Source organism: Lontra canadensis, unplaced genomic scaffold (genome assembly GCF_010015895.1).
Source record: "Lontra canadensis isolate GAN:19392208 unplaced genomic scaffold, GSC_riverotter_1.0 scaffold37, whole genome shotgun sequence".
Lineage (NCBI taxonomy): Eukaryota > Metazoa > Chordata > Mammalia > Carnivora > Mustelidae > Lontra > Lontra canadensis.
The window spans coordinates 5,357,859-5,423,005 of record NW_022631031.1 but is presented as its reverse complement, the minus strand read 5'-3'; the positions used below and the strand labels follow the sequence as shown (position 1 = coordinate 5,423,005).

Here is a 65,147-nt window from a genome sequence, read left to right as displayed (position 1 = left end):
TTTGGAATCTTGATTCACATTTATAGTTTAATTTTCTGTTTTTTCCTTTGTCATATCAACTGGTTGTTTAGGGGTTAAAATAGACAAAAATTGGAGGGGAAGGGAAAAAAAGAAAAGCAAGAATCAGTATGATTATTAAGTTTTGACTTGCACAGTTGGGTGGATGGTGGTGCCATTTAATAAGACAGAGAGAAAACTGTGGGAAGGAAACTGAGATGGAGAGGAAAGAATTGACTCCATTTCAGACACCTTAAATTGCAGCAGCTGGATGCAGTTCAGTGGATCTAACGCTATGCTGCCCAATACGGTAGCCACTCACCACATGTGACTATCAGTCACTTGTAATGGGCTAGCCTGAACTGAGATATTCTGTAAGAGTGAAATACACATCAGATTACAAGACTTAGTTAAGACAAAAAATGCGAAAGATGTAATTGTGTTAGTTAAGTTTCAACTAGGAGACAAAAATCATGCAACAATTTTTTTAAAGATTTATTTATTTGAGAGAGAGAGCGAGAGAGAGAGAGCATGAGATGGGGGAGGGTCAGAGGGAGAAGCAGACTCCCCAGTGAGCTGGGAGCCTGATGTGGACTCGATCCTGGGACTCCAGGATCATGACCTGAGCCAAAGGCAGTTGCTTAACCAGCTGAGCCACCCAGGTGCCCCACATACAATAATTTTTAATAGGAAAAGTTGACATGAGGAATTAACTATACCAAGGAATAAGATGTAAGAGAACTATAAAGAATATCCACAGGCTAAGGGGGAGTTTCCAAGGAAGGACAAACTTGGAAGTTGCCCTTCCCTCCAAAGTTGGGATTCAGATCACTGGAGAGGTGTGGTAGTAGCCCACTGGATGGATGGCAGAGAAGTTCATGGGATGCCCCAGGGCAGAGTTGGTCCATAGCTTCCAGGCAAGCAGGAGACACTCCTCTGGGGTTCAGTGGGCCAAGTCTGGCATGCAAGGGTGCAGAGGGACTCGGGATTGGGAACCATGTCTCTGCAGGGTGATACACAACCTAGAGGGCAGTGTCTGTGTCAGAAGCACAGGGTGCAGGCTGCCTGAGGTTTGTGGGTAGGTGTGCAGAGGATTGAGGCATCTGCTTGCCAACAGGGTGGCAGGAGAGCTGAGGTGTGTGGTGTTTGCTTCAGGAGTTCTGAGGAGAGGGTTTACTGGGTTGGGGCTGGGACTGTGAACTTGCTGAGGGACTGCGCAATCTTGGCATGAGGGTGGGCCACTGTGCCCCTGCATGTCCACTCACACCTCTCTCTGTCAGAAGGCCAGTGGGAACAAAAAGAAAACAAAAATGCAATACACAAGAACCAGGGAAACAGTCCCTTTCTGTGCTGTCCCTCTACTGAAAAAAGGTTAGCATCGTGCTTGGCTTGGCTTTTCTGAGTTTTCAGCTTGCCAGCTCATCCTGTAAATCTCAGGACTTGTCAGTCTCCATAACTGTGGAGCCAATCCCTTACACAAAATCTCTTTTACACACACACACACACACACACACACACACAATGTGTGATTCTGTTTTTCTGGAGAAACGTTACTAATACAGTTGGGTAAAAAAGAACCCAAGGAACGAACACCAGACAGTATGGGTAGGCAGTAAATGGGAGCTATGTGTATGTTCAGGGAGTGATTTTACTTCTAAAAAGAGGAAATTCTAGAATATATTAGTATGCTAATGGCAATGATCAAGAAGAAGCAGAGTTGGTCACATAGGTTATAAAGGGTATAATGGTATATGTTTCGGGGGAGTGGAAAGTTTTGCTAGGTAGGGCTAGTGCATCAAATCTTTGTGGTGAAATGGTGGTATCCAGCAGAGAACTTCTTGGAGCAGGGGATCTACCAAACCTTGCTTGATGGTGAGATGAGGATTTGGGTATTGCTCTTGAGAGAACACCCTGCCCTTCCCTAGAGGACAGAAGGGGGTAGGTAAACCTTGTAAGTGCTGATGACAGAATGCCTGTTAGCACCCCTCATTCTATCTGTCATTATATTTCAAAGAGTTGACAACAATAGAGTGAAACTGACTTCTTTCCAAATTAGCCATTCCAAACTAATAATAATTAATTAAATTCTTTGACAGTTGAATTATTTTGTCCTGAACTATCTAGACTTTTCAACACTGATCTGATGTCTATACAAATTTGTTTCCTTTTAAACAATCTTAGCTTTCTCCTTTTCTCTTTCCTGCTTTGTCTACTTTTATAATATGCTCAAATAAGATATGAAACACTACAAAATAAGGTGTGATAAATTCCTGTTAGAAGACTGTATGAGATTAAACAAAAGAACAAAAATGTTGAAGGTAGGGTTTTGGCAATGTATGTTCTTGTCTGACAATACAGGACAAAATATTTGGCTCCAGTTTCTGGAAGTTATTATCTGGAAAGTGATTCGAAAGGTGATTCACTGAAGCTACCTTTTCAATTCTGGTCTGAGTATTCCCATCTTGACATGAAACCTGGGTCACTTGGGCAAGTCCCTTTAGCCCCTTTAGGAGATTGCCTTACACAGTCCTAACCTTAGAATAACCTTAGGATAACCTTAGGAATGGGACATTAAAGAAATCAAAACCCCCACATACTATCAGCTCCATAAAACCAACACTCTCCAAAGATATCAAATGATAAGACATTCCTGTGGTTAATAAGTCCCAGCTGTGCAAATCACAGGACTTGAATGAAAGAAATGGGCACAGAGTGGAACACCTTGGACTTGGGACTCTGTAAATTGGGGCTATGTCCCCAAACGTGTCCCCTGCCTCTCTAGGTAACTGAGGAACTTTGTTCATCTCAGTTTACTGCTCGGAAAAGCCAGATGATAATAGCCGCTTGGGTTCACAATCAGTTTCTAAAAAGAATCCTTGAAAAAACATGCATCTCAGAGGAAGAGTCTGTATGTATTTATATGTGCCCTCATAGAACAATATTAATTCATACTTTGGTATTTTCTCAATATGTTACCATCCTTAATGAAATATTTTTATGGCTAGAGTTATCACTTACAAGTGCTGTTTGTAACATACAGTGATCACTGAAGAAGTGATCTGACTTAAGCATGCTTTGTTGCAAAGATACTTGAACTGGATCTAATTGAATCAAGAGTGAAGTGGAGATTATGGCCACATGTTTGATCAGGAATCTTGGGTTCCCTGGTCAGTGTTAATCTTCCTCTACGTGTTTACACTTCATGGTTATGAACCTGGAGACAAAGGTTCTTTGTTAAGGAGAAAACCCACACCTAGTTATAAAAGGTTATTTAGCAAGTTAGTGGGTCATTAATTGGAGGAAATAACAAGGTTTCCGTCACCACAGATTTTTTTTTTTTTAAATTTAAAGCCTACCAAAAAAAAAAAAATGTAAGAGTTGTAACATGAGGACATCCTTCAGCAAGATTCACCAATTATCAACTGAGGCACCTGAGAGTCAATCTCAGACAGGAAGGTATCTCGGCCCTATTGCTTTGACATTCATCTCCTAAAGTATTGCCCGTACCATCATCACACCTATGAAAATTAACATCAATTCAATAATATCAACTATATGTGGTCTGTGTTTACAATTCTTTAATTGTCCCCAATGCAGGGATCGCATCTTTCTTTCCAACCTAGGACCCAGTTGAGGGTAACACATTACGTTTGGTTGTGACATGTATTTTGTCTCTTAATCCCAGGCTGAATGAATATCCTAATCCCTAATAGCATTTCACCTAGGCAGAGGCTTTAACCCACTGAGCCACCCAGGTGCCCCGGTGCAGCCACTTTAGAAGACAGTTTAGCAATGTCTTACAAAACTAAACATACTCCTACCATACGATCCAGCTATCACAGTACTCAGTATTTATCCAAGTGAAAAGTTATAAAAATCTGCACATAAAAGCCACATAAAAATCTGCACATGGATGATTATAGCAGCTTTATTTTTAATTGCCAAAACTTGAAAGCAACCAAGATGTCCTTCAGTAGGTGAATGGATAATTAAACTCTAGTGCATCCAGACAACTGAGTATTATTTAGCACTAATAAGAAATGAGCTATCAAGCCATGAAAAGACATAGAAAAACTTCGATGTCATACTGGTAAATGAAAGAAGCCAATCTGAAGACTACGTACCGTATGATCCCAACTATATGATATACTGAAAATGGCAAAACTATGGAGACAGTACAATGATCAGTGGCTGCTGAGAGGGGGGCGGGTGGTGCTGAGTAGACAACACAGAAGAATTTTAGGGCAATAAAAATACTCTGTATGAGGAGCACCTGGGTGGCTCAGTCAGTTAAGCGTCCAATGCTGGATTTCAGCTCTGGTCACGATCTCAGGGATGTGAGATGGAGCCCTGCATCAGGATCTGTGCTGGGCATGACGCCTGCTTAAGATTCTCTTTCCCTCTCTCTCTCTCCTTCTTCTCCTTACCACATCCCCTCCTTTTCTAAAAATATACTCCATATGTTACATTGATTCATACATGTCATTATACATTTGTCCAAAGCCACAGGATATAAAACACCAAGAGTGAACCCTAAGGTACACTATGAACTGTGGGTGATAAGGCTTTAAGTTCATCATTTGAAATAAATATAGCCTCTGGAGGAACAAGTTGATAATGAAGGAGGCTAAGCATGTTGGAGATTTTATGGGCTCTCTCTGTACCTTCCTCTCAATGTTGTGAACCCAAAATTACTCTAATAAATAGCTTTTTTTAAAAAATTAGCAAAATAGGGGCACTTGGGTGGCTCAGTAGGTTAAAGCCTCTGCCTTCGGCTCAGGTCATGATCCCAGGGTCCTGGGATCGAACCCTGCATCAGGCTCTCTGCTCTGCAGGGAGCCTGCTTCCCTTCCTCTCTCTCTCTCTGCCTGCCTCTCTGCCTACTTGTGACCTCTGTCTGTCAAATAAATAAGTGAAATCTTTAAAAAAATAAATAAAGTGGCTGCACCATTCTGCATTCCCATGATGAATGAATGGAAGTTCCTATACTTCCACAGCCTTGCCAACATTTGGTGTTGCCAGTGTTCTGGATTTTCACCATTCTCATAGGTATGTAGTAGTATCTCATTATTGTCCTAATTTGTATTTTCCTGATGACATATGATGTGCAGCATCTTTCATGTGCTTATTTGCAATGTGTATATCTTCTTTGGTAAGATGTCTGTTAAGGTCTTTGGAACATTTTTTCATCAGTTTGTTGTCTTATTGTTGAGTTTTCAAGAATTTTTGTGTATTTTGGAGCACAGTACTTTAATATATGTTTGCCTATAAATATATACATATATGTATTTTGTCTTTTGTAGTGAAAGTGAAATATAGATAAAACTTTGAAAATTTGGCCACTATTATGCCACCATAAATGAACCCAATTGTTCCAGAGAATATGGAAGAGAAAGCTTGTGCTTTCCCTTAGGTATAAGAGGAGCATAAATTTTATTGTACTTATGGCTGTATAAAAATTTTTTCCCATTGCATTCTAACCTCATTAAGATTTACAGAAGCAGAAGGAAGTGCAGGCTGCACTATGGGGTATTTAGGTCAGGTCTAAAGAAGAATTATTCAAATTGATCTTTATTTAGTGGTCCCTAAACAGTACAGTGGTTACCAAAAGAGGTACCCTCCTGGGATTTGCAATTACCACATTAAGCAGCTGCTGTGTGGATGGCGAGAGAAAGTGAATGTTGATCATTGAAGAGCCACTCTTACATCTCTTATGGAAGGCTCATATGACCATGGAGAAGTTCTTTGCATTAGTCTGCCCATAAATAACACCGCACAGTTCAGTCTGAAATTTCAAATTGACCCCACTCAAACCCTTCTGCAGCTGGAACAGTAATTATAATCCTGGCAGGTCTCAGAGTTCTCTTTGTTTTTCACTCTGAGCCCAGAACACCCACTACTCTAGGACAGAAATTCAAGGCTCTGGAGTCAGTTCAGCTCTGCTTTCATCCCTGGGACAGCAAGCCTACCATGCATCCAAGACAAGACAGAGTGAACACCCTCCTCTCAGTGGGGACAAAAGGGCAGCAGAACTTCTGGACCAAGAATCAATAGTCAGGTTGGTACCCTCACTCCTCAAGCCACAGCCTGCAGAGTGAGAGACAGGAAGGGAACAGGATGAATGGACCGTAGAGCCAGGCTGGGGAAGGGAAGGGAAGGGAAGGGACAGCCGACCCTTTTTAGTAGGAGCTCTCCTGACCTATTAGCTGCGTGACCGGGGCAGGCTACTTAGCTTCTCTTAAGCCTCTGGGGCAATTATAATATCTTCCTCAAAGGAATGTTGAGGATCTAATGGCAAAATGTGGGTAGATGTCTTGGTTCAGACACTGGCCTATGGTAAGCCTTTAATGAATAACAACTAAATTATTTCTGTGGCTGTTGCCATCGTCATTATTGTGTTGTACTCGTAACCACCACCACCGCCAGCATCAACGACCTTGTCTCCATGAGCAGCCCCGCCTCCCAGCCTGACAGCTTCAGGCTCAGGTGATTTCATTCGTTCCCAGGATAGCCCTCTAAGCGACCCTTTCCCGGGGTGACTACTTCTCAGGGGCAGAAAACCCCCTCTGGAAACCTTTCTCTCTTTCTTTGCCTCCTCCCACCCTTCCCCTCTGCCTCTCTATCAAGCCCACTCTCGTTCCCTGGAGTTAAAACTCCTGCCCCTGCACCCAGCTCAGCGCCACCGCCCCGGGTCGCCCTCAGAGGTGCGGCCTCCTTTCTGCACGCTGCTGCCCCCTGGCGGACGAGGTCGTTAGCGCCCTGGCCCCGAGGTTTCAGCGCTCCGTTTCGGCCAGGCGGCGGCGGGCGGACCCTCCCTAGGCTGGCCACCGCCTCCGCCAGCTCGCGCGCTTGCCCCGCTCGCTCCCTCCTCTCGCTGCCCTGCCACATCTTCCTCTGCCTCCCACCCGAGGGACCATGTCGCGGCTCAGCTGGGGATACGGCGAGCACAACGGTGAGCGCCTTCTGCAGGTCGGAGGGAGGGCTTTGCTCGGGGGGCGGCTGTGGGGGACGGAACACGCACTGCTGATCCCGCACTTGCGAGGAACTTTTTGGTTCCTCTTTAAATTGGGCAGCTTTCCCCAAAGCTGAATGCAGGAAGTGGAGGGAAGGCTTAGTCTTGTGTAGACAGGAAAAGCGTCTTTTGGCGGGTGTTGATGGTGGGGGTGAGAGTTGGCGTGCGTTAGCCGCGTGAAGATTCCCCAGACCCCGAAATCTTCGTCACACGTCCATTCACTTTCCTTTGAAAAGCCGAGCACTTTCCCTAGTTAACTACTTATCAGTTAAAGGCACGGAGATTAGAAGTCTGATGACATACTTTAATGAATTGAGGACAAGTTCGCTTTCAGTTTTTTAATTATCACCTAGAGGAAACAAATCATGCAAAACATTTGAAGCTATACTTAAGAAATTTTAATAATTGAATTGCAACCCTGGAGATTGAAGTTGCCTTCTTGGCAACCAAAATACTGCAATTTTCTTAAAATTATTACTATAAAATATTGCCATGGCAATTTGGTACTGTTAGCTTTAGGAAGACTTAGGTTCTTTCTGAAAAAATGAAGTTATACTTCAGGCTACTTCTTCACCCTTTCTCTTTCTCCCACACTCTCTTTGCAGAGACAGGATTATTCAAATTTTAGCATGTTGGTGAACATGTATTTATTGATGGGAGTGACAGTTATAATAAAATGTATACTTTTTTTCTTCTATATACTAAATGATCAAAATAACCATTATTTGAGGGGCACCTGGGTGACTCACTGGGTTAAGCCTTCAGCTCAGGTCCTGATCTCAGGGTCCTGGGATTGAGCCCCCGCATTGGGTGGGGGGGGCCTTTGCTCAGCAGGGAGCCTGAAGCCCTCCCCCCTGCCTACTTGTGTTCTCTCCCTCTCTGTCAAACAAATAAATAAAATCCTAAAAAAAATTATTTGAAATAATTTTTCAATTATTTGAAATAACTGCAAAGTGACACCAAGAGAGCCTGATAGTGAATCACTGTCAAAATTAGATCTGTGAATAATAATAATAATAATACTTTCTTGGATTAACATGTATATTATTGAACAGTACCATACAGTCAAATTTTATAGAAAGTTTATTTTCACAAAGGAACAGAAAAGCTTCATTTGTCATTGTAGCCTTTTTGAGGTTATGATTGACTTGCCAGTTTAAAAATGGCAGCAGGTGAAATTTAGAACTTTAATAATAAAAGGTGTAATTTAGGTGAATTTCTTTTTGACTAAAACTATAATTATAATCTCATACTTTTGCTACTTTCCAATTTATGTTTGGGGGGAAAACACAAAACAAATTTGTTTTAATTTCCCTCTCTGCTGGAATGGTTTTAATTTTTGTTATTTAATAGTTACTGGGTATTGACAGTGCCCTCACGATAGTTAGGAAGAAAAAGAGTGTTTTCAGTCAGTGAGTACTGATCACTCTTTATATATTAGAAAATAGTGGCTCCAATGGAGCTCATCTTCAGAAATTTAAAAAAATTATCTCTGAAAAGCCGCTACCAAGGAGTGATTTTATATTTCTGCTAAGAGTTATAGGGTCATTTCCTGCTTTTAGATGCAATAGCTTTCTAAGGACCATACTTGTAAGTAGATCAACTGTGGCCAAATCCTACTGGAAATATGTTGAACCTGACCAGGCAAGTTTGGTTGCTTGTTTTCTGTTTACACTGACAGAAGCAGTGAATTAGCAGTTGAAAGGAAACTTAAACTGGGTATAGTAGCAATGATAAAACAGAACACCATGAGTTGAGGCATTGGGAAGGGGGTCCACCTTCGCCAAAAACTTACAGTTCTTGCACTAACCTGTGATAGTTTTATTGGTTCAGGTTAGGGAATGTGACACTTACTGAAAACTACATGTCTCTATAGATATTCAAAAGTTCTTGAATCAGTGGAAGAATCACTATATATCTCTACTTAAGAACTATGTTTAAATGGGTTTAAAGTTGGATGGAAAAATTTTTAAAAAGGTGGTTAAACTATGGTGGTTAATAGATGATATTGAATAATTTATGCAAAGTGGGATTATTTTTATTTTATTTTGGGTTGCCTCTGCTTTTAACATATTCTTGTTATAAAGGATTGGCAATAGGAGAGTAAAGGAATTAGGAAGAGAAAGAAAAAGGTCAACAACATTTTGTGCTATATGCATCACATATTCAAAATCTAATTCTCATCAGGTTAAGCCATACTTGGTGACAGTGAGATAGGAAAACTTTTTCACTTAAAGCAAGGACTAGATTGCACAGAGAAAGTACTAGAAAGGTAAACTGGAGTACTTAATAAATCAGGAAACATAATGCTTTTTCTGTAATAAGTTGTAGGCAAGGGCTTTTGATGTTCAAGTTGCTTTGAAGTCCAAAGTGTCAGTTCGTAAGAGAAGAGCTTTTAAGTTGTGTGTATAGTTACATAGTCATGCTCTGACTTTTTATACCTGAAACATATGCGAAGGAAAGAGCATAAGTTTTCTCCTTTGCAAAATTGAAGAGTAATATGGAGCATTAGGTTTGGAGATTGAAGCTGGTGATAATTGTGATGTATTTGCATTTCTTGAAATGTCATTCTAAATCTTATCTTTAAAAAATATTTGTTGTAGGGCGCCTGGGTGATTCAGTTGGTTGGGCTATTTCCTTTGGCTCAGGTCATGATCCCAGTGTCCTGGGATCAAGCCCCAGGTCTGGCTCCTGCTCAGTGAGAAGCCTGCTTCTCCCTCTTTGCCCCTCCCCTACTCATATTTTCTCTCTCTCCAATAAAAAATAAAACCTTAAAAAAAATGTTGTTGTTGTCAGTAACAAATGTTTAATTGTCATGCTATGTCATTTTAATAAGTACTTGAACGTTAGAGAAATCTAGTGCAACAGGGAGAAGCTTGGTCAGTAGCCCTGTGCTCTGCCACCCTGGTGGTTATTGCGTGAATTGCAGGCATAGTAGACAAGAAGAGCTTCTAACCTATAAAGTGACTACTCATGTCTGAAATGAGTTAGAGGTTACTTGAAGCTGCAATCTTGCTCTTGATTTGTGGAGGCAGAACTTGAATCAAGGCTCCCAGAGAAATGACGAGTGTAGGCAAGGGAATTGCCCGCTTATTGGTTCATGTCAGTTTACCAAGTATGTCTGGCTTGGGAACTAGATGCAATTTTGACTTTTTGAGCAGAGGATCAGGATGACAGTTGTCCCTTGTGTAGGAATTCAAATGTAACACTGGTGAAATAACCTCAGAAGGCCCTTCTGAAATGTAGAAAGAAAGAAAGAAATTGTTACCTGACTCCCCTGAAGATAATCAACAATCTTGCATTTCCTTATGTGGTGCAGCTATTTTATTTGGATTATGCTCTATGAAAAATTTCTATATTTCCTTAGTGTTCCTGTTGCACATCAGAGGCAACTGAGTGAGGCTTGGGTAACACCTGAGGACAACAGTGAGCGATAGAAGAAAGAAATAGGAATAGAACTGAACCCTTTTTTTGCTACATAGCTTTCTCAGTTCCATTAATTCTTTCATCCCATGAACTTGTTGACCGCTGGAGCTATCACAGATCATTCTTGGAGCTGAAACGGAATCTCATTGTTTTCAGTGATGAATTGTGCTGTTGTTTGTAGTTTGGTAGAAAGGTACCTTTGGAAAGTACTTTTTTTCCCCTAAAGATTTACTTATTTTAGAGAGAGAGAGAGTGAGAGAGAGAGCACACGTGCATGCAGAGGGTGGGGGAGAGTCAGAGGGAGAGGATCTCAAGCAGACTCCCTGCTTAGTGGGGAGCCCAATAGACATGGGGCTCAATCTCATGACCCATGAGATCATGAGCCAGACCAAAAGTTGGATGCTTAACTGAATGAGCCACCCAGGCATCCCTAGAAAGTACTTTTTAAAACTTACATGCTTTTTGTCCATAAGGGTTAATTGAATGCTGCAAATGAATTAAGGCAAACCAGAAGGTTTTCATACCCATAATAAAAGCAACTAGTCTTATTAAAAAAAAATTAGATATAAAGGCCCTGAAGATGATGATCTAATGTGTTTTTCCTTCAACTGGAGCACAGTGCACTTGTTTGGTAAAGAAAGTAACTTAATTAGTTCTTTTCTTTTGGCCCTATATATTTAAGGTCCTATTCATTGGAATAAATTTTTCCCTATTGCTGATGGGGATCAGCAATCTCCGATTGAGATTAAAACCAAAGAAGTGAAATATGACTCTTCCCTGCGACCTCTTAGTATCAAGTATGATGCAAACTCAGCCAAAATCATCAGTAATAGTGGCCATTCCTTCAGCGTTGACTTTGATGACACAGAGGACAAATCAGGTTGGTTTTTTTTTTTTTTTGGTGGGAGATGAGGGTCTTCGATGATTATGATTTCTTATCTTTCATATTTAAAATACCTATGGATTGTGTGTTTCTTATCAGTACTTTACTAGAGCTTGTAATAAAAGTTTTATTAGACTGTTTCATAGGATAATGTCTTTCACACTGTGAATAAGTCATAGACCAAACAAATAAAACTTTAGTTTACTTGTTAATTTGGTAGCTAGATGAAGTAGAAAGAGAGAATTTCCCTAAAATGAACATTTAATCCTTCTTCAAGCATTATCAACTCCCAAGGAATGGATGATATCCAGTTTAAAGTTTGGATGAGAGAGAAGATTAGAGAGAATCAAATTTTGTAATACTTCTTAAGGCTTCTGACAAATTATTTTTTAGTCTAATATTAGGATAATGCTGTATTTGGTCTATTAATGAAAAATATAGTTAAATTATAAAAATCCTAAATTGGAAGAAGATTTATTCATTAAGTCAGATTTAGGTTAGTAATAATATTCTGTATTTATGTGATACTATATCATTAGCAAAAATTATAAGCCCACAAAATTTCTCATATATGTCAAATTCATAGAAGATGTATTTTCATCAGTGCATTGAGGAAAAATGCACAAAGAAAGATTAAGACGTGGTATTTTTAACTTGCGGTGGGGAGAGGGGAACTCGCTTTTTACATACTATATTCAATTGTCTTCAAGCCCTCAGTTTTATGAAACTGTATTAGTAGATATGGTTGATGGGTACATTGTAAATAGTCTAAGCTTCCTGAGTATAAAGTTTACACCATCCATAATCATAGTTTGATACTGTATATATCTCAAACATGAAAACTTGAGGCTATCCACTTCTAGTTTTAGAGTAAGAAGTGATTAATTGTACTTCATCTAAAGCTTTAAGCTTTTATTTTTTTTTAAATATTTATTTATTTTAGAGAGAGGGAGAGAGAACTCATGAGTGGGGGGAGGGGCAGAAGGGGAGGGAGAGAATCTCAAGGAGACTCCCTGCTGAGTGTGGAGATTGATTTTGCAACCTTGACATTATGACCTCAGTTGAAACCAAGAGTCAGATGCTTAACCGACTGAGCCACCCAGATACCCCAAAGTTTTTTATTTATAAATGAGAGCTGCCTTAGTCATAAAAAATTCCTACTCTATTTGATGATGACTAAGGTTTTCTCTCTCCCTCTCTTTTCCTTCCTCTCCCTCCTTCTCTCTTCCTCTTTCTCCCTGTCTCTTTCCCTCTTCCTCCTGTTTTCCCTCTACTTTGGGTTAACCCAGGGGAATCAGTTTGTTTGTGTTTCCAGATTTGACACTGTGTCTGTGATTGGTAATGTGTGCTCTCTCCCCGATGTGAAGGTTTCCCTCTTATCTAGATCACAGTGAAATTACCAGGGTTAATTGGAAATGTCTGTGAAGTACTTAGTACCCTCTGAGACAGAAACTACATAAATATGGGTCATGATTCTCATTCTTTTTTCTCAAGATAAAAGAGAATGTTTCATGGTTATTCTGGGTATTAAATCAGTGAAAAAGTAGAAACCACTATAGTTAAAATAAATTGTTAGCTTTTCTTTTTCTTTGGTAAACTACAAAAAACACAAAGATACTTTCTGTAGCAAACCACTTTGATTTGAAGAAAACAGTTTCCATTTTGTAAAGAAGACATTCTTGACCAAAATTAACTCTGAATCCCACCAATCAAGAAACCACAGACATGAAACCTTCCTCATGGTCCTTGTAGGGCTTCTTTGTCTGGGAAGTTGCATTCCGCGTGGTTAACCTCTGGTGCGTCACCCATTAGAATTTTAATAGTCCTTTAAAAAGGGGGCAGGGGTGCCTGGGTGGCTCAGTTGGTTAAGTGTCTGCCTTTGGCTCAGGTCCTGATGCCAGAATTCTGGGATCAGGTCCCGCATTGGGCTCCTTGCTCAGCAGGAAGGCTGCTTCTCTCTCTCCCTCTGCCTGCCCCTCTGCCTGCTTGTGTGCTCTCTTTCTCTCTGCAAATAAATAAATAAAATCTTAAAAAAAAGTAAAAAGGGGGCAGGAGGATATGAAATTCTGGGGGAAGAAGGCCTGTTGGCTGTGGTAGAGGAGAAATAATAATCTGGTAAGGAAAGACAAGGGCATTTTCACCGTAGCTTCTGGGCTTTCTGTATTCAGACAGGATCTTGGCTCTGGGAATCTCACCTGACTGGCCCCACAACTCTCCTTGTGGCACCTCAGACTTGTCCTATCACAGAACTTCCCACATTGCATTGTAACTGCTGGTTGGTTCTCTTCCCACTCAGCTGAAGACTCCCTGTGGGCAATAGCTTTGTCTTATTCATCTGTCTAGTATGGTGCCTTGCACACAATAGGTACTCAGTAAATGTGTGTTTCAGTTAACTTTTTTTTTTTTGGTATGATGTTTCCTGGAGGACATAGAAAATTGATATGGCATTATGGTACAGGACACGTTAGTCTACATAGGTGAAGTCCCAATAAAATTCAAACCACCAGAAATCAATTAATACTTACCATTTGACACCTAAGTATTAGTGGATTATTCGTTATTTGAATATTTAATTTTTAAAGGCTGTTGTACTAATTTTTTATTTTAATAAATGAGAGTTCCTGGCATATAGTAAGCACTTAACAACTATTAATAACTACTAATAATAACACAGAATACATAACAGGTCTGTATCCTTATCATATCTGAGATATGTTGTGCTGAAATTTTTTAAAGATATCAAAAGGAAGCTGATTTCTCATTAAGAAAGGCCTCCTAGGAATACCAGTGACTTGATGAGTTCAGTGTTTATTCTTTAATTTTCATCTCTAGAAATTATTAATTTCTCAGTTCAGTCTAGTTATCAAGGTCTAGTTATGTTGTTCTAGGTAACTACGTGAAATCAACCAAATTCACAAGATCTGAAGTTATACGTTAGAAAAGAAAACAAAACAAAACAGAAAAAGATCTGGGGGAAGGATATCTTAGTTGTGTGATCCCTCCCAGAAGCCCAGATCTGCAGGAAACGGAATTGCTGATTTGTGATAGTGTAGACATTACAAAGCTTTAGTGTAATGACATTTCCTTCACCAGACTCTAAGTTCCTTGAGGGTAGGGATGACCTTACTCAGCATCCCATACTTACTTAGCCTTGAACACAGTCGCAGGCCCATAAGTAAGCTCTTCAGAATCATTGAATGAATGAGCAATGAGAGAGTAACGTGGTGTGCATATGCTAAGAACAAAAGAAGCCAGATTGAATGAAGACTTTCCTGGTTCCATAAAGAATTCAGGCCCTGGGGACCGGAAACATTTATGGCCTTGGTCTCTCTCTCTCACGGTACAATCCTGACAGTTTTGTGCTGTTTGGTTCCTCTTTTCCTAGATTCAAGCAAAATAGAGATGTGCTGTTCACATAGCTTTACTTCAGAGAACTGTTTACCACGCAACAATTTCATTAGATTCAGAGTCATAAGAACATGTTCTTTAGCAATTCCTAGGTCATTTACTCAGAGCCCACCTTATAAACCAAAGTCTATGGAGAAGTGCTTCTACAGATGAGGTCTTTTTCCTATTTTATGTTAGTGGTTTTTACTGATGCATACACTGTCCTAGGCACTGAAGATGGTAAAAGAACAAGAGAGATTCTGCCTTAAAAGAGTTTGTATGCTGGTGGGATAGGCAGTAAATACATGCATAGACAAGTGTGTTAATTATTACATTTTTTTTTTCTGATTTTGTTGCAAGCCTTGCTTATCATTTAAGGCCACTGACAACAGTGTAGTTTCATGAAATAAGTAAGGTTAGCAAATTTCTAACAAAGTCAAATTCAAGGGAGTAACATATACATTTCTAGTTTCACAACATTGTTGGTCTTTGCAGCATATCACAAATGACAAGGACCCTTTTACTAAGATATTAAAAATTTCCCAAACTTTTATGGCATTTAACTCAGGTTTCTTAATCTCTGCAGACTTCTTATATGAGTATTCTATTTGGAATAGACTTAAGAAAAATTCTGAATGAAAGAATAAGTGGACATGTATACCAAGGGTGATTTTGGAGAAATGATTATTTGTTTTCACATATAAGATGGAGACAATAATATTTATTTACTCATCTCAGTTGCAGAGGAAGATGAATGATTTGACCCTTGAAAACACGAAGTCATTCTCCCTAAAAATAATTTTTGTTGCCTGTATTCATTTCATACTATAGTTTCATTATTTTCTTACAGACTATCTCAAAGTCAGTGAATTTATATTTACTTAATATTTTGACTCACTTTTCCCTAACCCGTGTTTCTTCAAAAGAGCTCTGCTTCAAGAGAATGTCTTCCTTCATAAGTAGACATTTGCTGATTATGGTCCCAGTTTGGATATTGTAGATGAAACACTCACATGTGGAGTAAGATATATAGAGTGTAAGGCAATCTTTGTTGCTTAACTAGCAGAGCTATGCTAATCTGGCTTTAAACCCTGGATTCTGAGTAGGCTTTCCAGAGATCAACCACGATTCTTGGATGTTTCCCTAACCCTGTGTGTTTTTGATATCACTTTCTTTCTCTTGAGCCAGCTTGTTTGCATCTTCTCCCAAAGTTAATTCCACACTGATGACTCTAATCTGCTTTTTATCTGTGAGGGAATGACTTTTTGTTTCAGCTCAGCTCTTATTATGCTACAGTAAGGGGGTAAAAAAGGACAATAGAATTGTTGATTTCTTTGGCAATTATCACAGACTGTCACTCATATGTGAAATTTAAGAAACAAGGCAGATGAACATAGGGGAAGGGAAGGAAAAATAAGATGGAAACGGAGAAAGAGGCAAACCATAAAAGACTCTTAACTACAGAGAACAAGCTGTGGGGGAGGAGGAAGGGGGGAATGAGGTAAATGGATGATGGGCATTAAGGAGGGCACTTGAAGTAACGGCCACTGAGTGTTATATGTACGTGGTGAATCACTGAATTCTAATACCACACTATATGTTAACTAACTGGAATTAAAATAAAGAAAAAAGGAAAAATTTAAAAAAATGATTTCTTTTCATTTGGAATGCCATTGCATCCATGCTGAATGGAGTCACTTAGGCAAATGTGCCCTTTAAATTAATTTATCTGTGAATCATCTTTGACTGCTTGTTTAAAGACAGATCAAATATTTTATTCATTCATTCATCAAATATTTATCATGCATCTGCTCTGTGATAGTTACCATGCTTAGGTGATGGGTCCAGCAGGGGCCCAGTCAGAGTTTCTACCCTCATGAACACTGTTGGTGGGAGACTCAAAGCGGTATAACTACTCTGTTTGTAACAGTGCAACTAACTAAAGAGCAAGCCCTCGAGTCTGATATAAATGCTTCTCTTTTATTTTTCAGAGATCTTTGGAAATAGCTATCTTTATTGTAAAGAAATCTGGATCCAAATAGTCTAAAGAAACCTCCAGTCATTCAACATCCTCCCAAATTTTATTGCACATGTTCAGTATTTTTCCTTGGTAATTTTGATAATTATAGAAGTTATAATCTCCTAATTAAAAATAGACAAACGAACACAAATAGAGACAAAAAAGCTGACGCCCACAGAGGATTAAGTGAGTTTTGGAAGATCACATAATTCAGTAGCTGATCTGGGACTATTCCCGTGTTTGCTAATCCCAACCACAGTAACTCTTCATCATTGATGTTCAACTTCGCCTGAGTCAAATTGAGTAAGGAAGAAATGAGTTCAGTTGTACTGGTTAATACAGACAGCAGTCTGGATCATTTCTCTCCCACAGTAAAGCTCAACGAGGGGTGTGCTTTAGACAAATGTATTTTCCCTTTTTCCCCTTGCTGTGTGTAGAAAACTGCACGTGATACACCTTAACATCTTTTGTTTCTGTAGGCTCCCTGTGGAACATGGGACTTGAACTCACGACCCTAAGATCAAGAGTCACATGCTCTACTGACTGAGCCCTCCAGGAGCCCCATAACATCTTTTGTTTCTTATCTAAGATGGATCATTCCTGACAATTTTGAGATATCTCTAACTCTGTATCTCTGTTTCCCTATCTGAAATCTCTGAAGAGGAGGGTCATTTATATCAAACTATTATTAAGGCTGCAGCTCACAATCTAACACTTCTGTCAGCTGTTGATGGGAGATTAGTAATGTGTATGGTATACTGAACACCCAATGCTTTCTTATCCCCCCATATCTTTTAAACATGCCCAATAAAAATTAATTAGGAGGAGACAGTTTAGAGCTATGTTTTCTCTTAAGAAGGTTTCTGTATACTTAAGATATGACTCTGTTGCCAAAAAAAGAGTTAATTTTGCCTTGTATTCCAGGTTTCCGTGGGAAGTTAGAATTCAAGTACAGAAGATGGGCTTCTTGGCCATTTTTTTGTAGTCATCCTAAAAACAATAGAATAGTAATATAGCTAACATGTCCAGTATGCTGATTGTATACCAGGCAGTGATAAGTTCTTTGTATTCAACTTTTCTTCTATTTTCAAAACAGCATTAGGAGGAGGGAGCCTTAGTATCTTGAGGCGACAGACATGAAAGCTATAGCTTTGAAGTTAGAGTTGATACAAGATCACAGAGTAAGAGCAGTCTTCTCAGTGCTGGAACCTGTTCTCTAACCATTGCTTCTGGGCTACTTCCCCAAGTTCAAGGTGGCCCTCTTGACATATCACATCCTAATTCAGAGAGGCTGACATCCTCCAATAAACAGACTCATTCTTTGCTTTAGGAACTCCTAATTTCTTCTACTTTCCAAACCACTGTGATTTCCCAGATGTCTCATAAAAATGTGTATCATGGACTCTCCAACCTTTTAAAATGTTTGTATTCATTCCTTGTACACCTAAAAATTGTATGCCTGTCTGCAAACTGAATGACACATTTATAAAAATATAAATGGTGGACATGGACATGTTGAATAATTCAGGGAGATGATGTGGATTATAGTGGCATGTGTAAATATTTTCTTCTTGCTAACAATTTGAAATATATTGGCGTTTAGTTCTGCGTGGGGGTCCTCTCACTGGAAGCTACCGCTTGCGACAGTTTCACCTTCACTGGGGGTCTGCTGATGATCACGGCTCTGAACACGTGGTGGATGGAGTGAGATACGCTGCAGAGGTAAGCCATCGGACACATATTCATGATTCAGTGGTTTCCTAGGTGGTGGGGTATAAGGAACCCAGCTGACAACTCTCTTGACTGCAAATTGATCCTGAGCCAATTAGGAATCAGTGTCTGATATTGCTTTATTCCATCAATAGGAGAGTTTATCAGTATTAGAGCTATAAACGTGATCCTTCTGAGCCTTACACCAACTCTGGGAGATGAGGGTTATTGTGCTCCTTCTAGAAATGAGTAAACAGCTGGTTTGGAGAGATTAATAATTTACCCAATTAGGAAGCAGTTGAGATGGGTTTAAACTCACGTCTGTCTGATACCAACTTATAAATTCTTTCTAGAATATCTGTTGTGTTTCCTGAAAGTCCAGGGAGAAGGCAGAGAAAGAGACATTTGATTTGGGCCCAACTGTGTACTTTTTTGGTCCAGACACAGGTGTATACTAATATCATATTTTGTAGAAGTGATATTAAATGGCAAAGTTCCTTACAGGGAAAAGAAACAAAGACATGAACTCTTCTAAACTCTACCCTACCTCTATATTTACAGGTATAAAAGGGAATCTCTGTTAATTATTGAAGTGATAATGCAATAAAGCATTCATTGACTTTTTTTTTTAAATTGAGAAGTTATTCCTTTGTAATTACATTGATTAATACTACTCTACTTTTTCTAATCCTCTGTTAAATGACAAAGCATAATATACTTTCAGTTTTAATACTGTTAAATATTGCTAACACTCAACTTTTCCATGAGATGAGAGTGAATTATTGTGTGATGCAACCAAAGTTTTTTAAGTGACAGTAATTTGGCTTATGAGTTGTCTAGGTGAATCAGAGCATTACCAGGCAAATAAAGTTTTTCTTCATTTTCTCATGGCTACTAAGCTGTGGAGTTGAGACACTCCTTTATAGTTCTGCTGCTGAGAGAAATCCAGCCAAGAGAGCTTTCCAGTTTTGCTCTTCCATTAACACGTACATCTGTTCTTTGAGCTTATCAACCAAAACATCTATGTGTCTACTTAAAACACTTGTTTGAGGCCAATTGCTTAGGATATGGGACCCACTCTGTTTTCAGGAGGGAATAAATTGTATATCCAAAGTGTTCCATGGCACTGGATAAAAGATGCCAAGAATATAGAAAGTGGGACTCCTGAATCTGTGTGGTGCCTCAGTTTATATCATCTGCTGAATAGTTTTCATGTTGCTTTCTGAAGTTTTGTGTTCTAAATTGAACACGTTTTTCTAAATCTGAAAGTTTCTCTGGGGATTGAGCTGGCTTTGGATTACTGCTTTGTAATTTTTCTAAGCAACTAAAAAAACTTAGTCACATTGCTTTATAGTTATACTTCCTAGTGTCATAAACTTGAAAGTATACTTTTGAGAGGTTTTATCTGAGCTGGCAAGTTGCTTCTTGAAAAGGGCAGTCCTATCCTGAAATTTTCCAGAGGCTCAGAGTCCTGCCTACAGAGCAAGAGACATCTTCGTAGACTTTCCTTCTTGAAACAGATAAAGCTTTGACTAGAGTTTTGTATATTCTTTAATATGTGTTTAAGGTTGTTTTTTATTTTATTTGTTTATTTGTTCATGAATCATTCACTCTTTAAGAAGTCATCGTGACCCCACCATGTCGCCCATCTTTGTCCAGCTTACTCATGCTGGAAGGAAGTAAGGATGAGCCAGGGAATGTTTCCCTGGGAAGAGGCCTCAACCCTAAACCTGAAGGATGAGCAGGAGTGAGCCAGGCAAAAGGCAGAGACAGTAGGGGCCCTGCCTAGACTCAAGTGTGAGGACTTGGGTGGGTAGTCACATATTGGAAGAACAGAGTGACCAGTGGAATTAGTACACAAAGAACGAAGTGGAGAGATGCCAGAGGTAAAGTTGGAAAGGCTGGAGAGCCTGATTTTACAAAGATCAATCATGGTAAGGCTTGTGAACTTAATTCTAAGTGCGGTGGGAAGCCATTAACTGGCTTTGAATCGTGAAGTGATCATATGTGCATTTTAAAAATATTCATGCTACAGTTTGAGCATAAATTGGGTTGAAGCAGGAGTGGATAAGGAGAGTCAGCGAGGAGGAGGCTTTGCGGGACGTTCCGGGTAATAGACTATAGCTCAGTTAATTGGAGTGCTGGTGACCAGTGCAGCTTTGGTGGGATTTGTTGATTGATTAGGTTTGAGAGAGAGGGAGAGGAGGGGGTCCTTGTTTCTGGTGGGAGATAGGAATGCTGATGGAGAATGAGGAAGTCTGGGTCAGACCTCAGGATTGATGGGGTGTTAGAAGTAGACAATAAACATATAAGTAAATGGTATATGGTAAATTCTTTGTTAGGAACAATACTATGGGATCTGGTAGTATGATTAAATAGGAAAACTCACCATGAGAAAATCTGTACAGCTTTTCACCAAATCTATACAGCTTAACAGCAAATACAGATGACCTCAGGCTGAAATGAAGTTGGCATGTTTAGGAAGCGAAAGGCTTTGGCTTCTGGGATTGGAATTAATGAGAAGAGGTTATAGGCTGTGTCCTAGAGAGGCAGGCAAGGACCATGTCTTGTTGGGCTTTGTAGGGCATGGTGAGAAGTTTGGAATTTATCCTTGATGTATTGAGATAAAGACAATGGAAGGTTTTGGGCAGGGGAATGTCCTGTTCTACTTTATATTTTATAAAGTATAACTTGCTCCTGTGTGGAAAAGATGTCAGGCAAATGTTGAAATGGGGAGACAAGTTAGAAGTTTATGGAAGTATTTCAAATGAGCAAGGGTGGTGGTTTGGTCTATGGAGGTGGTGGAGGTAAAGAGAGCTAGGTGAGTCCGGGATATGTTTGGGAAAGAAAATCCATGGGACTTGCCAATGAAAAGTGTAGCAAGATTGAAGGAAGAAGAAAGAGGAATCTAGAAACATTCCTAAGACTTTGGCTTGTGCAAACATGAGGATCTTTCTGCCACTTACTCAGATGAGCAAGTACAGGAAGGAGCAGGTTGCAGAGAGAAGCTGACTTTCTCTTGCACACACATCAAGTTTGAGGTGTCCATTAGATATTCTAGGCTCACATTCAAGAAGGCCATTAGGTACAGACCTGGAGTTTAAGGAAGATGTCCAGGCTGGAGATGGAGGTATTTGGGAATCACATTTGGTTTCAGGATAAAAAGAATCCCTTTGTGCTCAGCTGTAGAAATGATTCTTTTTTTTTTTTTTTTTAAGATTTTATTTATTTATTTGACAGAGATCACAAGTAGACAGAGAGGCAGGCAGAGAGAGAGAGGGAAGCAGGCTCCCTGCTGAGCAGAGAGCCCGATGCGGGACTCGATCCCAGGACCCTGAGATCATGACCTGAGCCGAAGGCAGCGGCTTAACCCACTGAGCCACCCAGGCACCCATGTAGAAATGATTCTTAATTAGTTTTTCCCGCCACTTTTGTACCTAACTTCATGATTGTCATTGAGTTGTATCCACTTAAAAAAAAAAAAAGAAGAAGAAGAAGAAGAAAAGAAATGAAAGGAATTTAGAATGTACCATATAAAAATTTAACTTTGAGTCTAATCTCATGACTTGTGACATTATAGAGAGAGATTAAAGTGTTCAAATCATGGAAAAACCTTACCCTAAGAGTTGTGTGTCTATAAAAAGTAGGCTAATAATCCACTCCCTATTTAAAACTTCATCTGATTACAGTTTGTACAGATTATATAATAAGCATATTAAATATGTAGTTGATAGTAAAACTATAATTTTAATATTAATGATGATTTTTGGCAGGTTAAACATAATTTACGTATCAATAATATGCAGTTAAAATGCTAAAGTTGAATAATAGTATAATTTAGAAATTATTGGGGTACCTGGGTGGCTCAGTGGTTGAGGGTCAGACTCTTGATTTTGGCTCAGGTCATGATCTCAGGGTCCTCAGCACGGAGTGTCCTTGAGATTCTCTCTCCCTCTCTCTGCTCCTCCCTGTGCTCCTGGTCTCTCATAAATAAATAAATAAATAAATAAATAAATAAATAAATAAAATCTTTTTTAAAAAAAAAGATTATTTCTAATAGGGAAGAATATTCTCATTTCCGGTTTTGTTGTGGCTATGAGTTCTTGTCATTTGCTTAAATCACTGAAGCTGTCATTGTTGGTCTGGAAATGTGAATTTGTTATTTGTTTGAGTTTTAATTCAAATACAAATGGTGGGGCACCTGGGTGGTTTAGTTGGTTAAGTGGTTACCTTCAGGTCAAGTCCTGATCCCAGGGTCCTGGTGCTGAGCCCCATGTTGGGGGAGGAGGTGTCTATACTCAGCAGGGAGTCTGCTTCTCCCTCTGTCAAATAAATAAATAAAATCTTAAAAAGAAACTCCCAAACCCTGCAAAACCAAATATGAATGCTAATACAAGTGGTATCGGTCCCTCTGAAGCTATTGGTGCTAATTAGGCAAGGTATGTGGGAGAGATAAAGACTTGGAGAAAAAAAAAGATTTTTCTTGCTCTAGTTTCCCATAATATTCTAAATAGCTGTTGTTTTTTGTTTTTTTTTTAAACAATTTTATGTATTTGAAAGAGTGAGTGGGAGCACAAGTGGGGGGAGGGGTAGAGGGAGAAGCAATCTCCCTGCTGAGCAGGGAACCCAACACTGGTCTCTATCCAGGACCCCGAGATAATGACCTGAGCTGAAGCTGAAGGGGGTTAGCTGACTGAAACCACCCAGGCACCCATAAATAATTGCTGTTTTTTAGCCAAGAAAAGGATATATAGATTCATTTCTCTTTAGTTACATATTCCTTTTTTAATCAGTTGTGAACCTAAAGACATCATTTCACTTCTTTTTCTTTCTTTGGTGTCATCTCTTACAAAGTGAGCTGATGGATTGGCACAGAGCCATTTAAAACAATTTTAATGTTCTTTTCAGCCCCTCCCTTAGAGTGGAATGTCTTTACCTTATGTGAGCCAAATGAATTGTTTCATCATCCAGTGTTTTCCAGGTTTCGTTCCTCCTCCACCTATCTCACACCAACTTAGAACATGGTACCGCAGGGATCCACCTTTGTATTTTTGATCTGTATATCCCACAGCCTTCCTTGATTGTTTATGGATGGTGGAGTGTTTCATAGTTTTGTAGCTCACTGGTTGTGATAATTCTTATTTATCCAGAAATTCCCCCATATTAGTTGCCTATAAAATAAGTTATATTTAAAGCATGGGATTAAAACCATGACTTTGAACATACTCAGTTCTCTCTTTTAAGAGACAGCTAGAAAGGTGACTTGTGCATGAAGCCCTTCATATGTGTTTCCCCCCTGAGGTGCCCAAAGGATTCACTGAAAGGATATTGTATCTGAGGTCAGTCCTTCGTACAGGGGTTCTTGGACAGCATGGCATGCTCATGATCATGGCCAAATTGTTTGAGTGTGGCACACTGCCCTTTGGTGTCTATTGTAGTGTGTTCTTCCCCTTAATCAGGATTGAAGATCTCCCCGAGGGGGTTTTCTGCCTTATTGTTATTCTTTCACAGTTGTCTTTCACGGTTGTTTGTGTGTTTGGGACATGGTACTGTGTACAGTCGCAGAACTTTTAGGACCACTTTGGATTTTGCAGGACACCACTTGCAAGAGGGCAGGGTTGTGAAGTAGGTGTATTTTCTATTTTCTAGAGTTCCAGGTCCTCCAACTCCTTCCCTTTCCCCTTCTTTCCTTTCTCCCACCTCAGTAGCACCAACTGCTTCTCATTTTCATCCTCAGATGTGCCTGGTTCCTAGTTCCTGTTCCTAGACAAAGTCTCTTTGTCCCCGTTAAAACTTACTATCAGCAAAGGATTGGAACATAATTCTAGAAGGTAACACATGTGTGAATACTGCTTAAGATAGTTCTGCTAAGGAGAATTTGCTTTTTCCAGTCATAAAAAGTCTTCGGGTATGGAAATGAACATCTGACTAGGCAGTTTTAAGAACAATCAGTACTGTCCTTAGCAGCAGGATTGTTACTACAAACCATCAGTTGACTTCTCCCCCCTCCTGTGAGCCTAAGCTTGTTTCCTGGACTCTGCTACCAGCCGAGATCTGACCTAAGGCTGCTCTGTTGCATTTCCACCCGTGGAAGGTTAGGGAGGAGCCTTAAGTCATTCAGGAGCAATGGTTGGAGATTGCTTGGACCAGAGGGGCTTGGCAGGATGCTCCAGAACGTTCTAACTTGTGCTGTAGACCTTCCTATAGTATACCACAGACTCTAAGTGGCCATGGTACTTGTCTTTGGCTTTTAGACAAAAGCAAAAAGGAGGATTCTGTGAAGAATACATTATACACATGTGTGCACAAACCCAGAATATCTATATAAATATTTCATTTTCATTTATGTTTTTAAGGATTTAAAAAAATTTTTTTTGAATTGTGTCCCTTTCAGCTCCATGTTGTTCATTGGAATTCAGATAAATACCCCAGCTTTGTTGAGGCAGCTCACGAGCCAGATGGACTAGCTGTCTTGGGAGTATTTTTACAGGTGAGAATCTACCAATTTCATTTTAAATAATTCCTCAGCCATGTTGGATAAAGAGTTTCAGTCATGGAAAATGTAATCATACCATTTTTAATAGTAAACTCCTTCTAAGTTTAATGTTTCCCTTTGGAAATTATATTAAACATTTATGTTTTAGTTTATGATTTATCTAACAGCCCAGAACTACCTTAGAAGTATTGTCTTACATCTTCTCTTATTGTCCATTGATCATTTTTACGTGAACAGAAACAGCAGCAGCTGCAGCCACAACAATAGTAGCAGGAGTAACAACTGAGATTCGAGAAGGAAATCTTTATTCTAGGCTCTTCCTGATGACACAGTATTTAGAGTTACAGGACCGAGTGAAGTTCAAGTTCCTGAATCTTGAAGCACTAGTTTTACCACAGTGGTCTGTTGTCTCAAACACACTGACCAGTTTTTGAAAAACTGTTGTTGTCTTTTCCTTTGTCTCATATTCACACGTGGTGAAGCAAGTGTCCTTGTTATAATCCCCGTGGGTGTGTTGGGCCGTTCAGCTCCCACTGTGACCGCATTCTTGCAGGGCCAGCGCTTTTGCTCTGCCACTGACTCTGTGCGATGTTGTAACCCTTTGGGGCTGGGACTGGCACTGGGGGAAGTACAGGGCAGAACGGAGGGTGGGATGAATGGCAGTGGCTAGCTTCTTCCCTTTGGCCGCCAAGTCCGCTGGTGGCAGTGGAATACGAGTGAGGCAAGAGATTATGTTTTAATCCTGAAGGATTTAAAAGTTTAGTTAGATTCAGGACATCCATAATAACGAAGAGAGGTACATATATTTTTCTGATGATGATTTCTACTCATTGATAATATATCATGTTGGTTCAAGAACTTAAATCATTTTAGGTTGTAAGTGGGAGATTTTTTCTTTTCTTTTATTTATTTGAGAAAGAGAGAGAGAGCACATGCAGGGGAAGTAGCAGAGGGAGAAGGAGAGGGAGAAGCAGGCTCCCCGCTGAGCAAAGAGCCCCCTGGATCCCAGGACCCTGGGATTATGACCTGAGCCAAAGGCAGATGCTTAACTGACTGAACAGCAGATGTTGCTGGAGATATTTTCTTTTAATGCTTTGATGTCTCAAGAGTCAGTTTGGATCTAGGATCTGAAGGTCACATCTGGTTGAATAGTATTATGTTAGAGTTTCCTAAGGGAGTTTTCTCTTAAGTTAACCTGTATCTTAAACATTCATAAAGCTGAAAAACTATGTAGCTATTAATACTAGTTTTGGAATCAAGCTTAAAATTCAGCCAAGGAACCTGTAACATTACCTTGTTCAGATTCTTGTAGCATGATAAAGGCAGCAGGTAAAAGGCAGCTTCATTATAGAACAATCTCTGTTTGTTCTGGGCTGGCGTAGTTTTTTTTTTTTTTTTTTAATTCAAAACCAATTATTGAAATGGAGTGAACCAGACTTGTTCTGCTACAGTAACCATTTCTTCTGAAATTTTGTGCTTTCAGATTGGTGAACATAATTATCAACTGCAAAAGATTACAGACATTTTGGATTCTATTAAAGAAAAGGTAAAATGAAATATTATTTGCTAATGACTAACGTATTCGTTGTTCTCTCCTGAAGTTTCTTACTTTCTTTTAATAATTTAGACATATGTTCAGATGGAACATATGCTATCTGCTTTGAAGCAGGTTTGGAATATACGTGATCAATAGAGCAGAATCAACCTATTACCATTTGCCTTTTGGAAATTATGAAAGGGGGTCTTAAATTACCTAAAATCATTACTAACAAAACTATGCATGATTAGTTTCTGGTATTGGAGTGTTGCATAATCAGCATCTAAAACTTGCAACACACTTTAAACAAATCTTGTGTTCTTAAATAAATCTAGGGAATGTGCTACTTCATCTAACATTTTTAGGTTAAGACAGAAATTTTTTTTAAGATACAAAGGCAGATACTAAATAATTCCACGAATTAAAGAATTCTAGCACAATGGTCTTTCATTGGATGCTTTTTTTTTTTTTTTGAGGGCGGTGTCAAACTCTCCCATTATAATTCTCTTTTCTCTACCAGGGTAAACAAACTCGATTCACAAATTTTGACCCATTATCTCTGCTTCCTTCATCCTGGGACTACTGGACATATCCTGGTTCCCTAACAGTCCCACCTCTTCTTGAGAGTGTCACGTGGATTGTTTTAAAACAACCTATAAATATCAGCTCTCAACAGGTATGTCGCTTCTTCAAGGTTGATCCTGATTTACTAGAGGAAAACTGGATCAAAACTTAAAAAAAATCCTGCCCTTAATTTCTGGGACATGAAGCCTGTGTTTTCCCTTCATTAATCAGATAGGTAGTTGGACTGGGTAAAACTCATGTCCCTTTCTTATTTGGCCTTCTGTGATTAGATGATTTCTCTCCCTGTTCTTTGAAATATAACGTGCATACAGACACTGAGGAAGGTGACTTTAAAGGCTATACTTGTTTTCTTTTATGGGCTGAGATATAAGCGGGCTGGTAGATAAACAGGAAAATTAGGAGAAAGGCTATTCTTAAAAGGGGACTTTCTTCTTTTTGACCTCAGTCCCTCATGAGACCTGTTCCTCCTAGAGATGATGTCGCAGTGAGAAAGTGAGCGGTGTGGGGCACCTGGGTGGCTCAGTGGGTTAAGCCTTTGCCTTCGCTCAGGTCATGATCCCAGGGTCCTGCATTGAGTTCTCTGCTCAGCAGGGAGCCTGCTTCCCCTCTCTCTCCGCCTGCCTCTCTGCCTACTTGTGATCTCTGTCTGTCAAATAAATAAATAAATAAATAAAATAAAAAAAAAAAAAAAGGAAAGAAAGTGAGCAGTGACACAGCAGTGGGTTTCTTGGCTTTTGCAGACAGAACTTTTGTGGGGCTGTTTGAGGGGCTGTAAGCATTTCCTGAGATGCTGTTGGCTGCCTACCTGTGCTGTTTTAGTGAAGACAATGCCTCACTTGTTTTTCTGATAAATGTGTGGAGTCCCCACGAGAAGCCAAGCTGTCTGCAGACTCAGGCTGGCTTGGATGCCCAGAAACTCGGCTTGGGTCTATGAGCCGTGTGACTGACCTATCAGACAGGTGGATGTGATGTCTTCTGTGGATGTTGTGCTGAGTGGGTTTTCTTTGCTGTTTGTTTTCCTTTTTAAATTACTTGCGCACCATCTTAGCAAGAACACAGGCTGGTAACTTTTGTAGGTAATCTGTTCTGGGCTTGCCCACCTGCCTAGCTCGTTCACCTTTGCCAAGGTCATGTCAGGTAACATTTTTCCTTGGCATGTTGAACACATCAAACTTCTGTTGGCCTATCTTTAAGATTAAAGCCAAATAATAATCTGGGACATATAGATCAAAACATTTTGTAAAAGTGTGGATTGAAGTTCAGAGCTTGACAGACATGGAAATTCCTGTGACTTTTCCCCTCATGAATAAGGTGCCTCATGTCATGAGAAAAAGGACCTGTCACTGATCCAGTGGCTTTACTAACAGAGTAAATTTTTCTTTCCTCCATGTGTTAAACTGTTCACTTTTACATTCCTTTCTTAAATTTGAACAGGGTAAGGGTAACAATTAATAAATTATATCATCAAGGTGGTAATAATAAGAGTTCATGTTTTTCTTCATATTTCAAGGATATTTTTATCTCTTAAAGCCAGTTGGAAATTAACTTTTTAAAATCCACTTGCCATTTAGAACAGAATATATCAAAATATATAATTTAGTTCCTTAAAATACTTAAAGCTCTTAATCAAAAATGACCCTCTGTAAGTTTAGGAATTATGCCTGCCTAGCTGTGGTTTCACTACTGTATCTAATTTGAGGCTCAGTTAATTAAAAATAATTATTAATGTGGTTTTTATAAGGTAGAGTATATAAAATAATAACTATATTTTAGAGCTTTAGTATGATTGATAATTCACTGAGATCTACTTAAATTCACTTACATCTACTCTAGCATGAATACTTTTAGACATTTTCATTTTTAAAAAATATTTTATTTATTTATTTGAGACAGAGAGAGAATGAAAGAGCACAGTAGGGGGCGGGGCAGAGACCGAGGGAGAACCAGACTCCCTGCTGAGCAGGGACCTGGACATGGCCCATCTCAGAACCCCAAAATCATGACTTAAGTTGGAGGCAGACTCTTAACCATCTGAGACATCTAAGCAGGTGCCCCAGACATTTTCATTTTTAATCAGATAGAAATGATTATCTGAATAATAATCCAAATTATTTTAATATGATATTATGGTGACTTTAAGAGTTAAAGAATGAAGCAAAAGATATTTCAGAAGCCCAATCCCAGTCTAACCATGAGAAAAACATCAGACAAAGCCCAGCTGAGGGAGGTTCTGCAAAATAGCCAGTCAATACTCCTCAAAACTGTCGAGATTATCAAAAGCAAGGTAAATCTGAGAAATTGTCGTCATCAAGAAATGCTCAAGGAAATATGATTACTGAATGCAATATTTTTTCCTGGTGGGATCTGGAACAGGAAAAGACATTAAGTAAAAACAAAGGAAATCTTAATAAAGAATGGACTTCAGTTAGTGAGAATATATTGACACTGGTTCACCAATTGTGAATAATGTACCACGCTAATGTAAGAGATTCGTAATAGGGCACATGGAGTGTGGGGCTTATGAGAACTATTTGTACTGTCTTTGCAATAATCCTGTAAATCTAGAACTATTCTAAAATAATAAGGTTATTAAGAAAATCGAAAACATGAAAGGGTTGAGATGATTATTCAGTGTTTATCTCTTTTATATAAAGTGAAATGAACATGTCTTTCGAGTATACCACTTAATTAGGAATTACTTTCGAAAGATAATTTCTAATCCCAATTTTGACTGCTCTTTATTTTTGAAGTCCCTGAAACACATTGTTTTGTGTATTTTCCAATTCTACCATATAATGTCACTAGCTATGAAGATTAAATTCTTTTTAGTTAGTTAGTGCCAATTTTTTTTTCCCTAGGTTTTTTTCTGCTGCTGTTTCTTGCCCAGTCACTGTTTGACCAGAAGGGCAAACACATGGTTTTCATTTTCTTTTATTTGATTCAAGCCCATTTTACTTCCCAGAGTCATTTATTGGAATGCTTAATTTAACTGCCAGACCAGTAAACAGATATGCTGTTTTCAGATACTTTTGATAATAGATCTGTCATTCTCTTTGGAAGGCTAGCTGTTGTGCTAAGTTTCTTTGGGTTATCCTAAATTATCTAAATGGGCTCTCTGCTGAATTCAATGTGCGAAATACTTGGTTTTAATTCTATGCTCTTTTGAAAACAAAATTCTCTTTTCTTTTGTTATGAGATTGCCATAAAGTAAAATTCATGAGTTTAATGTGCAGTTGATGGTTTCTGTTATTGTATATTACCATGCAGCAACCACTAGATCAAGATATAAAATAGATCCCTCTGCCAAAATATTTCCTTATGCTTCTTTGCATTCCACTTCCTTCCTCACCCATGGCCCTGGGCAGTCTCTGAGATGCTGCCATGAGGATTCTGCCTTTTCTAGAATTTTATTTAAATGGAATCATACAGTATGTAGATTTTTGTGTTTGACTTCTTTTACTTAGCATAATGTTTTCAAGTTTCACTGACAATTTTTGTTACTGAGGAATATTCTAAATTCCTAGAATATTCATATTCTATGATATACAACCTTACTTTAAATTTATTCATATTCTACGATATACCACCTTTTTAAAAAATCTATTTACCACTTGATGGATATTTGGGTTGCTTCCAGTTTGGGGCTATTCTGAATAACAGCTGTACATATTTGGAAATTAGGGATAATTGACACGTACAATTTTGTGTGGACACATATTTTCATATTCTGTGGCCACTTACACATTTAACTGTATAAGGTACGGCCATATTGTCCTTGAATGTGGCTGTTCCATCTTCCATTGTTACCAGCGATAACATTAGAAAGGGTATTTCTGCTTACTGTGGTTGCTCTTATCTTGCCCATCTATATCCCTCAGAGATTTCTAAGTTCTTCCACATCTTTGTCAGCACTTGGTGTTGTCAGTCTTTTGAATTTTGGCCATTCTAGTGGGTATATGTGATTTTTCAAATTTGCATTTATCTGGTGCCTAGTAATGTTCAGCTTTTTTTTCAGGTGCTTGTTGGCTGTGCACATATCTTGTTTTGTGAAATATCTGTTGAAATCATTTTTTCCTTTTTAAATTGGGTGTTTGTGTTTTTAATTATTGAATTGCAAAGATTCTGTATACAATAAGGATAATGCCCTTTTTAAAATACATGCTTTCTGGTGATTCACAGACCTGTACCCCTGGGGCTAATAATACATTATATGTTTATAAAAAAATTATAAAAAAAGTACATGTTTTGCCGAACTTTTTTTCTAGTCTGTTAGTTGCCTTTTTTTTTTAAACTATGTCTTTTGAAGAGCAAACTTTCTTATCCTTGATGTAGTCCATTTTTATCAGTTTATCCCTTATAGTTTGCGCTTTTGGTGTCCTGTTTTAAGAAATCTTTGCCTAACTATATGCCACAGACTTTCTTTTTCATACTCTAAGTAATAGTTGTAGCTCTCACATTTCATGATGATTTATAAGTTAACTTTTAGGTATGCTGTGCCCCATTTTCTCTTTCCTTTCCTTCTGATATTTCAATTACACATATATTTAACCTTTTAATATCATCTAAGAGATCCTCAAGATGCTATTTTAAAAGATATTTTTATTTAAATCCAATTTAATTAACATGTAGTATATTATTAGTTTCAGAAGTAGAGGTCAGTGTTTCATCAGTTGCATGTAACCCAGCGCTCATCACACCACGTGCCTCCCTTAATGCCCATCACCCACTTACCCCATCCCCCCACCACCTTCCCTTCCAGCAACCCTCAGTTTGTTTCCTATAGGTAGGAGTCTCTTATGGTTTTTCCTCCCTCTCTCATTTCACCAAGACTAATTTTTAGATAATTTTTTAAAATCTCTGTTCTTCACTATGGATAATTTCTATTGATCTAATTCAGATTCATTTGTTCTTTCCTCTGTCATGTCAATTTGACTGTTAAGTCTATCCAGGTAATATTTTGTTTTAGAAATTCTCTATTTTAGTTCTAAATTTTCTATTTTCTTCCTTTTTATTATATTTATTTTTCTGCTGAGACTTCCCACTACTCTGCATTAAAGATGCTTTGTTTAATATACAAACCTCAGGTAATTAAAGTAGTCATTAAAAAAAAACAAAACAACAACAACCCTGTGGATGCCTGAGTGGCTCAGTTGGTTAAGCGTCTGCCTGTCAGCTCAAGTCGTGATCTCAGCGTCCTGGAATCAAGTCCCGCATCAGGCTCCCTGCTCAGCGGGAGTCTGCTTCTCTCTCTCCCTCTGCCCTTCCTGCTGCTTGTGCTCTCTTGCTTTCACATGTGCTTGCTCTCTCTCTCACATAAATAAATAAAATCTTTAATTAAAAAAAAAGAAACCCAAACCAAACAAAAAACCCTTGTAAGTTCCTAATTTGGCTCATCTTGGGTCGGACTGTTGATGTTTCTTTTTTTGAGAATCTGTTCCATTTTCTTGCTTCTTTGTTAAGTAATTTTTAATAGTATTCTAGGTGTGATGAACAAGAAGTGGTAGAGATTCTGGATTTGGTTATTTTTTTCTGATGAATATTATTTACCTTGTGTGAGTAGGTAATTTTTTTGGGGGGGGGAGCACTTAAACTGCAAATTTTCTTTCTTGTGCAGCAGCTCTGGTCTCAGTACAGCCGTGTGTGGTTCTTGGGTATAGAGTTTGAGGATCCTCTCCCTGCCTCTGCTGTAGCTTTGTGCACCTTGCAGACTCTACTCAGCTCAGGTGAAAAGCTGGGAGAGATAGGAACTCACTTGTAGAGCTCCCATCTGCCCTTCACGTGAGCACAAACTACCCACCTGAGTCCCTCTGCTTCTCTTTACTCTCTAGGACCTGTGACTTGTCGCTTTTTTGTATTTATGTCTGGGTTTTAGAGTTTTCTACAGGGAGGTTGTCTGTAGGATCTTAGTCCAACAGATCTGGAAGCAACACCTAATGTCCTATTAAAATAGTAAAATGCCATATTATGTAATTAATGATAGTGATCTAGGAATGCTCTTCTTAACTTCTGCATCTTTAGACTAAATGGGAAATGGGGAAAGAATTCATTCACTTGAACATTAATTTTGACTTATATTTTTAAAAACTGTATAATTAGCTTTGAAATTAAAGTTCTAAATTATAGGAGAGTGCAAGTCAATTCTAGAATTATTTAATAATTGCTAACTCTTGCAAAGCATAATGCAAAAGATACAAAGAAGTGTTAAAAATGTCCCTTGTCCTCAAGTAGTTTATAATCTAATAGACAAGATAAAATAAATGGGTAAAAAACAGTAACACAGTAACTGTGCTTGATATGTAAGAGAAATAAGGTGTAAAGGGAGTTAAACGGTGGGGAGACTATTTTATTGGAGAAATCAGGAAAAGACTTCTTGAAAGAGCTATATCTGGGCTAGGAAAAGGGCGGTGACTGGTTGGTACCTCCAGGAAAAGGAGCAGTTTCAAGAAAGGACACCATAACTAAAGGCAAGAAAAGGAGGTGCAGGAAATGTGGGCACCTTTGTACCTAAGGTTCTCAGACTTTAGTGTATGCAACAGTCACCTGAGGAAGCTTGTCAAAAATGTGAATCCTTGGGCGTTATCAGAATTTCTCACACAGAACGTCTGGAGGTGAGGATCAGTAACCTGAAGTTTTAAGAATCTCCCCAAAGTCTCTTCATTCAGGTACTCTGGGACCACCCTTCGCAAAACTGGCTCCTAGTGGGCCCCGGGTGTGTGGTTGTAATCGGAGACAATCTAGTTAGTCGGCCCCCGGTGGTTCCAGAAGCCAGGCTAACTAGTTTGTTTGGGAAGCCTTATTAGAGTTAGACATGTTACCTATTTTAGAGATCGATTTTGAAGTGTTTACACCTGAAAGGACATGATATTCAGGATTTGTTTCAAAGTAATCCAGTGTGGGCCTGAGGGGAGGCGGGAAGAGAAGGAGAGTGTGGATGCAGTGAAGGTGCCTGTGTGTTAATGACAGGTGAAGCTGGGTGCTGAGTGTGTGGTGGCTTATGCAGCTGCTCTTTCTAGCTTTATGTGTGTCTGAAAGTTTCCATAATAAAGAGTTAATAAAAAGAGATTAGGGGAAAATAGAAATAAAAAATAGAGATGCAATATAGTGCTGTGGTTAGTGTAGGACTTATTTGCCGGATGGCTTCTTTACTGAAACTTCTTAGCTGTCCCTCAGGTGCCTCATCTTTAAAATGGGGATACTAGTGTGTGTGAGGGGACTTGGTGCCATACCTGGCCCACCATGTTCTGTAAGGGAGATTTTACTTTTATTATCCAGCTTTGGGAGGGAGTGGAGAACTATTAGACTTTTAAGCTCTAGAGTGACATAAGCAAAGCGATTTACAAAACATTAGAAAAGGTATTTCTGCTTACTGGGGTTGCTCTATAAGGACGTTAAAATTTCAGTATTAGAGCCAAGAAAACCTGCAAAACAGATCACACCCTCCTCAGCCTTCAGGCTCATCTGGGGAGACTCCTGCCAGGACTCGTATAGATGATATCAGCCCTCGTGACAGAGTGGCAGATTTTTCTGTCTGCAAGGAGCCCAGGGGCCCAGAGAGTGGCGAGACTGGTAAGGGCCAGCCTGCGGTATGCAGTTGGAGGTTAGTGCGGTGGTGGAGGATGCCAGAGCCGAGAGAAGTAGATCTGAACAGGGACTGGCAGACGCAGTGCTACCTAGCCGGACTGAGTGATTGGGAGGGAGAACCAGAGCCAGAAAGGGAAGGAGCCATCAGGATAGGCTCAATGAATCTCACCAAAATGTACAGACAGGTCAGAGAAAGAACTAGAGAAATTCCAGTGAGGTTAAGGTGTTACAGAGGTAGGGAGCCATGACCAACTTGCAGAGGACTCAAAGGAGGGTGGGAGGGGTGCCTGGGTGGCCCAGTTGGTTAAGCATCTGCCTTTGGCTCAGCTCACAGTCCTGGGGTCCTGGGAATCCCTGCCCCTTTCCTGCTCCTTCTCTCTCTCTCTCTCTCTCCTGCCCCTACCCCTGCTCTCCCTTTCCCTTTCTCAAATAAATAAATAAAATCTTAAAGACAAAACAAAACAAAACAAAAGACAACCTCTTCAGAGGAATGGGCAGCGTCACTGGGAGGCGAGCTGTGCTTGCTGAGGCCAGCAAGCTGGTGCCCTGATTCAGGCCTTGGGATTCCTGCACAGCCATCGGGAGAGGCCATTCTGGACAGACGTGATCCCCATGATCTGCAGAAGGCTGAGTGTTTTCCCTGTGGCTCTAGAGGTTAGATTTTATTTACCTCCACTGCTTGGCTCTCTCAGAGAATTATTCAAGTCTCATCTGGCTCTAGCTATAATCCAGTCTAATGAAATATGAATAATAGTAGGTTGTAAATATTTGTCTTATCTTGCCCATCTATACCCCTCAAAGTATCACCTGTGGAAAGACATGGCTGCTTGTATATGATGCATGAACCTGTCTCTGTGGAGTGTGCTGACAGACCTTTGCCTGCTAGTTATGGAGGACCTCCATCACTTCTGCCTCCCCTCCTGGCTAGAACTGTACAAGAAATATTTTAGGCTTCAACTAAATGGTGATGATGGAAATGTAATAGATGTGTCTTAGTGTGAATTTTTTTAGAAGATTTATTTATTTACATGAGAGAGAGAGACAGCACAAGCAGGGGAGGGGTAGAGGGAGAAGCAGACTCCCCAGTGAGCAGGAGCCTGATGCGGACCCTGGGATCATGACCTGAGGTGAAGGCAGATGCTTAACCAACTGAGCCACCCAGGTATCCCTATCTTAGTGTGAATTTGCTTGATTCTGCAATTAAATGACTAGCACAGATTAGAGGATGGAGACTTTTTTTTTTTTTAAGATTTTTTTTTTTTTTTTTTTTTTTTTGGTCAGAGAGAGAGCAGAAGCAAGGGAAGAGGCAGGCAGAGGGAAAAGCTCCTTACTGAGCTGGGAGCCCAATGCAGGACTTTTATTCTCAATAATTTTATAATTTGTCTTTGCTTAAGCGAAATAGGAAAAGAAACATCAGAAACGTAGTTGCGTTAATTGGTAATGCATTTTTGGTGAACATTTTCAGGAAAGTAGAATTATTCAGCTAGTTTACCCAGTCTTCATTTTACTACTGTAGCCTGGTGCTAAATCTTGATAAATAGTATTAACTCACCAAGGAATTGTTAAACGATTTATATAACATGCTTAGAGTAGAAAACTTCAGCAATTAAAAATAGTAGTGTAGATTTATGTTTATTGACATACAAAGATATATAGGATATCTATTAAGTAAAAAAATAAGGTTTCAAAAGAGCATGATAGTTGAGCCGTTTTTATAATAAAAATTGTGTGTGCATTCACGTGTTTATATATAAAAACGTCTGGAAGGGTATACTCCATAATGTTAACTGTGATTATATCTTGTGATGTGATTACTAGTAATTTCTATTTTCTTCTTGATGCTTTGTGTGTTGTATGGAGTTTGTAAGACAAGTCAGCATTTTTTTGTAATAAGAAAATTTAAGCCCTTTTGATGAGAAATATGCCTATATTGCTGGAATTGTATTTAAACATTATCAGAGGTTGAACAATCCAAGCATTTACCATAGTTAGCTGTTCAAGGCTCAAGTATGGTGAAAGCAAAATCATTTCTTAAGGAAAACAGTACTTAAAAGCTCAATATTCTATAGGATGAACACCACAAGGTTGCCATGAAAATTGAGGTTCTATGGTACTAGAGTACTACTAGTACATGTTTGGTGTGATTCCAATATTACCTATTGAGAACATATAATCCAATGCTTCACTTTATTGATGAGGTAACTGAAGACCAGCACCCAAGGTCACCCAGCTGGTCATGCCAGACCGAGGACTGGGACCTATCTTTGGAAGCCAGTACAGTGACCTTTCCATGGTCCCGTTTTGCCTTTGTAGGTGACATTCTCTGAATCCTAGACATGTCCTCTTTGAACCACATTCTGTTTCCTCATATTACTTCTGTCTTCAGATGGAAAGTGCTTATGTACTTAATTTTTTGAACCCACATGTATTTGTATAGTGGTGAGAACTTAGCAGAAGTGGTGTTTTCTTATATATATGACTCATAATTTAGAACAGTTTTGCTGTAATATATTTTAGTTTCTGGTAGAGGAAAGGTTATATGTTTCATAACTTTCAGTGTAGGACAGTTCACCAACCTTGGTGTGACCTTCTGTGCTGAAGCCAACACTGTTCTTTTCTTCAACAGTTGGCCACATTCCGCACTCTCCTCTGCACGGCGGAGGGCGAGGCAGCGGCTTTTTTGTTGAGCAATCACCGCCCACCACAGCCTCTGAAGGGCCGAAAAGTAAGAGCCTCTTTCCATTAAAAATTGTCACCAGCTGACCACCCCGAACAGGTCTGTGAAGAGAAGACAAAACACAAAAATCCCTCCTAACAGCTCTTTCCTAGAATTCTGATTAACGGGTACCATTTTGCTCTGAGCTTCAGCGCCACAAGGAAGATCAGATCGCTGTAATCAAGCTAACTCAACTCATCCATCTCAGATTTGCACTCACGGGTATTCAAACAGTAAACATTGTTTGATGCGTGTTGAGATCCGCAACATGCATCTAGTTCAACCTGCGTGAAAACATGGCAGACGTTGCAAAACCTCCGAGTCCATTAAAAATGTTCCCTTGCCCTAGAGTTTGAATCAGCCATATCTCTCAGTAATGTTTGGTCAAAAAATTTAAATCTTCTCCAGAATAAGATTGTGATATCTTTTTCTACATGAGTGAGTCTACTTAATGTCTTGTTATCATTCCAATTCATAAAAAGTTGATAATATTTCCTTTTAAAATGAATTTTTTTCTGATTACGTTGTTGATCCCCATTGCATGGTACCTTTAATTAGATGAACAATATGAGCGTGGTGGGGGGTGGGATATAATCCTCACTGGGTCTACTCCATAGCTCAAAATTAACCCATCCAGTTTTGTTGGGAATCCCTCAGGATATCAGTGACTGTATAAACTTTAATGAATTGTGCCCTATATCACATTCATGCAGTAATGTTAATGATAAACCGGTTAATAATTGACTAGATGCATTGGTTTGAAACTAACAGATTGGAAGGTATCAGGCAAGTGGAGAAGCCCAAGGGCCTGATGGATAGGCTGCTTACTTTTTCCCTGTGTTTTGTCAACAGAACAGGAATCAATCCTGTGTAGGTCAGTGTTCTGCCAAGTGGTGGAAAATATTTACTTGGATCTCATACAAACATACAATCCATCCATAAACCCTCCAACCCATTTCCATGGCAAAGCCCATCTTCCCTTTTATGCACGTCTCTCAATCTCAAAAGTAATTTTGTAAGTTGGCTCTTGGTAATTCATTTTAACCTATAGTCCCTAGTGTATTTCTGTTTGTTTTTGGTGAAGGGGGTGGTGAATGTCCTTTTGCTCTCGCTGGTGAAAGTGGCGTGACACAATTAACCACATATAAGACTTGAACATACGGTACACTTCTGTCATCTGAGAGAAGTTTAGCCGAGTTTCCTTGATTTTTGTTAATTTGTTTCAGACACTATTCCTCCTCTGGATGTAGATTTTGATCATTCAAATTATTCTGCCATAGTCTTCTTGATAGGATAAATGAGTATCAGTAAATTGTGTAATAATGCTGTACTCAGTTGCAGAAGATAAGCTCCTGAAATCTAATGCTGATACCTTGGTTGTTTTTGTTTTCTCTCACAGCATCTAGCTTAAGCCTAGCAGGAGATGGCCATCTAGTAATTATTGAATGAACTGAATGTTTTAAAATGTTTTTATTTGATATTTGATATCTTTGGCGATTATCTTTCTGCTTGTAATTAAACGCACTATCAGTAAAATAAAGTAAATAAATTTATCTCTTAAAAATGCTTTCTTCTTAAAGGTATAATTATTAAATCTACTTGTGTAGCCAGATGTTTTAATGGTTTTAAAAATACCAGTGTTGAATGGAAGGGTGTTTCTTTAGTTTGGGAAGGCATGTTGAACTATCCTGGTGGGAGAAAGAAGCCTGTTTCCTCAGAGAAAGTACATTGTTCTTTTGGAAGCGTTGTGTAATGAGGATTGTAATTACTTTGTGTGAGAGTTATTACTTTGTAATTTATGGTTTCTGCTACAGTATTGCATTGGTTTGTGCTACAAATTGGACTTTAGTAGACTAGAAATGTCTACACAGCACAGATTCTCTTGAAGACTGTTAATTTATCTATCTCATAGGGGCAAAAGATCTAAGTGTATGCTGCAGTTGTTATCTCTTAAAAAGATTGAAGAGTATAAATACTAGTATAGATCTCTTTTGTTTCCCACACATGTATTGGATTTATGTTCATTAAATATTTTGTATTTTAATTTAAGTTGGATTCAATCACAATAAAGAAAATGAGACAAACTTTGAACTGTATCAGGGACCCATATATACAAGACACAGAATGAGATTATATTTTTACACTTTTTTATATAGAAAATAATCTCAAACTCACAGAAAAAATGCAAACACAGTATATTTTTTTTCTGAATTATTTGAGAGTAAGTCACCAACTGCTTTTGCTCTATCATCGCACAAACGTTAGTATATATTTTCTACGATTGAGGGCATTGTCCTACATAACTACAATATAGCTAAAACAACCATAAGAAATAAAAGGCATCCACATCATCAAGGAATAAGTTAAACTTTCACTATTTGCAGATGACATGATAGTCTATGTAGAAAACCCAAAAGACTCCACCAAAGAATTCCTAGAGCTAATACACAAATTCATTAAAGTCACAGGAAACAAGATCAATGTACAGAAATCCATTGCATTTTTATACACCAGTGATGAACGAGCAGAAAGAGAAATCAAGAAATTGATGCCATTTACAATCACACCAAGAACCATAAGATAGCTAGGAATAAGCCTAAACAAAGAGGTAAAAGATCTATACTCCTAAAACTATAAAATACTTATGGAAGAAATTGAAAATTATGCAAAGAAATGGAAAAACATTCCATGCTAACAGATTAGAAGAACAAATATTGTTAAAACACCTATACTACCCAAAACAATCTACACATTTACTGCAATCCCTACTGAAATCCCACCAGCATTCTTCACAGAACTAGAACAAATAACCCTAGCATCTGTATGGAACCATTAAAGACCTTAAATAGCCAAAGAAATCTTGAAAGAGAAAAACAAAGCTGAAGGCATCATGGTTGCAGACTTCAAATTGTATCATAAAGCTCTAGTGATCAAGACAGTATTAAGTTTTTGTACTTACACAAAAACAGATAAAAGGAACAGAATAGAAAACCCAGAAACAAACCCACAACTATATGGTCAACTAATCTTTGACAAAGCAGGAAAAATATCTGATGGGAAAAGGACAGTCTCTTCAATAAATGCTGTTTGGAAAACTGGACAGCAATATGCAGAACGAAACTGGACCACATTTTTACATCATACTCCAAAATAAATTCAGAATGGATGAAAGACCTAAATGTGAGACAGGAAAGCATCAAAATCTTGGAGGAGAACATAGGCAGTAACTTCTTTGACCTGGGCTGTAACAACTTCGTACTATACACATCTCCTGAGGCTAGGGAAACAAAAGCAAAAATGAACTGTTGACACAAAATCAAGAGAAAACCCTTATGCACAACAAAGATAACAATCAACAAAACTGAAAGACCACCTATCAAATGGGAGAAGATATCTGAAAATGATGTCTGATAAACAGTTAGTATCCAAAATCTGTAAAGAATTTGTCAAACTCAACACCCCAAAAACAAACAAGACAGTAAAGAAATAGGCAGAACACATGAATAGATGTTTTTCCAACAGACACATGAAAAAATGCACAGCATCGCTCATCATCAGGGAAATACAAATCAAAACCACAATGAAATATTATTTCACACTAGTCAGAATGGCTGAAATTGACAACACAGGAAACAAGAGGTGTTAGCAAGGACGTGGAGAAAGCAAAACTCTCTTACACTGTTTGTGGAAGTGCAAACTGGTGCAGCCACTCTGGAAAATGGGATGGGAGTTCCTTAAAAAGTTAAAAATAGAATTACCTTATGATACAGCAGTTGCACTGCTAAGTATTTATCCAAAGGATACAAAAATACTAATTCAAAAGGATATGTGCACCCTGATATTTATAGCATTATCAAACATAGTCAATATGGAAAGAGCTCAAATGTCCACTGACTGATGAATGGTTAAAAAATAGGTGGTATATATACACAATGAACTATTACTCAGCCATCAAAAAGAATGAAATCTTGCCATTTGCTATAACATGATGGAGCTAGAGAGGATTATGCTAAGGGAAATCAGTCAGAGAAAGAAAAATACCATATGATTTTACTCATGTGGAGTTTAAGAACAAAACAGATGAACATAAGGGGGAAAAAAAAGAGAGGCAAACCATAAAACAGATTCTTAACTATAGAGAACAAACTGAGGGTTGCTGGAAGGGAGGAAGGTAGGGGGGTGTGGGTTAAATGGCTGGTGGGGATTAAGTGTGTTAAATGGTTGATGAGCACTGGGTGTTGTATGTAAGTGATGAATCACTAAATCCTACACTTGAAACCAATATTACTCTGTAGGTTAACAAACTGCAATTGAAATAAAAACTTGAAGAAAAAACAAAGCAAAACAAAACAAAAAAACCCATAAGATTAACATTGCATTATTATTACCACCTAATCCATTTGAGAGTAGCTTGTTCATGCTGTCATGTTTCCATCAGTTGGGCACCATCCTTTAGTTTTTTTGGTTTCCAGTACCTTAACATTTTTGAAGATTATAAGCCAATTATTTTATAGAATCCCCCCCTCCCCCAATTTGGGTTTGTTCAAGGTTTCCTTGTGATTAGAGTCAGGTTATATACCATTGGCAGGAATATCACAAAAGCAATACTGGATGCTGAGCTCTTCTCATTCCATCGTATTAAGCAACCAATTTTGATTTTTCCTCTTACAGAAAATATTCACTTTCATCCCTTGATTGAGAGTGTCTGCTAAGCTTCTCCATTGCAAAATTACTCCATTAGCCTTTGTAAATTAACAAATATTTGTGTGAGGATTTGCAATGAGACTATGTAAATACCCAGTTCCTCATTAAATCTTTAATTAATTTATTTCTAGCATGGACTTAGCAATTCCTAATTTATTCAGTGGGCTATAATCTGTTACTACCATTATTGCTATTATCACTAATACCTCATTTATCAATTCTTATTCACAATTTTTTCTTGATTTGGTCAGTAGGAGCACTTTCAGGTTGACTTCGGTGTCCTTTTGACATGTCCGTTTCCTAACTTTCTCGACAGCAGTTTGATGTTCCTGGCTCATCTCAGTCTTTCCCTTTCCCACGCTTGAGATCTACCATTTCTTTAAGAAATCCTGGCTTCTTTTAGTGGAGAATAGTATTGAGAAAACCAGTCTGGATATTAGATGATTTCATTTCTGCTGGAGTGTTACTACTCCTAGATCCTCTACACGGACAGAAGTTGGGAATGTGTACACACACATGTGCACACACACATACACAAACATAGTGTGTATATACAGGTTCAACACCTATGTTTCTATATTTATCAATATCACACTCATATGTCCAATTTCAATACAACACTTCAGGGTTCATTCTAGTTCTTTGTTTCCGTATATTTTTAAAAAAGATTTATTTATTTATTTTAGGGAGAGAGAGGGAAAGCACGAGTTGGGGGGAGGGGTGGAAGGAGAGAATCCTCAAGCAGACCCTGTGCTGAGCTCAGGGAATGACGTGGGACTTGATCTCAAGAGCCTGAGATCACAACCTGAGCTGAAACCAAGAGTCAGCTGCTTAACTGACTGAGCCCTCCAGGTGCCTCATCCTATTTCCATATCTGTAATTCTCTTTTCCAAAAGTAAGAAACGAGATTTCCATTATCCTTAACACTTTACTTATCTGGCCAGTTCTTCTGTATGTAACCAATATCCCATCACCATCTCCAGCCTCTCACCCTCACATTGCATGGATACCCTTCTCACTCAGCTTGGGCTGTAATATCCTGTGCTGGGCTGTTTTGACTCCTGAAGAGAAGGGAAGGGAAGAACCTGGAAGGGGAGGGAACAGGAAGGAAATAAAGAGGAAGAACAAGATACATCTTGAAATTCTCACTGGGTTGTTCATAAGGAACTCCTTTATTTCTAACACAAGTTATTGAAAATGTAGCTTTACCTATACACATTTCACCGTAAGTGGCAATGGAATAGAATATTTAGTAAAACAAATTTTAATACTTCAGAGTGGGGCTGCCAAAAATGTAGGCCAAGAAATAGTGGTCATATTACAGAGGCTGGGAAGGCATCCTGGGCCTTGGATAACTACAACTTGCTCTCGATTCAAATCCTACCGAAGAAGATTAAATTTTTTATATTAAGATTTCAATACCCATCAAAATGCATACTCCTCTCAGAGGATAATTGTTTAAGTTGCCACCAGTCATTTGCACTTGAAGGTAACTGATATTTGGATGAGATAGGTTTTGATGGGAATAGAGTCTGTGACAGAAGGAATGTTAACATGATTCAAGACCGCCGATTACCTGAGTGTTAGGATAATCAAGGTGAATTCCAACTACTTCACAATTTTGGCTACAGGTCTCATACTTACTTATACCCTGACAACTCACCCCACAACTGATGTACAGCAAACCTATGGTGAATATAATGCATTAGTTGATGCATTATGGCATTAGTGCATGTCGAGGGCATCTCTGTGAATTAAATGGACAGAAACAATTTCCAGTTAACCATGAGGAAACTAGTGATGAAACTTTGTTAGAGGATATCTCAGAAGTTCATAAGAAGTTTATGCAATCTGAGACCCCAATGAATTAAGGTTCAATGTGTTTGTTCTTTCTGCAACATACTTTGTCCATAGTGGAAACATAAAGTACTGTATATTTGCAACAGAAATTAAATGTATGCTGCCATACACTAACTCAAAAATTTTGATATTTTTATTAACTTAACTGATTAAATTTTATGTGAATTAAGCTTTGACTTAAAAAACAGTTTACTGAATTGAGTTACTTGGAGATTTTTCTGGTGTGGCTAGAAACTCACCTCTACCTTCCTAGAGGGGAATTTTAACAAGCAGGGAAACCTTAGTTCCTGTCAACTCATTGTATCACAATGAGATCAGATGAACCAATGGCTGGAATTAATTATACAGGCAAGGGAAGCTAGTGAGAATCCAAAAGGACAGTGAGGCAACCTAGAAATAAGCAAGAGCAGATTGCTTATTTCTATGCTCTCACCTTCCTTAGAAGGAGGCAATATTTCTAGAGCTCAGGAGCCATGGCAATATTTCTAGAGCTCAGGAACCCTGGAGTCATGCTCCAACCCAGATGAAGTGAAGCAGGCACTAAAGTAGGTCTGAATAGCAGGATCTGGTTAATTTTTAGAGACACAGCCATTACCTGAGACCTGGTTTGAGGCAGAGAGAAGGGGAGAAATACTCTGGGTTTTCCTTTTATTTTGTCCTCCAAATTCCATTAATGCCCATTGCTGGAACCTAGCCAGATGACAGATAATGTGAAAGTATGAGAAATCTTCCCCTCTGTCATACAGAGCAGATCAGTGGAAAGGTCCAGGAATGGATCCAAGGAGAAATGAGCTTAAAACCACCCAGGGCACCAAGGTCTGGGATCTCTATTATGCACGTTCAAGCAAATGACTGATGTTGGGCTGGAAGTCTCCAGAGTAGACCTTTGTTAAACTTCTCTCTGACTCTGGAAATTTAATTTGACCACAATTTGTCAGACATAGGTGGTAAATGTTTTATTAGGTACTAGAGATGTAAGGATGATTAAGACATGGCTACTTTTCTTAGCTCAAAATCTAAGATGAGTAGAAAAATAAATTGCAACATATGAAATGTTATTAAGTATTTTAAGTTCAGCTATCTGTAGAGTGATAAGGAAACATGGAGAAGATGGAAAAATTAATTCTGGATAAATTAATAAAGGCATGAAGATTTGTAAGTGTGATCGTTTGGAAACTGGATTATCTAGTTCTCTGTGTAGATTTGCATTTGGTACTAGGGGGTGGGGAGATATTATCAGTAAAGACTCTTCTATCTGAGAACAATAGGAACTCTAACACTACAGGGCTAAAGCAGTAATGTGAAGCTGGGGCTAAGATCAGGCCTCAATATCCCTCCTTGGCTGTCTCTACTTCTGTGGGCTCCGTTAGCAGTCAGGCTGTCCCTTCGTAATGGAGGGCTGGAAGCCTGCACCTCTGTACCTAAACCACCTGTAAATCATACCAACAGTAAAGGAGAGCTTCTTTCTTCAAAAACATCAGCAAATTTTCTGGATTTCATTCCCATTTGCCTAGATTGAGTCATGTGCTCATCCTTAATTAAGACATCATGGCCAGCAGACAGAACATCGGTTGGGGGAAGCAGGTGACATTGGCCCCTTCCCAAGCCACACAGACTAGGAACAGAGGAGGACTGGCTCCAGCAAAGGAAACTGGGATCTAGTACCTGAGAAAGGGAGAAAAGATTCTGGGTGCCAAAAACAATAAATGTCTGCTCTGTACTGAATGAATGGCTGAAGAGAAGTCTGAAAAGAGTAAAGCTCAGGAGCTCATTGAGACCTTTCAGGAAATCACCATTATCCACTTAAAAGAGAATGAAATTTCTCAAGCCAAATGCAAGCTCAACATTTCAGTAAGGGCACAAGATGTTTTAAAAAGTTTTCCTGCTAGTGCTTTGATACAGTGATAAATCAATACTTTTCCTCAGAAATGAGGAAGGATGGAGATTGGCAGAGTGAGGGAGCCAACCTGGAACTGGCAAACCTGGCAGTTTCAGGGAGGAGGAGCTCCCTGTGGACCCAATTCAGTCGGTGTTCCACATAGGGCTCACGTGTGGACGTGGGATTCCGATCGTTGTGGTCTGTTTGTTGCTGGCTTCTCTCCAGTTCCAAGGGGGCAGAGATGTCTCTGTTAGCTGTCGTCCTCATCTCTCTCAGCCTGCTTTGTCTAGCAACCAATGTGGATTGATCCTGCCTACGATTCACAGTGCCTTTGTCTTTACAGGTGACTCAGGAAGTATTTGTTGAAAGCATTAATAAAGGAACATATGAGGGGCACCTGGATGGCTCATTCCATTACGCAGCCAACTTTTAGTTTCTGCTCAAGTCATGAGCTTGTGGTCGTGTTATCAAGCCCTGCGTGGGGCTCCACGCTCAGCAAGCAGTCTGCTTGAGACTCTCTCTCTCTTCCCCTCTGTCCTTGCCCTGTCTAAAAGAAATAAATAAATCTTTAAAAATAAATAAATAAATACAAACTTAAATAAATAAAACATGAATGAATAATAAGTACTCTGATTACATGTAAAATTAGCACATCTTGGAATCCATTCTTCGATGAAATAACAAGTGCCCATAGGTTACTGATCTAAAAACTCAAGCAATTTTTTCCCCTAAGGAAATGTTAGTTTATCAGTTGTGAAAGTAATGCAAGACAAATGGGGGTGGAGGTATATATTATAGTTGTCGCACTGTGATTAAATGGGCACACCCTTCCTCAGGAGGGTCTCCAAACACATCCTGCCCTTCCTTGTTAGGGCCACGGTCCTCCTTTCTTTCCTCTTCTTTCCTTTCTTTCCATCTTCTAGTGCCATCATCTGGACAACCAAATAATTTTCTTCCATAACCTGTGCTATGGACCAGCGAGGCTCAAAATGCTTTGCAGACCCCCAGGACCCCTAAGACACTTCCAGGGGGTCAGTGAAGTAAAAATTATTTTATAATACTACCAAAATATAATGGGGCAACTGGGTGGCTCAGACGGGATCTTGGGGCTGTGGGATTGAGCCCTTTGTCTGTCGGGCTCCTTGATGGGCATGGAGCCTGCCTGGGGTTCTCTCTCTCATTCTATGCTTGTCCGCCATTGCCTTTTCCACGGCTTTGACATTTGCACTGATGGTTAAAATTGCTTGTTTCTTAGCATGAATTGAGGCTGTGGCAGTAATGGTGACCATAGTTATTTTTTTCTTTACTGCCATGTATAGTTTTAAAATGCCAATTTTTCTTAAGAATGTCCTTGTTGTTAAGTAAAAATTATTAATTATAACTATATTATTGAAAATTAGGTTGACATTAATAGTCACTCTCAATTCCTGAGTACACATTCTTTTACTATTTGGTGTAACATAATGGAAAATTTGCGAGAACTTCTGCTGCAGTTTTCTTTCGGGAAAGCATTTATGCAAAGGTTTGAGTTGCAAATTGAGTTAGACATCCTTTTTTTTTTTTTTTTTCTTTTAAGTAAGCTCTATGTCTAATGTGGGGCTTGAACTCATGACCATGAGACCAAGACTCACATGTTCTACTTACTAAGCCAGCCAAGAGCCTGACACTCTTTTCATTGAGCATCATTTCTACTTAAAAAAGCAACTGACAAACTGGATATTCAGACTTGGATAAATGGCAAATATTTTCTTGGAAATGAGCAAAGTGAGCTTCTCATTTCAAGAAAAACAACTAAAGGCATTTGTTGGCAACGATAAAATTAGAACTTTAAAGGGAAAATTAGGATTTTGAAAAACATATCTGCTCTTTAAGCATGCCAGCTTCTCAACGCTTAAAGATACTTTTGATGAGAGCAGTGGTAATTTTTTTAAAATGTGATTTTTTTTTGATATTGTATAACAAATTGTGCCAACATTTTGAAGATATGCATAACTTGGTGAACCAATATTTTCTAAGTAAACAGTGCATGATGTTACAAATTCATGCACAGATAAAATATCTATTTACAATGCAAGATAGACCCATAAATTTTAGTAGAATAAAGTATGAAGAGTTTATTCATACAGTTTATTTTTATGTAATTTTTAAGAAAATATTTTAAGAAGATATTGTTAAATTTTGCTGTTTTACTAAAGAAGACTATCCACAATTATCCAAAAAGGCTTTTAATATACTCCTCCATTTTTCCTTCCTTCCTTCCTTCCTTCCTTCCTTCCTTCCTTCCTTCCTTTTCTTTCTTTAAGATTTATTTATTTATTTGAGAGACGGAGTAGGAACAAGTGGGGTTGGGGGCAGAGGGAGAAGTAGGCTCTCTACTGAGCAGGGACCCGGATGCGGGGCTCAATCCCAGGCCCCTGGGAACATGACCTGAGCCAAAGGCAGACGCTTAACCAACTGAGCCACCCAGGCGCCTCAACTCTTCCATTTTCCAGCTACGAATCTGTGTGAAGCTGGATTTCCTTCAAGTAGTTCAAACACAACAGCTTATCGTGACAGATTAAATGTAGAAACAGAAATAAGAATCCAGCTGTCTTCTATTTAGCCAGATATTAAAGAGATTTACAAAACTGCAAGTGGCACTCAATACATTTTTTGTTTTATAAAACATTATTTTCATAAAATCTGTGATGTTCATTTATTATTCATTATATGAATCCATCATCTTGAAATGAATTAATAAACACTTTTTAAAAAAGATTTTATTTGTTTATGTGACAGACAGAGATCACAAGTAGGCAGAGAGGCAGGCAGGGGTGGGGGGGAAACAGGCTCCTTACTGAACAAAGAGCCTGATGTGGGGCTCAATCCCAGGACCCTGGGATCATGACCTGAGCCGAAGGCAGAGGCTTTAACCCACTGAGTCACCCAGGCACCCCTCAAGTTTTTTTTTATACCCTGGTTAATTATTTAAACTTGAGACGACTTTCTTTTTCTTTTTTTCTCTCCTAGAAATCTCATTTCTAAAAGACAATATTCACCACTGTTGCTGAACCATCTCTACTTCTACTCTCCATTCCCCCTCCCACCCCACCCCAGCATTTGCTGCCTTGTAGAATTGTATCTTGCTGGTCTTCTCTAAGAAAAGTTGAGGACTCTTTTTTTTCTTTTTTTTTTAAAGGAGGCCCAGAGTGTGTTATACTATTCTTCTGAATATGTGGAGACAGGGAGGTAAAATGTGGTTTGCAGGAGAATCATCCCCCCCCTTGTGAACAGAATTGTTATGGAATATGGAATATGGACTCTGCCTCTGGTTCTTTAATATTGGGTTTCTTGGGATACTCTTAAATCACTGTTGTCTCAGAAAAGTCTCAAAAAAAAAAATAAAAATCACCAATTTGCACATAAGGAAAAGGTCCAGGGTGCCTGGGTGGCTCAGTCAGTTAAGCATCTACCTTTAGCTCAGGTCATGATCCCGGGGTTCTGGGATTGAGCCCTACAATGGGCTCCCTGCACAGTGGGGTGTCTGCTTCTCCTCTCGCTCTGCCCCTCCCCCATGCTCTTGCTCTCTCAAATAAATAAATAAATAGAATCAGAAAGAAAGAAAGAAAGAAAGAAAGAAAGGAAGGAAAACGGTCCAGAGGGCTGCTTTAATCTGCCAGCCAGTTGGGTTTTCCTCTTCTCGTCTTGTCTAATTACAATCCATCCTTTTCTTGCTGGTCATATTACTTCAAGTGGACTTGTCCCATAGAAAAGTTTGGGAATTTGGAAATTTTGGAAATTAAAAAAGAAAAGCAGTGTATTGTCTAAGTAAGCCTTGCTACTGTGATATTAGAATTCTGGCAGACATTTTCTGTATGTTTCCATAAATCTGCTTTTCTTCTTCCCTCAAGAACAACAACATTTCACTCAGAATAGAAACAAAACACACTTGCCTTATTGACAAATGCATTGTCTGTTATCAATAAACAAATACTCATCAAGGACCTACTACTAGTTGGTACATCCTTTCTTTCAACGTGTCAGCATTCACCCAGTAAGAGTTTCAGATCTGAGGGTTATTCTGTGTGATCTGAGGGCCATTCTGCCCTTTAAGGAGAGTCTTAACATGTCTGTTCTTACCGATAATCTACAGATTACAAAGCCCAACACTTAGAGCTCTTTCGCTGATATACAGATTTTTTTTTTTAATTTATTTGACAGACAGAGATCACAAGTAGGCAGATAGTCAGGCAGAGAGAGAGGAGAGCCCTGAGATCATGACCTGAGCCGAAGGCAAAGGCTTTAACCCACTGAGCCACCCAGGTGGCCCTGATATACAGAATTTTAAACTTACTTTCCTTATTCTCAAGTTTTTGTTGGGAAGGTCTCAGAAAAGTTCCCCAAGGACTGAAAATGGTACTTTCTACTCACTGAATGGATAAAAAAAGAACACAAAGAAAATGAGACAGCGTACCTACAAGAATTCAATACAGCCCTATAGTTTCTTTGTTTCATCCTGTTTCTTTTCATGGGAATTTTCTTTTAGGGAAACTTTGGCTTTTGATGTAGGTAGATGCACGGTTTTCTCAGCCAGCTGGGACGAGAAGCAGAAGAATGAAATCAGGGATGCAGATAGTGACACTGGCTGTGAGAAATATGAGTCAGACCGATCACTAATCCATGACTAAGCAGCGGTCGTGCAGTGATAAAAACTTCTGAAGACAATTTTCAGGGTTGTTACATAATGAAAATCTTTGGGATGCATGAAACTCCTGGAGCCCTGATCCCCAGGGGTCTCTCGAATATCATGTCCCTCACAGAGCCCCTCTCTCTTGGCACAGTGACTCTTCTGGCTTGGGTTTCTCAATCTGTCCCTTGGACATCCTGAGATCAAGCAGTGGAAAAACAGTTCTTAAATCCACATCTATTTGCTCCTTTTATTTGTTGTATGGTTGATATACTTTCTGTGTTTTTCCCTGTAGAAACTGGAGCTTGGACAAACACAAGCTTGAAGTGCTCCTTCCTTAAACAATGGAGGGTTCTGTGTACTTCGCAGCTACACAGAGGCACAGTTTAAGCTGAATTTGCTCACTGGTCACAGGAGTGTGAAATTTGAGCCCCAGTTATTCTTTTACTTAAAGGATTCTATTAAGAAAACACAGAGCCAAATCTGGCTTTCTAGCCAATATTTAGGAAAAAAGGAAAAGAGAGCTGTCTTTATTTTCCTTACAATGAGGATACATTTCATTCCTATCCAAGCAAGAACTCCTTGTCATATCCAGTGAAAATGTATCTTTCTTAAAAATCAGTAAGATTGAAAAGGTTTAAATATTGAAATATTTTTAATAAAGGAACTCTCTCACATCTATTAATTGTTGATGTCCAATTACAGATTAATTCTCTAATTAGTCCCTATAACTGATGTTTATTATATATGTGTCATTTTATCACCAGGTCAGACAGTATCTTTCAAATGTCTTGGCAAAATTTAATTTTTTTAAATTTAATCACATGCTATTGTTCTGTAATAACTTCATTTAGGAAAGCTTATATGCGAATATTCTCTAATTAAGTCATAAATCAAAGCCAACAAAATATCTTCTTCTCTCCTACCTTTCGTTATTCTCCTTTAGTCTTGGTGGCACAGAATCAGAGAAATAGGGGCGCCTGGGTGGCTCAGTGGGTTAAAGCCTCTGACTTTGGCTCAGGTCATGATCCCAGGGTCCTGGGATCGAGCCCCACATCAGGCTCTCTGCTCAGCAGGGAGCGTGCTTCCTCCTGCCTCTCTGCCTACTTGTGATCTCTGTCAGTCAAATAAATAAATAAAATCTTTAAAAAAAAAAAAAAGAAATTCAATGTCATCTTCTCAAACGTCCTATCCTGGAACCAAAAACACAGTTTCCTTTAAAAACAATAAATGTGGCGTGCCTGGGTGGCTCAGTGGGTTAAAGCCTCTGTCTTCAGCTCAGGTCACGATCCCAAGGTCCTGGGATTGAGCCCTGAGTTGGGTTCTCTGCTCGGCAGGGAGCCTGCTTCCTCTTCTCTCTCTGCCTGCCTCTCTGCCTACTTGTGATCTCTGTCAAATGAATAAATAAAATATTTTCAAAAAGAATCAGAGAAATACTAAGTTCTCAGTTATGAATTTAATTATTTACTAGACATGAATACACTGGATAGTTACACATACATTCACTCATAGATACATATACACATTCACACCTACACACACACACACCCACAGACATGTACATGTATGTGTTTCTATCTCTTCACTTTTCTTCTGAGACACCCTTCCTGGTTTCTTCCCTCCTCTCCAGGTGCTTTTTTTCTAGTCTCTCCCTTCATTTCACCTTCTCTCTGGGTGATTTTTTTCTAGTCCTATGACTTAAAACAACATTTAAATATACCGATGATACCCATATTTGTATCTCCAGCCCCAACTTCTCCCTGAAATTCTAATACATCCAACTGCCTAGAAGACAACTCCATGGGATTCCTGACACATCTCACAACAAACATTTCCACACAGATTCCTCGAGTCCACGTGCCTTCCTGTATTCTTCCCTGCAACCCCCACTCTCCCAGGGCTCTCATCTCATCTCTCGCCCTCTCTCTCTCTCTTTTTCTTTTTTAAAGATTTTAATTATTTATTTGACAGAGAGAGACAGAGAGAGACAGCGAGAGAGGGAACATAAGCAGGGGGAGTGGGAGAGGGAGTGGGAGACAGAGAAGCAGGCTTCCCACTGAGTGGGGAGCCCAGTGGATATGGGGCTCTATCCCAGGACGCTGGGATCATGACCTGAGCCCAAGGCAGATGCCCGACGAGTGAGCCACCCAGCCGCCCCATCCCATCTCATCCCTTACATGGCACCACTGGTTACTCACAACACAATCATATCTCACTCCTCTCTTTAAACCATGTTAACGTGTTAGCAAGTGCTACAGACTCTGCTCTTAATCTATGGCTCCCAACTGGTCTCCTGGCTCTGGACTTGCCCCCACAGTCTTCCCCATACAGCAGACAGAGTGAGTCTTTGAAAAAGTAGCTCAAAGGGCTTCATTGCCTTGAGCGCCACGCTTTAGTGACTTCCTCTGGCTCTGGATAACAGTCAAAGCCCTGATGACGGCTCAGAGGGCTGTGTAATCTGTGCGGGCTGCCTTTGTCCCCGCTCTCCTCCAGTGTCCCACCCCTTGCACTCCCTGGCAGACGCTCGCTATTTTGCCAACGGGCCTTTTCATGCCTTCACATTTGAGATTCTCTTCACCTGGAATGGCCTTCCTTGATCTCTTCACAGATCACTTCCTTAATCATTCCGGTGTCACCTCCTCAAGGAGGCTTTCCCTGACCCTACTTGCTGAATTAGCCCCCTGTTACTCTCTTTCTCCTTACCTTGCTTGGCTGTTTTTGTCACTGCACTTAACCTAACATAATGGTTTTTATTTCTAATGTCATCTGTCCACTGCTCATACTAGAATGTGACCTTCCTAAGAACAGGATTTTTATTTTGTTAGCCAGTGTTTCCAGCATCTAAATAGTGATCGGCACATGCTAGACATCTATAAATATTTATTCAGTGAACAAATTAATATATTTTCATCCATATTTAAAACAAAATAGTTTGAAAAGTTAAAAAATTTTTTAAAAATTTAAAAATAAAATAGTATAGCTCATCAAAGTTTACCTCTGGAAGATGAATATGTTCTGCAGATCTAATTCACAGTCTAGTGATGAAAAGTCAACAGGGCTGTATTTTACAACTTAAAGCTGCTTAAAGCTTAGACCTTAAATGTTCTCACCGCAGAAAAAGTAATGATAATTATGTAATGTGAGAGTGGCGTTAGCGTATCTAAGGTGGGAATCATACTGCAATATATAAATGTATTAAGTCGACACATTGTATATTTCAAAACTTATACAATGTTACATCAGTTATATCTCAATGAGAAAAATAAATAAAATAACAAATTCACAATATAATCTTTGGTTTTCTGGATTAGTTTTGTGCTTCTGTAGAAAACCACGTGTAAAATTACATGTCAGTTTTGTTACTCTATACAGTGTGCGTTGTTTCTTAAGGATTTTTTAAAAAAGATTTTACTTACTTATTTGAGAGAGAGAGAGAGAGCCCTGGAGAGAGATTGAGCTGGGGGAAGGGCAGAGGGAGAGAGACAAGACTCCCCACTGAGCAGGGAGCCCAATCCCCAGACCCTGAGGTCATGCATGACCTGAGCTAAAGACAGCTGTTTAACTCCCTAACTGACTGGGCCACTCAGGCACCCCAGAAAACTTTAAAAAAGATATTGCAGTCTTCCAGATGTGAGTTGATGCAGCAACATACATATTCACAGACTATTTTCAGTAGTGCTTTAGTAATTCAAAAGGCTACTAAAAGTTTTCATGCAGTGTTCAAAGGTATACATTTACTGTCAAGTAGTTGATTCACTCAAAGACTCTCACTCAGTTTGATATAGATGCCATATTTCCAAACTCAGGTGGGCGCTTCGCCCCGGACTCCGTATCTTCCAGAGCACTGCCGAGTGAGACACAAAGAGAAAGGAAGCACAGGAGAGGATGGTGAGAAGGGAAACGATGTTCTTGCAGTAAATGGTGTTTGAAAGGGAGAATACGCAGAAGAAGAATGAGAGCATTTTTACAGGTATTAAAGAAAATTTAAACTGAAAAATGTATGTGAGGATAATCTCTGTAAAGGGTGAAATAGGGAGTTGGACAGCCATGAGTTGTTCCTCCTGTTCACCACCAGGTGGTGCTGCTGGAAAAGAAAAGCCGATTTACCTTCCAGGGTGTGGACTGGGGCTAGATCTGGCACCACCGGTCTTTAAAACGCATAATCAAGCTTTACTCCCTTCTGCTAGTGACAGATTCCAGTACTTTCCAAAGACTCCCACTCCTCCTTTACTTCTATATTTCCAGGGAGTGTCTCATTGGTGCTCATGAATAAGACAGGTCAACTCATGGTGTCTTTTGTTCTATTCTTATAGTTTTCTCTCCTCCCCCAGGTGCATCTTCTGGCCACCATTCCCTCCGGGGGCATCTCTGCCACCTGCTCTGGATGTTGCTTAATCCTCTGGGCACATACAGATTCCACCAAGCCCTGTATGTGCCACTGCCAGGAGAGAGAAGGCTGAGGAAGTATTCACTAATAGTAAATGTTTTTGTATGCGCTCTCTGTTGTATACCTCTATTTAGCACCAAACCAGGGAAAGTGGCCCCAGGTGGAAGCAAATTTGGATGTAAATATCCTGGAGTCAAGTTTGCTTTAATGTTGGGTCACCCTTCACTTCTATAAATATGTCATCCTTTCCTATGTTTTCTTTTTTTAAGATTTTACTTATTTATTTGACAGACAGAGATCACAAGTAGGCAGAGAGGCAGGCAGAGAGAGAGAGAAGGGTGGCGGGGGCGGGGGAAGGAGGCTCTCTGCTGAGCAGAGAGTCCGATGCGGGACTCGATTTCCTGACCCTGAGATCACGACCCAAGCCAAAGGCAGAGGTTTTAACCTACTGAACCACCCAGGTGCCCCTTTCCTATGTTTTCAAATGGGATAGAGTCTCATCTGTGAATGTTGTTCTCCGTCTTTGCAAAGGAAATGGACTAGATTGAGGTCTTAAGCAATGCTTATGCTCTATCAGTGGATGTGGAGGCCTTATTTATTAAAAGCTTTCTTATCAGAAACTTACTTACAAAGGTCTTTTTGTCATTTTTACCACACCCTCTTTCTCTTTCGCTTGCCTCATTCTTATTGAGATTCACAGTGGCCTTTGGAAACAAGCTTGTATTCTTTCTTCAGTCCTCATTAAAGTCTAGGTTTTCTATTGGGTCAAGACTACACTGCTGCCTCCAAGGGTGGGAGATTTCATTAAAGACAATCTACTGCCTTGTTCAGTTTGGCTTTCTTCCCTTAGATCACCTGTATAACCCTCCATCACCCACATGACTCCATTCCTCAGAGGCTATTCCCACAATTAGGGGAATCCAAAAACATATTTTATTAAAAAAAAAAAAAAAGTCATGGGAGCATGAACAGGATTTTTCTAGCTTTAGGATTCTAGAGAAATCAGGTTACTGCTTTCTTGTATAAGAACAAAGTAGGGGCGCCTGGATGGCTGAGTGGGTTAAGCGTCTGCCTTAGGCTCAGGTCGTGATCCCAGGGTGCGGGGATTGAGTCCCACAGTGCTGGGATGGCGCCCCATATTGGGCTCCTTGCTCAGTGGGGCACCTGCTTCTCCCTCTGCTGCTCCCCCTGCTTGTGTTCTTTCTCTCTCTGTGTCAAATAAATAAATAAAATCTAAAGAAAAATTTAAAAAGTAATTTTTTTCTTTGTCTATTTTTTTTCTTTTTGGGAAGCCTTGGGGTTTCTGGTCCTACCCTCTTGCAACTAAATCACTGAGGTCAAATCTGAGCACTTTTTCCCTGCATGTTTTTAGATTGGTGGTGAAGGGCAGTGACTATGAAGGAAGGAAGGAAGGTGCAGTGCCATGACTTGTGAGCGTGGGCAAGTGTCTTCACTTCTCCATGCCTTATTTTTCTAATCCACGCACACGTGCACACTTGCACATACAGAGATAGCATCAACACAAACATTTTGTGCATCTTAGATGAGATTAGGCACTTAGAGGAATTATGAGAGCCCCTGGCATACTTAATAAGTCTTACTGTTTGAGCATAATCTGTCAATGTATGAGATACAAGTATGAACCATCGAGCGGTGCCAAATTCCTCTTTGATTCAGACACTAGATGTCGCTGCTAATGTACGGTACTTCTCATATGAAAGTTTAAAAAAAAGTTCTAAAGAAAAAAGGGGCAGGGTTGGGAGGGGGGGTCCAGAGATTGCTTTCTTGAAAACATAAGCCTGGAAGCATTTTTAAAATACTATATTGGGGCGCCTGGGTGGCTCAGTGGGTTAAAGCCTCTGCCTTCGGCTTGGGTCGTGATCCCAGGGTCCTGGGATCCAGCCCCGCATCGGGTTCTCTGCTCAGCGGGGAGCCTGCTTCCTCCTCTCTCTCTGCCTGCCTCTCTGCCTCCTTGTGATTTCTGTCTGTCAAATAAATAAATAAACCTTTAAAAAAAATAAAATAAAATACCATATCAAAAGTGAGTAGCTTTACAAAAATTGTTAGGCTTTAATCAACATATTTAGACACCAAGTAACGAAGTAGGGTCTGCTGATTAACTGATTGAAATTAATTTAAAAAAATGCTACTTCTGTATTTAAGAAGCTGCTATGCTGATTTAAGGCTGAAACACCAGAATCAGCCTTAGAAATTAGAGGCTTGGATGAGGCGGGTAGAGAGGGGATGTTAGCCAACAGCATCCTACTGACCCTATTTTTTTATATGGCAGGAAACATTCATGTAGATGCAGATCTTTCCTGCCCACTAAAGAGTTGGTCAATGTACTTAAATATTGGAATCTTTTAAAAGTAGCTTCTTTGATCTGTGTGTGGACAGAGCATCAGAGTACATGAAAATATACAGCCTGAAGTAAATTCAGTATATATGCAAGAAGAATGGCACTTGAGGTGTGCTGATTTTGTGAATCACATTATAGACTCCAGAAGGAAAGAGCTATTTTTATCAAGTATGTAAGAAGTGGAGGCATAGGGACCTACACACAGTCCTCACCACTGTTTTCTGGGATTTTTCCACAGCTGTGGAGAGTCTTAGCTCAGGGGCAGCCGTCTAGAGCCAGTGTGGGTGGGCGTTTACTGTGCTGAGCCAAAAATCAAGCCCATGGACTAAATCTGAATTTTTCTCTTTTTCCCTCAAAAATGTTCACAACGGGGTGTGCTGGAAGGACAGTATTACCACGGACAGCTAAAATTTGTTGTAAAACTTGTTCTGAGCACTGTACACAACTCATCTGAGGCTGGCAGTCACCCCACAACACAAATACTATAATGATTCCCATCTCACAGATGGGAATGCTGAGGAAGGCCAAGCTAATTGCCTAAAGCATTAGTGCTAATAGTGACTTTGATAAATGCCTTTCCACTAAGGAGAGGTGTAAGTTCCTAAAACAACCTTGAACAGTAAGGCCTATTATATTCATCTATCCACCATCTTTCCAATTTTCCTAATTACCCACATTTATACAATTACACGGGTAGAGGTGTGGATAGTATGGGTGTTTTGCACTCCTCCCGGTCAATGTTACTTTATACACATTGTCTCAAACATTTTGTTTATGTGGCTACACACTTATTTGTAGTGACAATGGAAAGGACGCCACAGTGGTTTTCATGTTGCTTCCTGGTGCCCTGTGAATTTTTCAGAGGTGGTTTGGGGGTAGGGGCACAAACTAGCAGGCCTCTGTCCTACTCCTATTTCCTGCCTCACCTAGAGTAGTAGCTCTTTAAAATATTTTATTATTTTTTAAAGGATTTTTATTTATTTGACAGAGAGAGAGAGAGCACAAGCAGGCGGAGTAGCAGATAGAGAATAGTAGGTTCCCTGCTGACAAAGGAGCCAGATGTGGGGTTGGATCTCAGGACCCAGGATCATGACCTGAGCCAAAGGCAGATGCTTAACTAACTGAGCCACCCAGGTGCCCCATAAAATATTTTAAATCCATTGACATTTTTAGCTTATATCCATAAGCTAAAATATATACATATACATATATACTAGTTCAGGCCATATCCTAGTTCACTCATGTTCTCACTTCCACACCAATAACAGCTCTGACCATTTCAACTTTTAGGGATTACAAAAAAGAATCTTTATTTAGTATATCTTGGTCTTACAAAGACCAAGGAAATGTTTCAGTGAAGACGGGGTCTCAGTGTCTTGTCTAAGCAAAGTTTAGACCGGGATTTATAATTCCACTATTGTTAAACACTTAGGCTAGTTCTGTTGTTTCTTAGTGTCGTACTGCTATGAACATCTTCATACATACCCTACTAGTCCCCTTTTTGTTTCCTTACTTTAAATTTCCTGGAGTTGATTTAGGCCCAAAGGGCATGGATGTTATAATCATTTCACACAGCATTGCCAAGAGACCCTGCAGGAGCCAATAATTTCCAGTGCCAAGGGTAATGTGAGCATACTTGCCCTTTGTCCGCAAACCACAAGTGACTGTTTGGGAAAAAAATAAAACAACAGCAACAAATACCAAACAAAACCCAAAACAAACTGCAAGTTAAGTGTGGCTGAGCTGGATTGGCAGCACCGAATTTCTTCTCACTGAGAAAACGGTGTTACTCTGAATTCCTATCCTGTTGAAGTAGAATTTACTTCATCCACAAAAGATTATGTAGGGACTGTGGAAAAGGTGAGAGGCCAGGGTTCTCCTGGAATTTGAGGGGCCCTGGCTTGGAGAACTGGACCTCTCCAGAAGAGATCTTACCTCTGAAAGTCAGATTGGGAATTTAATGGGGGCTGCTCATTCATAAAGTTCAATTAAGAAAATGTAATATATTCAACACATGCAAAGAGTGGCTTTAGAAAACTACTTATTAAAGACAAGAAAAATAAAGACAAGAAAAAAAAATCACTCATGTTCTCACTTCCACACCAATAATAACTCTGACCACTTTGTCTTTTAGGGATTACAAAAATGAATCTTTAGTATATCTTCATCTTATAAAGTTTTAATAATTTGTTTTGCTTTTTATCCATTGAATAATGTGGCAGAAAATGGAGGGAATCAGATAAGCTGTGGGGGTCACTCGATGCTTGTAAATCACAGAGTTGGAAAAAAAAAAAAACAACCACAGAGTTGCAGTAATTTACAATGTACTTTATAGTATAAAGGGTAACGTTTGTTTTCCATCCAGAAGCAAGCATTTATTTTCCTTGTTCAAACATATAAACCCTCCAAACAGTATTTCTGCCTGCAAGCTCAGCAAAGAGGTCTAGGAGCAAGTGTGCCATGGCCTCAGCTCCAAATAACATCAGGCATTTCAAAGTGGTGGCAAATGGTTGAAGAATGTCACACTCTGCCCGATGCTGCTAATCTCTCTTCTCATAAAGCAGAGATAATTCAGTTTATGGTGTCACACAGATGCCAACATTAAGGTTGGAGCAAACAAGGACAAAATCCTTATTAAGTGTGTTTTTAAAGAGCTGCCAGGATCTCTGAACTCTCAAAAGTCATTTGTTCACCTTTTTGCATGGAAAAGTTCATTTTAAGTTTGGCTTCATGAGCTGTGGTAGGAACTGGATGGATGAGACATAGAACACCTGAGCTCCCCCATTCAGACACAGATCCATGAATCTGGAAATGGTGTGTGTGCTGTGAGAGACCCTGGAAGCAGGAACCCTTCCTCGTATCCATTGTCCCAGTTCAGGCCATAACCACCACCACCCTCGCCCCAGCTTTCTTGCTTTCAGTCCAGCTGCCTCACCGCCGTACTAATCATCTGTCCAAGATACAGTGGTGTTCTTTTCTGGCCATACACCTTGTTGGGGATTATGTGGCTAACAGAGTAGAGCCCAAGCATTCAAGAGCTCCTGCATTCAAGACCTTGTGCTCTTGGCCTTGACCCCCTTTCCAATGCCATTTCCTGCTGCTCACTGGCTGGCCCCACCATGTTCTGGTCTCTCCACACATCCTTGCCATTCTCCAAGCAAGCTCTGTTCTTATCCACCTTTGGTCTTGCTCACACTTTCTTCATTTCCATTAAACTCCTTGCTCTATCTCTTTGCTCTTTAATAACCTGCACAAATGTAACCTCTTCTCTGAATACTTCTTTGACCGTCTCTCTCTTTGCTGGGCATGATGAAGGGCTTTTCAACTCTGCTCTGATGTATTTTGTTCACAGCACTGCCCATCTTATAATACAGTTCTTTGTTTTTGCGTCTTTCACACCTGGCAGACTGCTGCTCCATCTCATGTATTTTTAATTTTAAAGAAATTTCATTAAAATGTATATGACATATAATACTATGTAAATTTAGGATGTAAAACACGTTAGTCTGATACATTTAAGTGTTGTGACGTGATTGCTGATGTAGCGAAAATTTGTACATCTATCATTTCACATAATTGTTATTTCTTTTTTTATGGTGGGGTTAATTAAGATGTAACCTCTTTGTAGGTTATATAATTATGAAACAATATTATTTGCTATATTCACTCTACTATGCATTAGATCTCTAGGACTTATTTTCTTTTCCTTTTTTTTTTTTTTTAAAGATTTTATTTATTTATTTGACAGAGAGAGAGATCACAAGTAGGCAGGGAGGCAGGCAGAGAGGGGTGGGGAAGCAGACTCCCTGCTGAGCAGAGGGCCCTATATGGGGCTCGATCCCAGGACCCTGAGATCATGATCCAAGCTGAAGGCAGAGGCTTAACCCACTGAGCCACCCAAGTGCCCTCTCCCCACTCCCTTTTTTAAATTGTATTTATTTATTTGTGACAGAGAGAGAGAGAGAGAGAGAGAGCACACAAGCCAGGGGAGTGGCAGGCAGAGGGAGAGGGAGAAGCAGGCTCCCCACTGAGCAAAGATTCTGATGAAGGACTCAATCCCAGGACCCTGGGATCGTGATCTGAACTGAAGGTAGACGCTTAACTGACTGAGCCACCCAGGTGCCCTTCCACAGCTTATTTTCTTTTAATGTATCCATTTCATGTTTTTATGCCCAGAGCTAACACAGTTTCAGAAACACAATAGGGGATTGTTAAATATCTTTGAACAAATTCATCTATTTGTAAATAGGCTTAGTCACTGGTAAATTAATAAAAAAATAAGTGATGGTTGTTTACCAATATGTATTATTTATTTATTCAGCCATCTTCTACCAGGTCCCTACTATGTGCCAGACATTGTGGTGGGCACTAGTACCCACTGAATAAGACATTGTTCCTGATCCAAAGGGGACCACAGTCTTGTGAGGGAGATAAATATATAAGGTAATTTATGTTCATTTATTTAATTGGTAAAATAGAAAAATGTTCTTACATTTGGGTGTGTTTTCCATTATGACATTAGAGTGGATACTGGCATTTTAAGAGTGTAAGTAGCAAAAAAAAAAAAAAAAAAGAGTGTAAGTAACAAGACTACATAAATTATATCTAATTTCTGGTCTGTTCTACTCAGAAAAGATATGTTTAAGAATGATTCCTTTCTTTACCAGCAAAGGTACAATCCTGGGTATTTCTGCTGGATGTAATGGGGGTTTTGATTCTCTCTTTGATTCCCACAGTGGACCATCCTACCAGGGAGAAGAGCTGTGGTGCTACTAATACAGAGAGAGAGGCCACTTCCTGCACTTCCAGACCCTGCTGAGACTCTGCTGTCCTAGGAATCCAAAGCACTAGCAACAAAGCAAAGGTGTCTACAGAAACCTCCTTAGCCTTCCTCTGTAAAGTGAGAATACAAAGAGTTTAACAAGATAACCGGAAGAGAGTCTTGCATCCATCTTTAAATTTCAATATACGCCTGCCTAATAGGCTTGGAGTGAGGATGTACTGTGGCTTTCCTCTAGTCAGGCCAAGTGAGACATTAATGAACTATGACATGGAAAGGGGACCACCCGAGATAGTCAACTAGCATTTTACAAAGGTCAACTTTTTTAGATTCCATCTACAAGTGAGATCCTATAGAATTGTCTTTCTGTCTGGACTCTTTTACTTAATATAATGTCTCCCAGGTTCATCCACATTGTCACAAAGACAGGATTCCCTTCCTTTTTATAGGTAAATAATATTCCATTGTATAAATTATGGACCACATTTTCTTTATCTATTCACCATCCAAACATTGATGAATGTTTAGGGTGTTTCCACCATCCTGACTGTTATGATTAATGTTGCAATGAACGTGGAAGTGCAGGTATCTCTTTGAGATACTTATTCATTTCCTTTGGATATATATACCCAGGAGGGGGATTGCTGGATCATATCATGGTTCTATTTTTAGTTTGGGGGGAAAGTTCTATACTGTTTTCCATAGTGGCTTCACCACTTTACCTTCTCACCAATAGTGCACAATTTACATTCCCCTTAATAGTGTTCCAAACCCTCACCAACACTTGTGAACCTCTTGTCTTCTCGACAATAGTCATCCTAACAGGTGCAATGTGATATCTCATTGTACTTTTGACTTGCATTTCCCTGAAGATTAGCACCTTTTCATATGTCTGTTGGCCATTTGTTTGTCTGTGAGCTGAAAAGATGGAGGAAAGGGGCCATGAGCCAAGGAATTGCTCTAGAAGCTGGAAAAGTTAAAGAGACAGATTTACTCTTAGAGCTACCAAAAAGGGAACTTATCCTGCTAATAATTTGATTTTAGCTCTATGAGAACCATGTAGAATTTCCGGCCCAGAGAACTATAAGACAATAAATTTGCTTTATGTTAAGCCACTAAATTTGTGGTAGTTTGTTATGGAAGCAATGGAAAACTAATACAGAAATGCATTGTGACAATAAATATGACTACCTGACAAAAAGAGTTGAGTCTGACTCACAGAAGGAGGATGTAATGAGCAGCCATTGCTGTTCTTTATGGTGGCCATCTTTTGGCATGAGGCTTCCATTCAGTATTGTGGCTCAGTTGGAGGGAATTAATTGCTTTGTTGGAAGAAAGAGAAAATAAAATCTTAACTCCTGTCTAGGGAATCTGGAAAACATCATACAAATTCTCATGAGTTGAATTTCTTTATTCCTATTTCACCTAAGAAAAACTGCAGGTAGGAAGTTAAGAGAAACTAGAGGTCAGATGTTAAATGATCTATTCAATAAATGGAGGAAGAAGGGTCATGAAGCTTCTCACTCATCCTCAAAACAGATGTGTTGTACCATAAAGACTGAGTCATTCTTTTCTGGGTCTTATTCCATATTCTTGAGTATTGAAGCACAATAAAGATTTCCTCCAAAAGCTGGGGTTTCTTTCTACATATAGAGCAAAACTGGCTATGTATTATTTCCCTCAAGTGTTTCTGAATATATTTTTATTTTGTTTTTTAATTAGCATATAATGTATTATTTGTTTCAGGGCTACAGATCTGTAATTCATCAGTCTTACACAATTCACAGCACTCACCATAGTACACACCCACCCCCTAATGTCTATCACCCCGCCACCCTATCCCTCCCACCCTCTGCCCCTCCAGCAACCCTCGGTTTGTTTCCCGAGATTAAGAGTCTCTCTCTGGTTTCATCTCATTTCATTTTCCCCTCCTTTCCCCTATGATCCTCTGTCTTGTTTCTCAAATTTCTCAAATCAGTGAGATCATATGATAATTGTCTTTCTCTGATTGACTTACTTCACTCAACATAATACCCTCTAGTTCCATCCATGTCGTTGCAAATGGCAGGATTTCATTTCTTTTCATGGCTCCATAGTATTCCATTGTATATATACACCACATCTTCTTTATCCACTCATCTGTTGATGGACATCTATGCTCTTTCCATAGTTTGGCTATTGTGGACACTGCTGCTATAATATTTTTAAAAAGAAAAATCTGCTGTTATCTCAGCTTCTGGGTAGCTGATTTCTGCTTAGCTTCACTGAGAATGGCTTTCATCCTGTCCCAGCAGAATCCAGCTCTAATGGAAACCATCAGTATCAGCTGTTGTTTCATTCAAATAATGTAAGTTTAGCAGCTACATACGGGAATGCGCACCCTTGTAAGTAAATATAGTCAACATGGAGCACAGTGCAGGTAAGAAATTTTTCTATACTACCAGGAACTGTATCTAGGAAAAAGGAAAATAAGCCCCTGAAACATAATTCTAAAAACTATAAAATATATTTCATGTTTATTTGTGCCTTCTTCTTAAACTATAGTAATTTAGATGCAGAGAGGGAGAATTTTTAGAAAAGAAGTTAAAAAAAAACAGTTTTATTGAGCTCTAATTCATATACCATACAATTTACCCATTTAAAGTGTACAACTCAATGGTTTTTGGCACATTGCATTATTGATTTTTTTTTAAATTATGATAAAACATATACATATATATATAAATCATGATAAAATTTTAAACCATTTTTAAGGGTACAATTCCATTTACAGTGTTATGCAACCATCACCACTATCTATTTCCAAAACATTTTCATCACTCCAAACAAACTCTGTAACCATTAAGCAATAACTCCCCATTCCTCCCTCCTCTCAGTCTCTGGTAACCTCTAATCTACTTTTTGTTTTTAACAATTTGCCTATTTTAGATATGTCCTATAGTGAAGTCATACAATATGTGTCCTTTTGTGTCTGATTTGTTTACTTAGCATAACATTTTCAAGGTTATCTGTGTTGCAGCATGTATCAGACCTTCATTCCCTTTTATGGCTGAACACTATTTCACTACAGGTATACACCACATTTGGTTGACTCATTTATCTGTTGATGGATATTTGGGTTATTTCTACCTTTTGGTTATTGTGACTAATGTTGCAATGAAC

The 65,147-nt window shown here is 39.3% G+C and overlaps 1 protein-coding gene across 1 annotated transcript; it reads left to right on the top strand.

Moving 5' to 3' along the window:
• The first annotated feature begins 6,798 nt into the window (after nt 1–6,798).
• On the top strand, nt 6,799–37,761 carry CA13 (carbonic anhydrase 13). The gene is made up of 7 exons (XM_032869099.1): nt 6,799–6,949; nt 11,118–11,315; nt 18,329–18,447; nt 24,830–24,925; nt 26,415–26,477; nt 26,989–27,144; nt 37,261–37,761. The coding sequence occupies exons 1-7, from the start codon at nt 6,913–6,915 to the stop codon at nt 37,378–37,380; spliced, it is 789 nt and encodes a 262-aa protein (XP_032724990.1). The 5' UTR covers nt 6,799–6,912; the 3' UTR covers nt 37,381–37,761.
• The last annotated feature ends 27,386 nt before the right edge of the window (nt 37,762–65,147 follow it).

Bases quoted from the DNA above. Each gene is read 5' to 3' on its own strand.
- CA13 (XM_032869099.1), top strand. From the start codon at position 6,913: ATGTCGCGGCTCAGCTGGGGATACGGCGAGCACAACG. The intron at 6,950-11,117 runs GTGAGCGCCTTC...TATATATTTAAG, and splicing joins GGGATACGGCGAGCACAACG to GTCCTATTCATTGGAATAAA. The intron at 24,926-26,414 runs GTGAGAATCTAC...TTGTGCTTTCAG, and splicing joins TCTTGGGAGTATTTTTACAG to ATTGGTGAACATAATTATCA.